The sequence below is a fragment of the Phoenix dactylifera genome, chromosome 13 (assembly GCF_009389715.1).
Source record: "Phoenix dactylifera cultivar Barhee BC4 chromosome 13, palm_55x_up_171113_PBpolish2nd_filt_p, whole genome shotgun sequence".
NCBI classification, from domain to species: Eukaryota; Viridiplantae; Streptophyta; class Magnoliopsida; order Arecales; family Arecaceae; genus Phoenix; species Phoenix dactylifera.
The window spans coordinates 2,314,417-2,368,195 of record NC_052404.1 but is presented as its reverse complement, the minus strand read 5'-3'; the positions used below and the strand labels follow the sequence as shown (position 1 = coordinate 2,368,195).

The following is a 53,779-nucleotide window of genomic DNA, read 5'->3' as shown; positions in this document are numbered from 1 at the left end:
AACCCTTTGGGGCCAAATCTCGACCTTTAAGAGTTCTTTGTTGTGTGCTTTGTGGTTGATTTTAATTTATTTTGTTAAAAATTTACTCCTGCTTAGTATTGATGTTGCTTGTGGAAATTATTGCCATATAGGGTGGTGCTGGTTGGATGTTAAATTGCCAAGTTAAACAATGGGCACTACAATGTGGGAGATCAACAAAAGAACAAGATAAATCAATTCTTTCATGAGAGGACCAAAAAAATATAAAAAGGAATTCTGTGCTCTCCTCATCATGACAAAATTTGTTTGCCCATAGACATGGAGATATGATACCTTTCAAAGGAAGTAGGGTTGTGTCAGATATTACATATCGTCATCGATTTATATTGGATGGAGACCTTTTAGGGTTGTGTTGGGCTTGGAAGTGGCGTATGATCTGTAGTCTGTCATCCACTTATATCCAATCCAATGCTCACGAATAAATTGTCATAGGCTAGAATTCACCCCTCCGGGAGAGAGGATTGCGTCTCGCTTCCTTTTTTTTCCCCCCTTTGTATTAAAATTTCTGCACCTAATGAATTTAAGTACTAAGCTAAAAGAGTCTACCAGCCTAAAAAGAAAAAAAGAAAAAAAAAAAAAAAAAGCTTCTTCTTGGCATGAGACCAATTTATCTGGCTCAAATGGTTTAGACCAAGAATTGCCGAACCAATATCAGATGTTGTACCGATCGACACCCAATCCGATTCAGTACCAGTTCGAACCGAACAAAACCCTTAGATTTCGTTTGGTTCTGTCCTAATACCGGCCGGTATTACAATTTGGCCGTCTAGAAAAATCCTGTGAATTTTCAGAAGCAGCAAGGAAACAGCAAACTCCATTTTTAGGTAAAGTTTAAATTATAATCCGCAAGATCCTGTACAAGGACATGTCACATTGAAAGTCTAACAAGTTACATCACTACTATTCAGATACATATATATAGAGAGAGAATCCATATGATTTTACTTACATACATCCAATGATACACATATAGAGATTTATATTATTTAAATTACAAACATTCGATGTATTCAACCTTAATCCCTGTGGGTTTCTGATAGAACAATCTGAAATGATTATGTCGTGCTTGCAGTAATTGATTTTATCTGGACCCGTAGTACTTCATGAACTGCTCCTCGGTTGAGCACAGCCAGAACCTCTTCCTCATTGGCCATGGCAAGCTCACCCAAAGAAACCTCTCGGGAGCGGTGCTCATCGGGCAATCGGAAGCCATAGAACCACCTGCCCACCTTAAACCAACTCACGCACACCTGTCGATCAGATACTTCGCATCTGCGAAGGGATTCTGCTACATCTTTGGGCTGCAATGTCAAACATGAATGGGTTAACAAGAATGGCCATAATATTTAGTCTGAAGTAAAATCGGTATATCAAATTTTTAAAGGCTATATAATTAGGTCCATCATCAGACATGCAAGACATAAAAATGTATAAACATAGTTTAAAAATATTATATGGGTAACTTATGAAGCTATCTAACATAAATTGTGAGCCAATGGCTCTCTTTGTCGCATGAATCATACCACCAGGATGGGTCCACCTAGCTGTATTCTACTAATCTATCTCGTTCCAACGAGCCACACAATTGGAGGGATTTCTGGATAAAACAAAATGGAGGAATAAGTTCCTTGAAAAAGAAAAGGTCTTCATATTCTTGCACTAGAGGACATGAAATGTTTGCACAACTTAAGAGTTGAGAGCAGTTTAACTTTCACTAGCATATGACGATCCTGCACAGCACAAATCGTAGTATCATCATGGATTTAATGATTGGAAGAAACCTCTATTCCATACCATGATACTCAAGAAGACCCTTGATCAATTTACATTGTTTTTTGTAACCTTCAATACTTTATATGTTGACAGACAAGTTAATTCTCCATCACCATCCTCCTCAAATATTTTTGCATTAAGTTAATTCTCCATTTTTTTTAAGGTTGCAAATCGTAAGAAGCAAGTTAGTATTCTTTCTAAAGAAGTTGAGAACATAGGTCATTAAGCAGAGGCTGTTACATTGTTCAGGGAAAAGCTTGCAGCATGGGAATAGTGGCATCCTTGCATTGAGCCTAGATGCAAAGCTCTATAAGCTGGACAGTTCTTATTCAGATAGGCATAGCTTCATTACGACATCTATATGAAAGCTTTGACATTCATCAGACAGGGACTAAGACATTTTTTCAGAAATACCACTAAAATATTGAGAAAACAAAAAATAGCTGCAATTCTATCAATAAGCATATCAGGAGCATCACAAAATCACCAACAACGCCACAATCCTTAATCACTCAATCTGAAGATCAAGCATGTGATATCTTAGAATGAAATAGGAAAGAAAAAGGAAGACAGCATGCAAGATACATGAAGAGGATCACTTACTGGTGCTGCAAGCGAAAATATGGAATAGTGCAATCCAATCAGGTTCAGCAGCACATTCTGCTTTCTTGCAAACAGAAATAGTTGGACGTCTTCAAATCCAAGCTCCAATAAGCCCAGATCAGCAACAGCTTTCAGATAATATCCAACTTCAAGTGATTCATTTTGTGAGCACTGTTGGACAAATTTGATTACAGTGGACACAGCACTGGCTATTTGTCTGTGCTTGTTAATGTACAAAACCCTCCACTTCTACAACATGAAAACAGATATTAGAAATTTTAAGGGGTAGAACCACCCAAGGAAATAATTCACAGCACTTGTCTAAATATATCAGATGATGCAATAAGCTATTGGTTCATGCCACTTGCATGGATAACTATTTAGAAAGCAAGAGAACTGAAGCTGATGATTTAGACTTAAAGTTGACCTAGGCAATTATTTTTTGAAATATATCTGAAATGTGATACAGAAGCACTTTCTTGTGATGTCAGAATCAATTGATTCAACCGATATTAGTAAAAAGAACGCCGTGGTATCTTCACAAGTATTGCTTACAAGAAAATTTTTGAAATAAATGATACTCATTTCCTGGTTTAATTTTTTCAGAAAAAATTTGGCTGTGGCATTTCTGGCACATGCACTGATAATGATTAACAGGAACATGGATATCTTATTTTTAAGTCCCAAGCACTATTGATTTAATAACATCCACAGCTTGCATGATTATGTCACCATCCACACAATTGATATGCATGCAGAATGAAGCATTCCTATGCAGGAGAATTGTCCGATGCCCTGGAGCACAAGAAGAAGCATCAAAAGTAATACAGGAGATATGCAAGAAGAGATATATTATAGAAAGTAAATTTGGACAGAAATAAAAATTCTAATAAAATAATAATAAGAAAACACACGACGTTTAGACGGCTCCATAATCTCTCAAAGAGATGCTCAATTCTCCACACTTTCTAGCTTCTCCCTCCTGACTTAGGAGACACCAAGGAACCAGCCACTATTACTTCCACCAAGCAATTCTGAAATTAGATCACCAAAGGACACCTCATAAAACAAGATGCCTCCTGGAACAGGGCACCTCACATGTTCTCTTTTCTCTCCCAGAAAACCACCCACCGGGCTAAAACTAAGAAGACTAGAACTAGGATAAGTTCACTCATCCTTTTCCAAAACCAACTCACCACCTCAGGATCTACGATCTGCCACTCCTATTCCAAGATAGAGGAAAGGACCTCATATCTATCAAGGTTTACAAAGTAATGCGGATTGTCTCTATCCTGTACCTTCATAACACCTAATACTCAACTCAACTCAACTAAGCCATAATCCCAAACTAGATAAGATCAGCTACATGAATCTTTTTTCTCCATTTTGCTTTGTTTAGGGCCAAACCATCAAAAAGATGTAGTAATATCAAGTCATTCATTGCTATTTTATTCCGTGGTGATTATTGGACTACCTCTGCCCCTCTTTCCTTTTATATTATATCAAATCACTCGTTCGTACTGATGCATCCCTCAGCCTATATTGTACATCCAAATGATCCAAGTTGTCCTTCTCTCAGTTTGTCTGCAATTGGTGTTGCCTCTACCTTTTTACGAGTGACTTCACTTCTTCTTTTCTTGTATTACCATACATCCATCTCAAAATTCTTATTTTGGCCACACTCATCCTGCGTACCTCTACCCCTCTTTCCCTTTATATTATATCAAATCAATCATTGTACTGATGCATCCCTCAGCCTATATTGTCCTTCTCTCAGTTTGTTGGCAATTGGTATTATCTCTATCTTTTTACAAATGACTTCATTTCTTTTTTTTTTTGTATTACCATATATCCATCTCAAAATTCTCATTTCGCCGACACTCATTTTGTGCATATATAGTTTTCTAATTGTCCAACATTCTAAGCATTTAAAGCATAGCTGGCCATATCACTATCCTATAAATTTTTTTCTAACTTAGCGGATATCCTATAATCACATAATATCCCGGTTGCACTTCTCCATTTTATCCACCTGCTTTCATCCTATTGATAACATTCTCTTCGATCTTTCCTTATGAATAATCAATCCTAAATACCAAAACTGATCACTTTTAGAAATTTCATGATCCTTAATTTTCACTCCACTTTCGTCTCTATTTCTAATTTTACTAAAACTACATTTCCTATATTCCATCTTGGTCCTATTTAACCTGAAACTCATGTATTCTACTATACTCTTTCATAATTTCAACTTATGATTAACTCCAACCTTAATTTCATCCACTAAGATTATATCATCCGAAAATAAAATGCATCAAGAAATATTGTCCGAAATATGCCTAGTAAGCTCATCCATAACTACTGCAAAAAGGTAAAACCTTAGAGCAAATCCCAAGTGTGAACCTATTATGATTGGAAACTTACTAGTAGCATCGCTAGTAGTTCTCATACTAGTAACTACTCCATTATGCAAGTTCTTATACTAGTATTCAGGTTAAGTTTGTAACACCTAGTAATAACTAAAAATAAATAAACAGATTATGTGTAGAATTATCACAAACTTGGACTTAACAATGACATTCAACACTCCCCCTCATTACGAAGTCCATTCCAATGACTCCATGCAAAAGAACTTGCAACTCTTCAACTATGCAACTTCTCATCGAGCAGCTCCTCACCAACCCTTCACCTTATGCGTGCATGTTGAAATCGATGATGACTTCGCTACTCCTCAACACTGACGGTATTGCCACATCCATGAGATTCCATCAATAATCTAACCAGCGCAAATGAACATCCAATGGCCATGATTTGTAATCCTATGCTTGATACAATACTAGCACCCGTGAAAGCCAATAGCCACTCTTCCACATGCCTACAACCACAACCGACACTTGGTCGTATCACGTGCACATCCACAATCTCAAAACAATGCGATCCACTCACATTTGCATAACCTCATCGCTGTGCCCTGCATGTGTCACTTTGTTTAACCTGTGCTTTGGCATACATATGTCTTGGCTCAAACCCAAATGCATCTCTAACACACTTGCATCCACTAGCTCAACCCACCATGTGGTATAGCTCTATGTATACCATTAGCTCCCTCTAAACAAGAGACCAAACTCCAAGATTCTTGCATAATCAAGATGATAGTCGATGCTTTGGTGTATATAGCATCTTTTGACTCCTTGATCGCTTAAGCGGAATCAAAATGAACCAACTCTTTCACCTTGTCAATTACCAAGGCACCATAGGAATCATCCATTCCATACATGTCATCTTGCTTCTGATCTCCGAAGCAATTCAAAACTAGCTGGCTTGTCCACTTCATGAATAATCAAATAATTGCAAGGAATATCCATGTCTTGCATAACTTCTGTATAAGCCTCTCATATAAGGTTTCCTCAATCATGATCCCTTCAAGATTTGAAACAATATCCACTCGATTAGGCACCTCTTGCTCTAGATTTTCTTCTAGACTTGATTGATCCTTAAATTGATCGACTTCTCTAGTTGTGGGTCTCCTAAACTCAATCTAGTCTTTAACTGGTCAAGCTCCCCCTACTTTGAATCTTTATATTCGAACAAGTCTTACTCGGATCATCTATATTCTCTAGAAAGCCTGGAACTAAAGCAGACTCTTCAGGTAAATTGTGTTTGAGAGTCCTGTGATACCATGCATCGCTAAACCTTGAGCAGGTAGCCCCATGTGCTTTTTTCAACTTCTTTGCATCCTGTATAAGAAGATAATTTTGTCGATCAACCACACCATGAAGAATCCACATTACTTTGTAGGATTTTAACATCCACATTTTTCTTGCTTCCATATTATCAGGAGTGTCTGTTAGCATCTTCTCTGACTCATCTAAGATATCTAACAAACATTGCTCCCTTAATATTGTCTGACTATAGATATCAAAATTGGATAATTGGTGTTGTTCGATCTATAAAGTGAATAAGTGATGGCAGAAACAACCATCCCGCTGTTGGTGAAATTAGCTATCATGATCCCTATATCAAATCACAAATAGAGTCCACATGTTTGCACATAGCCACAACAAATTAGTGGAAACTCTAGAACCATGCTGAACTATATATATAAGGATAGCAACTTCAAGTCGTAGCTCCAAAATTGTACTCCAAACAAATCCACTTAAAGTTTCACACCGCTTGACCACATCAAACTAAACTCACTTTGATACCACGTAAAACTGTACGATCCTACATAGGAGGACTATCCGACACCCAAGATCATAAGAACAAGCACCAAAAGGATGCAAAAGATATGTGAGAAGAAATATATTATAGTGAGACAGTAAATTTGGATAGAAACAAAAAATTTATTAATAAAATAATAATAACAAACCTCATGTCTTCTAGCTGATTCCAAATCTCTCCAAGAGATGCGCAACTCTCCACGCTTTCTAGCTTATCTCTCCTAAGACCAAGAGACACCAATGCAAACCCTACTCTATGAAGTGATGCTCAAATTAGAGCACCAACAGATGCCTCACAATACAAGTTGCCTCATGGAACAAGGCACATCACATACTCTCTTTTCTCTCCCAAAAACCACCCAGCAGGCTAAAACTAAAGCATATAGAAAAATTATTATTTCTACGAAAACCAAGACTCGGATAACTTTGCTTTTCCAAAACCAACTCACCACCTCAGGAGCTAAGATCTATTTTACTCCTCCCATTCCAAGACAAAGGAAAGGGCCTGACATCTATTAAGGCTGGCAAAGTAATTTGGACTGTCTGGAGCCTATACCTTCAAAACACCTCGAAATAACTTAAAACATCCTCACGAATTGTGGTGGGGGTACACCACAAACTTCGACTTAGCCATGATGGCCAACAATGCATCCCTTGTTAAGTAATTCCTCTATAATATCAGCCAACAAAGGCTATCATGGATATCGGCTATCATTCTCAAGTTCCATATTTTCCTCTTAATCCTACTAATGTTCCAAAAATCCACTATATTCCCATTGTCCGACCCATTGATCTCTTCGAATCATGATTTAAAATAAAGAAGAAGAAAAAAAAGGACGTTAAGGTGTGATGTTCTATCCTTGTCCAATGATTCAGATATGGCACTCGCTCCAAAATCCAATTTTTTTCCAATTACAAACTCAATCTAATCTAAGAACGAAAAAAAAAAATCACATCTAACTACATGGAAAACAACTAATTCTAATATCTTCACGCAAATTCCGGCAAGAAAAACCGAATTCCACCATACGGACCTGCGGCGACGACAAGGCCTCGGCGTCACCGGAACATTCTCCTCCTCCTCCTCCTCCTCCTCCTCCTCCTCCCTCAGAGGCTCGAGGCTGGGAACCAGCGCCCAAGGCCGGCCACCTCCGCTTGTAGAGCGCGATCCAGACGAAATCCGACGAGCAGAGGCCGCGCCAGAACCTCGAACAGCTTCCCAACGAGCAAACATCTGCGGTCTTCTCTTCCCCCAAAATCAACGATACGAGACATCAAATCCAGCCATCAGAGAAGGGAACGAAGAAATCGAAGAGAGAGGAGGAGAAAGAAGGAAAGACCTCGAGATAGGATACGACGTTGAGGGCGACATCCACGGGGAGGGAATTCGAGCTCAGCTCCGATCTCGAATTCCCAGGATTCGGCACCGGCGCTGCCTCCATTCCGATCTTTCCCTCGAGATGAGAATGCCCCCTCCTCAAGTGTGATAGGGAAGGAAATGGGAACAGGTCTCGTGCAATGGTCTCGTTTAGGATGACACGTTTCGTGGGCGTATTCTTTTTTCTTTTTTTTTTTAAAGTACAACGGGGACTCACACAGGACATGCATGAGAACATCCAGAAAGATCACAAAAAATTAGATGATAGATGGCGGCAGGAGTGGACCAATACCCTCCCAAAAAGAAGGATACGAATGGTGCGTAACACTGGAAGCCACCAAATCAGCGGTACTATTCTCTTTTCGAAAAACATAAGTGGTCTGAAAGGAGGCCAGCTCTTTTATGAGTCTACAAATATTTTGAAGCAGCGGATACCAATCGGCTGGCTAGGTTCGTTCTGAATTTAGTCGATCATCGTGGTCGAATCATCTACAAGATGAACATAATCCGCACCCAGACGCAGCTTAGCATGGGTGATTTCTTTCCATGCACCTTACAGACCTACAACAATGACAGACTCGTCGAAAATGTGCCGACCCCCAATGGCAACAAATTTGGAGTCTTGATCTCTAATCACGAAGCCCACTCATCCTCCGCTTTCATCCTCAGAGATACTGCCATCCAGAGGATGGAGGCTCTAGAAAACAAAAACAGTCCTGGACGCTACTCGAGCAGAAAGGAAACTCCGGATGTCTTTGGTACCTCCAAGTAAATCCACAGTAATAGAACTAGTGACTTTAGTTGTATGAAGAAAAGCTCTGTCCACCATTGTCCTTGGGTGCACTCTTCTCCCCTCGAAGATCCAAGCATTTCTATCATATATAGTATGCTAGATAGGCACATCTGGTACTCCATTTTGCAATACCAGGCTTATGTCAGGACTCCTTCAGCTGGCTCAAAAAATCCTCAGTCGAGGCCACAACCTGCGGTGAGGCCATGACACATCTCCAAATCTGAAGTGTCCGAGAGCAACCAAAGAAGACATGACTAATGGACTCCTCCACGCCGAGGCAACCCTCGTAAGCTAAGCTGACCCGTACTCCCCTCCTCGCCAATACACCTCCTGGTCGGTAAGTATTCCATGCCATCTTCCAGATGAATAGGGCGACGCAGAGATAGTTGTGCACTGAGACGCTTGTTTTTCTCCGGAAGAAGTGAAAAAAAATAAAACAAATAAATCTATTGGGTAGTTACTAATCCAATCCATATCTCAGCCTTCCCCCATTTGCCAACCAATCCACCATTACGTTTTCTTGTATGTATGTGCATGTATTTTATACTCCGGAAAAAGCCCTGCAACAAAATGCATATGTCAACGACTGTTGGTTGTATCATCCAATGCTTAGGTCGTATTAAAACTGAGATCAAGTTGAGGCCATTACTCAGGATGATTAATCTTGGTGTGCTATTTATTATAGTGGCCTGCAAGCTTCGCAATTTGCCCACACCAGCAATGAGGCAATGATTCAACAGAATGATTCCCAAGGAAGGCTCCGCGGAGTTTTTTCTTTCAAATAAGTTTGCAGCCAGGCATGTTTTTCAAAAAAATGTTTATGGTTGGGATCCCTCAGTTTGGAAAAACGTAATCAAAAAATAATATTGTCATAAACTTTTTTTTTTTCTTTTGATATAATTAAACAGAATATCACTTACCAAGCAACAATAACCACTACAATCTATTCAAATAATTAATAGTTAAAATAATCTAGCAATTCACACACAAAAGGCAACACAATTTTTTTAATATAAAAAATTCTTCAATGTGCAGTAAAAAACTATGAATCTAGTTAAGCCAAAAACTTCTATTATTTAGAATAATAAGATTACAATAGATTCTCTCTAGTTCAACTAGAGGCTGCACAAACATTAATAAGATTTAATCTTGGCTTTTACAACAAAAACATTCATCACCACCAATAAGGCAGATTTCAATAATAAACAGTAAAATAGAGAATGGATCTCACCGAGTGTTGATGCTTGAAATAATCAATAGAGAAGACTTTTTAAAGATCCAAACTGTTCAATCTATAACTCTCAATGGCGAAAATAACATACTGAAATTTTAGCCTAAGCCAGCAATTTTCTTCTTATCCATTTTTTTATCATTTTTAAAATACAAATGAAATGGTCTCGCATGAGGAGGGAGCACACCAGCACCCTCTTCCTTCATTCAGAGAGGGACCCAAAGCAGAAGCTTGTTGTTGAAGCTTACTCTGAAACGTGGGAAACGCGTGTGGAGTGGGTAAAGTGACGATAGTGCGAACTTCTCGAAACAATGGCTCTTGTTTTCCTAAACCAAGACTTCCCATCCTTTCTCACGAATCTGGTGCTTTGAAAAACCTGCATTTTTTTCCTATGCAGCGGAGAATAAGTATGTGGCAACATCATTCAAAGAAGCAGACACGCCCGCTAAAAGAGCAGTGGATGTTTTCTTTCATTGTCGGTAGACTCCGAATACTGCATGTATACAAAATTTCTGACGAGTCCGATCACAAAACTTGCCCCAGAAAGACCCATACTTTGGACCATAGGAGCCATCCCTATTAGATTTGGCCCATTGTAATGTAATAAGAATGACAGAGTCTCGTGGGGGTAGTTTGGATTAAGACTTCTATCAACTTCATAAGAGATACTTGTTCTAATTCCAACTCAAAAGAGGAGTGTATATTATACTTACTATGAGAGTAAGGAGGGGGGCGCGAGGAATATACGCCACAAATCAATCTTTTGCCTAAAAACAAAAATATACAAAAGTGGAATTTAACTCCACTAATTTAATAAATGATCACACAAACTTGCTAAGAAATTTTTAGATTTTTTTTAAAAAATAGAGATACATCCTGATCTCTTTTTTTCCCATATATTTTAATATTGATATTCTGCAAAAAACCCTATTATCTTTGACTCTTTAGTCTCTTTTACGTCATTGTCATTTAGGTATGCATGTTGTATTCTTCTTGTCTCACATCATATACCAAGCATCATGTTATTTTTTGACAATTCATGAACATAAAAAGAGACTTTTGGGTAAGAAAAATAATTTATTATCATTTCTTGACAGTAAACTTAGGCTAGCCTATATTAATCGATCATAATTTTGTCAATTCAATAAGTAATTAAAAAAAATGACAATAAGCCTTACTCATCTATTTGGAGGTAGCAGTATGGTAGATCCATAAAACTAACCCCAAGTAGATGGGATAAGGCTTATTGCTATATTTTGCACTAAGCTAGATCGAAGTCGAACTTGGTCAATTCCAATCAAAGTCATGCATTTATAACTCTCGACCAGCTAGCTGGAGATGACAAATTTTAGTATTCAAAACCTTATTAATCATAAAGATACTTCTACTCTACAAAAAATTATCTTTACCATATGTTGGACACCTTCCGCATTAAATCATCTTGAGTTGTATGTAATATTTTCTTTTCTAGAGAATCTGTGGAAGTGGACCTCGTGTTCTCCATTTTATATGATTTTATAAGACTCCTTTTAGATAAATACACCATTATTGTTATTATTTCATGCCCCTATTAGGAAAACAAAAGAAGTGCATTAATGAGAGTGGGGGTGTATTTATTGAGTTACATGACTAATAAAAGATCATAACAATTTATACGTTCTTCATGTGTCTTGCATATGCTAAATACTACCATAAACTGATGTTATTATATATGTCTAATAATTGGACAAAGGGGATGGAGGGGTAAATATTGACTTAGGAAATAAAGTAAAGAGAAATTTTGATGAAAATGTTCGAATCTCATGATGATTTCAACATAATCTCTTTTATACTGGAGATCTTTATATTTCTTCTAATTTTAAAAGCTCTAAATCAAAGGGACATAACTGAGTCACAGAGATAAATTTCAAATGAGAAAATATCAAGAAAATATGCAAGATAGAAAAATGAAGGAAAGGAAAAAAGTTCGCTCTGAAAGACAAATTAAGTACTGAGCAAAATGCAACATTAACTAATATAATGTTAGAAGAGTTAGCGCTCCTGTTTCATTTTGATGTATCTGGCTCATTTATTTTGGAATTTTAAGGACCTTTTGGACCTGACTATCTAGCCGATCTTATCATTAAAAATGGGGCAAAATACAAAATTTTGTGGTATTTCGTTTCTTTTTTTTTTTAAAAAAAAAGAACATTTCTTCCTTTGTTAGATTTATCAGTAACTTAAACTCTAATTAATTGTGAGTATATGTTCGCTGTTCTATTTGAGATGTGGTGGAAAGTTTTTGTTCAACCATTTCTATAATTAAGAAGGATTTCATGCGGATAACCAGAACCTTAGCACAACATCACATAATCTTGAGTTGTGCATGACAACATACTCACCAGATATCATTACAACCACAGTTCTTTTTTTTTATGTTTGCCGGGGGGGGGGGGGGGGGGGGATAAAAACCAAAAAAAGAACTCACAGAGTCACAGGAAGGCCCTTCCTTCCTACTACATGCTGTTGTCAAAAGTAAAGCTTGTTAAAGAGGACCAATAGGAAAGTCACGTGACAGCCGACTCAGATTTAAAGTTACATCTGCATGTCATACACATTCGTTAGGGAACAGGTTAACATGCATTTTATTTTTGAGCATAGCAAATCCTATGTTGTCAAGCTCTCCACCAGGTGTTTGTGGGTAACTTCTGACCTAAATAACAAACTATAAGCAACCATATTTCGAGATCCAAGAAAAACGCTATAATAGAATATATTTTGGATTCCCCAGCATTCAAAATAATACACTCCTGAACAACAAAAACGGATGGAAGGGGGCTAACCTTTAGTATGACCACATTATGAGATATCACCTTTAGAATGGCAAATTACAGATGCTACAGCCAGCATTTGTCTGGAGACGGGAAGACAGTGTTTGCTAATATATTTGGAGAAGGTCATGTTAAGCCCCTGCATTCAGCAAAATGAGCAATGTGCTACAACTAGAATACTCGCCTATATTTCCAGGATGTCTTTGGTCCTGAACTTCAAAAAGCAGCAGTTGACTCTTAACTAAAATCATCCCCTCCTCCTCCTTCCCCCCTGTTACAAGTACATGAAAAAACAAATCGTACATCAGCATGTTCCGACCTGCAGTTCAATGATAATTTAAGAACCAATTTTCATGAGTCGCTAAAAGAGATGCAGCATGCAAGTCAACTGCAAAAATTTCACGCCTAAAAAATAGAAGACAGCATATTTTTTTCGAACAAAATCCAAGTGGTTTTAATCAAAACCATGACCAGATAATGTATTGAGCAGTAATACTCCAAAGTTCATTATTTCACTTGGGACAAACTACTAGGAGTTGTGACCTTTCAAACAAGTTGAAAATTCTACTCTCGCTTGTAAAACAGCTATGGCCAAATAAAGCCTTCATGAAAAAAAAAAAGAGTGGAATTAGGTTTTGCCTTCTTTTTGGTGTTTCCCCATGGCTCAAGATACCAAAATCATTTTCATCACCCCAAAATGCAGGAACTCATTGTAAACATGGCTGGCACCTATAAAGTACTTCAGAGTAGAGAATGGATCTTATAACACTCCCTGACTCAAAATTTGGGTAGCATATGCTCATCTGTCAAGTGGTTCAGTTTCAAGATTATAATTTCTTTCCCCAAATAAACAAGCAAAAAGTGAAATAAGCCAGCTTCTATTTACTTTTTAATAAAGCATTTTCTGTCAATATCCATGTTTTCAGTTTTCTAATCTTCTCCTGTACGATTTGTCTCCTGCATAATTTTCAATGGTTGCTTCCCCATCTCATTCCATGTCAGAAACTTACGAAATTTCCGTCATGGCAAGTATGGTGTATATTCAACTCACCGAGACTGCATTGTCATTCATCCCCAGTTGCTTCCGTCTCTTGAATGAAGCCAGCACAGGGTTTTCCATAGCTGGTGGCCTTAACATGGACCGCTTGAATGGTGTCACATTCTGAAAGGCAGGGACAACAAAACAAGGAGGAAGGTCAATAACTTTTAGTTGAATACATATCTAAATAAGCAGTTCCAATCATCAATATGATAAAATTATGTATATGAAATCAGAGGATGTAGTGAAAAGAGTGAGAGGTCTTCAAACATTTTAATATTGGAACACTGTCATGATGATGTGCAAAAAAAAAAAATTCAGACAACTAGCAAAGTCAAAAGAATATAACAATACATCCAATTCTGTGAAGCCAGTAACAAGATTAGAAAGCTCAACCTTAGCAAGTTTTTTATCTTTGCGAGCTTGTCTCTCCCGCTCATCATATTCCTGATTTTCTTTCTCCAACAGGCGGATGAGGGCATCACAGCGCCTGGCAAGCTCTTGAGTGGTGCGGGACTTCACAAACCAGTCAAACCGGAATAAGGGCGAAGAGCGGAATGCTGCTTTCAGCTCATCCCAATTCCCATATCCAAGTTTGTGAACCATGCATAACTGAAAATATAAATAATGTAGTATCAAGACATGCCAGGAGGCCAAAAATATATAATCAATCGATCATTTGAGGACCCATAAAAATTGCACACCATGAAGCGGTCACATTCTTCATTGTACAACTTCCCTTTGTTTTGGCCATACTGAATCTTCAATTCTAACCAAGGATTCTTGTATCGATCTAACTTTTTCCCAATTGCCTTCATTATCTCATCCTTGCGAGAGATTCTTGCCTCCCCTCTTTCTATGCTCTTGATTATCCTATCATAATCTGATGGGACACCAAGCAAAATTAAGCACACAATATCAGGATGTGAAGATAGAAAACCAATTTTGATTTCTGCAGTACACATAATGTGAATATTGAGTAGAAAGAGAGCAGTATGTCATATGCAATTTGATAATGCATCATATACCATTCAATTCCGTGTATCTCTCTCTGAAGACTTTAGCATATCTTTCTACCTCCTCTTCTGTTTTGCCCTCCATTTCAGAAGCTATACCCCTTATGTTATTGCGGCCATACTTCTCGCATGCCCGAATAAATGTATTGAAGTCTCTCCTTGTCCATGTTGAAAAACCCTGAAATTTGCAAAAAGTATAATCATAAAAAATTCATTGTCTGCATCAATGTTACCGACCAGTGATCTCCCTCACCTCTTCTAGCAACTGCTCCCTTTCTTCCTGTTCCTCCCCAGTCAAGGGTTCACCCAAGTCTACAGAATCATTCAAAATTATCAGTTCCAGCCACAAATCAACCAAGACAATATCTGCTAAATGAATACAATACCTTCAGGTTCATCACCATCACCAAATGTGTCTTTTGACTGATTCCTTTGATGTGTATGCTGACCATATATAAACAAACAACGAAATCACCAATGCCCTTGCTAGAGAATTGAGATCAAAATCCTTTTACTAGCTAAAAACTATCAGAAAAAGCCTTATGATAGCATCTTGTAAACAGAGATATAAACAGCAAGAGGCAGCAGCCTTTCACAGTTGTACTTAGCTTGGTAGGATGACAAGCTAGGTACTGAGGAAATCAGAAGAAAAATACCCATCTAAAACAGTAATGAGAGGGTTGCTGAACATTTAAGCTTCTTTTGACAGTTTTATAATAAGCATCTGTACTTATAGTTGGGGATCCTTTCAGGATTGGAGTCAGAAAGAAATGACCACACAGTTCAACTACTGCCAAGTTATTCAAAAAAATTATACAAAAAAGGAGCAGGTTAAAGTAAACAAGTGCAGGATTAGAAAAAAGAAGAGAATATTAAAGAGTATGTCACGCACCATAAGATACCGCACTTCTTTTTCATACAATTCACTCAACCTCTTTGTGTTGAAAAACTGAAAATCATGTCTGTAAAATATGGTAGCACCAATCAAAATGTTCAGTAGTCACTCGTAGTCCAGTACAACATATGAACAGAAAAGGGACCAGCACCAAATTAAACTTACAACTGAGGCATGCGAGGAATCCGGGGCTCTTTTGCTCTTGCCGGACCACCTTGCCGCAACGCTTGCTTGAAGTAATTAACATCTGAGTAACTATAAAAATTGGTGGAAAATAAATCAGGTTCCTAAAGACTAAATAAAAACGCGATCTGCAGCCAACAAAATGGCCTTACTTTCGTTTTCTCTCCCTCCTTGAAGGTTCAACATAGTTCTCCGTGACAAGTTTCTTGAAGTCAATTTTGTTATCATCCTTCAAAAACAACAGGAGGGGGAATGAATACGGACGCAATAACTCAGAGTGCTTATATTACAGATATGGCCAAAATAAGTTAAGACTTTCCAAGAATCATTCAAAAAATTTTAAAAAAAATAAACAACAAAGCAGCAGCTTGTAAACAAGAGACCGTGCAACTACGATGTGGAACCACAGTATATTTCAAATTAGTGTACCTTCTCATCATCGAAATCATAAAGGTCAGCAGCTGCACAAAAAAGATGCAAGCATTGTAAAGCTAACCATTTGGCTCATCCAAGGAAATGAAAGATCAATGGAAGGGATCCACATACTGTCATCCATTTTAAACTTGATGGCATCTTCCGTAAATTTCTTCATTTTAGCATCGAGCTCAGCTGTTGCCTCCTCTCCTTTAGCTATGATACGGTCAATATCCTCGTCTGTTATTGTGCTATCCTTGGAGCTGAAGACCATTTCAGCACCAAATCTCACCATTTGCAACAATTCATCTTTATTAACAGCTGCATTAAGAAGAATCAAGAAAAACATGATATAAGAAATTCTGGAACATATACATACATAAACTGCATTGCAGGAAGACCACAAAATCTTTGAAAGGGGATTACTTACTTTTCTGCTCTGCTAACCGACCTTGTTGGATCACTAAAGCATCAAGTGCAAGTTTCTTATATGCCCTCTCAATCACTTTTTCTTCGATAGTGTACTGCATTTTTATAAGAAAAATGTTAAAAAGCTTTTCTATTCATTGTTTCACATTAAAGTTTGCTATTTAATTAACTCCATAAGGTTAGACCTCCGTGCAGAAACGGAACACTTGAACTTCTTTTTTTTGACCAATCCTGTGGGCACGATCTTGTGCTTGCAAATCAACTTGAGGATTCCTAAATACAGTGACAGAAAAATAAGGCCAAAGGTGCATGATATAAGAAATGAAGCATTAGCATATAAAAAGAATTACCAATCACTGTCATAAAGAATAACAACGTCTGCAGTGGCAAGGTTAATCCCCAGGCCACCAGCTCTGGTTGAGAGCAAGAAAATGAACTTTTCACTCCCTGGCCGATTGAAGGCTTCAATAGAAGCATCACGTTCTTCCCCACCAGTATTACCATCAATGCGACAGTATTGGTATCTGCGAAACATTAAATAATCCTCCAATATATCCAGAAGTCTAGTCATCTACATACCAAAACCAAACTATTAGCAGAAAATATTTAACAAACAGTAATAAAATATGAAAGCCACAGAATGGGCATATTCTATGCATACACACAAGAAGAGTATGAATTGAATGAGTCCAAAAAAGGAAAAGGGACTCTGTAAAAGCAATATTTGTTTGTTGCTGAGCAATACCAGTTCACGATCCACGAAATATGGCTTAACTTGAGAGCATTTTGCATGTTCTTTTGTAAACTGTTCTAGCTTTCAGGCATTACAAAGCAGAAAGTAAAATTGTCTACAATACAACAGCAAATATATGGAATAAGTTTAAACCTGTGAAAAAATTAGAACTCTGGAATCACGCTCTTTTAACTTGGGCAGCAATTTATCTAGAAGAACCATTTTTCCTGAAAAGAGATCATAAGGTCATGAAGCCTGTGCTTGGTTTGAAAGGTCAAAAGGTCCAACAGATTTTATCCTACCCGCATTTGTGACAAGATGTTCTCCTGTCATATAAGGTGGGCCAGGTTCCGCACCTTGGAACAGATATGGATGATTACAACATTTACGCAGCTGCATAGCTATGTTTAGAAGACGTTTACGTTCTCCTCCAGCATTAATGGCCTCCAGATCTTTCTGAAGCAGAGCACGGTAATACTGCTTCTGCATCTGGGACATTCCTACTTTGAGTATAGTTTCCTTTTTTGGAGGTAAACCTTTTTCAACATCAGATTTAAGCCTTCGGAGGAGAAATGGGTGAAGAACCTTAAAAATGAAAAGAAACAGAATCACTCATTAACACCATTAATCAAATAATAGCAAGCAAGTTTACCGACAATATACTCTTATTTTACCTTGTGAAGTTGTTGGACAACCTCTTGCTGATCATTTTCCCCAGATATTTGAAACCATGCATCAAAGGTTTCTGCTGAACTAAAAATCTCAGGGAGTAGAAAATTAAGAAGAGACCACAGCTCATGAAGATTATTCTGCACATATAGAAATTAACACAAATATATTTGTTCAAAAAGCTTGCTTGAACTACTTATGAATTGGAAAATAGAGACTGCTTGTGAAAATGTGCAAAAAAAAAAGTCCCCAAAAAAAGCACGTAAAAAAAATATGATGTAAATCCCAATCACTGATGCTTGTTGGTACACCCATTTTGCCATCCTAAAATTCAATCAGGAAGACATGCAATCAATTCATGCACGGTGCTTTAATAAACATAAGAGATAAGACCAAAGTAGTATATAGGATAAAGGTGCTTGCAAAAGAAAAGGTAGTTTGGCTGATTGAACTACACAAATTTAGCGGGAAAAGCAAATGGGACCCGCTCCTAGAAAGGTGAAAGCACTCAAGGAAATTGCAATTTGAAGCAAATTAATACCTGAAGCGGTGTTCCCGTAATAAGAAGACGATAGTTTGTATTATAGAGTCTCATTGTTTTAGAAAGAAGAGAGTTTTCATTTTTTATCCGATGAGCTTCATCAATAATAACATAACGCCAACTAAAGCGTCTTAGGGCATTTTTCTCTTTGATGGCCATTTCAAAACTAGTTACACATACATCGAACTTCCCAGCCACTAATAAATTATCGCATATATATTTCTGCAAAAAAAAAAAAGTTAGAATATGGAATCATGGATACAATTCAGCAATAATAATGCTTGAAAACAATGAAGAACGGGTATAAGCTTCTGACTGACCCTTTCATCTGGGTTTCCAAGAAACTTTATAGCACGCAAAACAGGACAGAAGCGGCGAATCTCTTTCATCCAGTTGCCAAGGGTAGATTTTGGTGCTACCACCATATGAGGGCCTGTAATCCCTCTGAACTCGTGCAAATAGCCCAGTAGAGAGATGGTTTGCAATGTTTTCCCAAGACCCTAGACGACAAATATTACCATATTACAAACAATTTAAAGAAAGAAACCATCTTCCACAATTGTGTTTAACTCAATCTGATATAAAATCAAGCAGGGTAGTTAAAGGATGGGAGAAAAAACAAGCTTGAAAAGTAATTTCATGTGTACCATTTCATCAGCTAGAATTCCATTGATTCCATTTTCATACAACCTTATCAGCCAATTTAATCCTGCCAGTTGGTAATCCCTCATTTTTCCTTGTATACCTGAGAAGAAAAGATATACAAAGCAAAATCAAACACACAAATCCAAATGTCTGACCGCTAACGAGCTAGAAAAAACAAGGGCTGGTCCAACATTAGTAAGAGAGAATTATTTAAATTTAACCTGGAAAAAGAAGTTTGAATGTTTTCCATACATAATTAGATCATGGTGATGAAAACTAAATATTCAATATTGTGGAAATGATGGTATGCATTATTGAAACTCCTTAACACTTACCTTTTCAGTGTGAATATACTGACCTGCTGCCATTAGTTATTGCATCACCTAAACTTCTTAATGTTTGACTCTAAACATGGAATCACATGCCAACCATTACTATTATTGATGGGTTACTTTCCCATAGATCAGTGTTTGACAGGGTGATCACATGTAGAATGAACCATTGATAGGTTTTATTGGACTGGTTCAGACAGTTTCAAGTCTTCAGGTGCTACAAGTCAAAAAGGGGCAGATGTCACATGGTTCTCATACCATCCGATCTTCTCTTTTTGGAGATTTTTTTTATGGTACACATGTCATGCAATCATTCAAAGAAAAAAGAGAGACTGGAGAAGAGAATGGAAGACAATGAAAATGGATGCAGGATAGCTTATTTGCATATTTCATTCATCATTGTAAAACAATCACATTAGAGCATGCATGGGAATGTACAAGGCTTTCATACAATAAGGACTCCTTACTAAGAAAACTTACAAGATGGTTGTGAAACCAAACGTGTCCCTCCTGCAGTAGAGAAACCACCTTCTTCCTCCTTAAGGCATTCTTCATCCTCTTCCTCCTCAGTTAATTTTGATGCATGGCGCCCCCTGAAAAAGATTGCATCAGAAACATGTTGTGCAAAGTATCATAATATAAGTACTCCAAAAAATGTCCTCAAAAACATCACACACTATAATAAAGATTTTGAGCAATGTTAAAAAAAAAAAGAATCCAAGAAGCACAATAAATTTTTAAGTGATTATTTACAGAAATAATATTTAGGGGCATAGGAAGAGCCAAGCTAAAAACAATCCGTTTGAAACAATTCTATCATTATAATCACATAGCTGGACTAGGAGATGTTTAACAGCAATTTTCATGGCCCATCAGCTGAAGACTGTTTTTAACATATTCTTATGAAAGAGGCATCCTTTTTCACCAAAATGTTTTTGCATATAGATCGTAAATCAATTCAACAAGAACCCCACCCCCACCCCAACCAACCAGAAAAAAAGGAACAACATTATCTTCACATTTAAAACATAAGTCATACATCTAAAAGGATCCAAATTAAAACACCAAGTTTAAAAAATTTTAAGTTTCTATTTCCAAATGATCACAGAGATTCCTCAGGGGTCATGCTTGGTGCAATGGTAAAACCGTAAAAGACTTGGGCAAGCAAGTGCAATGGCACGGGTTCGAGTTCTAGAGAAGCCACTTTGTGCAAAAAAAAAAGGTCAAATGTTAGGTTTGTCTCCAGCTTGCCCCTCCCAGTATCCCAGATTGCTTGGAACATAACGAAATAATATACTTTTTTTATCACACAGATGCCTCATTATGCAAAGAAATATAATTTAAAATTAATAACTATCATCTTTAATTACGAAACAAGGCATTTAAAACTTAAGATCTCAGCCGTCTTGGTGGGTGGACAATTTCGAGATGAACCAGGTTTCCGTTTACCCAGGCCAAGTTGGTAAGTTGAGAATCTTTGGAAAGAGTTGAAATGTTCTAAGATCTCGGCCAATATCATTGGAATCAAGATATATGAATACTGTAATAATTGGTTAAACCTAATTAACTACCACCTTTAGGCATTAATTTTGATATTTGATCATTAAAATTGTTCATTTAAAATTGTAAAAGAGAAATCAGAACATCTTGGCCAATCTACTGATATTGCACCGAGATCTTGGATATATCAGTTTATAGTAGCAAAAGATAATAAGTACTGAAATTTCATATGTATCATATTGCCAAATGTCCAATATGGGAGATAGGCCAAAATCTTGTCCAGATGAAGACAGTGTTACGAAAGTCACAAAGTTCATATCCTTAACATGTGCACTCTATTCCAACTATCAAACATCACAAAATCTGATTTTTCTTTTTTTTTACTTTATGTTCATTCAATTATTGAATGATACTACCAAATATTGTAGTTAAAGTATATAGAAGCCATAAACTCGGACTTGACACCACTTATTTTGACTCTATAAACCATCAAAATTTGATAATTCTCATTAGAAAATATAATAACTTCCAATAATTGCAAATCTCTTTGCTCATGGTGTAGAAAGAATCTCCCCCATCAGGGCATGGTTGGTTGAGCATGAGACACCCTATCCCGTCTAGGGAGTTAGAGAAGTCTGAGACACCCAAATGTGACAACATTGTCATGTTAATGATGAAATGACAGAAGAACTTAGATTTAAAAGTTTATTAGCTAAAATACCAGAATATTGAACTGATAGGAAGAGGGCTGCGGGCAACGTTCAGCTACTTAACAGAGAAGATAAGCAGACAAAGAAGGTGAACAGCCATAGGGATTTACATTCGAGTTATCCAGTTAGGTAGAAACATATTCCCTAGTTTCTACACATAAGCTTCACTTGTGTCTCTATCTTGCCAGAAGGAAAGAAAAAGGCCTATTTGTGTATAGGGCAAGGTTATATCATCCCAACCTGACTACAAACAAAGTGTTCCTGCAGATGCAGGATATATTGCTCATGTTTTGCACTACCATCTGATGAGAAATATGGGGGCAGTTTGGTTTTTTCCCTAGTGCAATAATTGCATCGAAATGGAGGAAATATCAAAACACCTGCATGTGGATCATCACTTGCCAATGCAAGGATGTTGCATTCGAATTCCCCAATCGGCATTCACACACAGAACAGAGAGATTGTACGGGAGGCATTTTTTTGGTGGAACCAACTTATAAATGGGTCTGGTGGAAGCGATCTAAACAGACTATAAGCAATGGAAATCAAGTATTAAAAATCAAAAGAAAACATGCAAATGTTAAAAGAGAGAGATTTAAATTAGGTACTCTATCCTATACCCATAAATGCAGGAACAAAATAAAATTAAAATCAAACAAGGAATAGAAGGCCGTGATTGGACTTATCTTCTTATGAAACTATGCCATGATTTATAGATAGATGAAACAAATTTTGGTACACACAAAAAGAAGGGCACAGCATCTCTTTTTTCCTTCATAATTAGGATCCCTTAGTCAAGTCATGGTGGAAGGAAACTTCTACCTAGGGTAATTTACCTGCTTCAGAAATCTCAAGGAAATTCAAACTTGTATTTTCTCTCTAAGCACTTCCTTAATTGAAATGTTCTTTAAATATCCACTCCTGAGCACCCATACCTACCCCCACACCAACTCCTAATTCTGGTAAGTAATTTCAAGTCAAGAAAGTCTTAACTGAAAAGAGATAGAAGGGAGCACAACATCTTTCATCCACTCTTTCTTGGTTAAGGTTTCTTAAAGTGAGGATGATTCTATAGGAGGCATGGGATCCTTTCCAAGTGTTATTAGGAAATAAAGGATCACTTGCTAAGTGACTTGATTTCCTAAGGAACTATAGATAGCAATCAAGTGCTAGAGATAAAGCTACAAACAGGCAAACAAAGGGCCATAACAAATGAAGGGGGAATGAATTAGATTTGCAATTGACCTTATCAAATCTTTGAAGGGAACAAAATTATCCCTTGAGACTGCAAGATGAGAGAGAAACTTCCGGATTGAGGGGAACATAGATATGTTTGTAGAGAATGGGAAGAGTTAAGCAAGACTAATACACGGCATATTCAAGTTCCAGCAGGCTATTGTAGGATGGGACCAAGTTGGAGATTAAATGAAAATTTGCTTTACATTACTTCTTTGGTAGGAATTTATTTTTAAATTATAAGTTTATAAGCATGCATCAATCATTAGCTAATATAAATAGAACATGAAAACTAATTTGAACTTCATTAGGCTAATTGGAGAACACCATAACCTAAAATCAAGCATTTCATAGAACAAATGTGCGTTGAAGGTTGACATTAGCTATCTTATATCAAACTCCTAGATGAGATGGATATGACCCAAGCCAACCTAGAAATAAATTCAAAATTTGAATGGAGCCTTGGTGCAACAATACACCCACACTACTTAAGTCCAAATCAAGCCTAAACAAAGCCCACCTGATGGGCCTTGAGTGAACATGCAATCATTTCTAGCCCAAATCATGAATTAACTCAGAGATTATGAGGCACAATTGGATAGGACATGTAGGTTTGGGCAAATATTAGTAAAAAAGGGCAGCATAGTGCACGAGGCTACCATCATTCATCATTGCAGGGTCTAGGGAGGCTCAGATGTATGCAGCCTTATGCTTGCATGTGAAGAGGCTATTTCCGTGTTACGAATATATGACCTCCAAGTCACAATGAAGCAACCTAACCATTACGCCAAGGCTCACCCTCTTTGGGCAAATATTAATATAAATATTTTATTGGTCAGTTCTTCAATTGTTGCTTTGTGCTTGGAACACACATGAGTTCCTTGTGGAATATATTAACCTCATAGTGTATATTATTTACATATGATTGATGAGAACTAATGAGTGTGGAAATGGAAGATGCTCAAATTGCAACTACTTTCCAAGAATGGCCTCAAGAATATGAATTAGCTGACTTAAACAAGTAACTCCTAGAAGTGGTTAAATCTGCATCTTCTCCTCTTTCATGGAACTTAGCAAGACCAACTACACCATTAAGTACCTAACAATGTAACATTTCTAATCAAATATCTTGCTTAAAGCAGAATCACTTCTATGTCATTTAAGTCAATAAGAAACATTGATTAACTAAAAAGGCTATAAACCATAAATAAATATAAGATTAGTCGATTAAAGAATTTATAAGTGTGTTTTCAATATCTAGTTAAATGGTTAAAATTTTGGAGGTCCATTAAGTATTAAAATCAGAAGACACCAACTATTGCAACAAATGGAAAACATTCATGAGGAAAGTTGATATGTTTAGTCAGTGGCTTCCAACTGTGCTTTCTTTATTAGGAATGCCACCCAAGGTACTAATTATGATGCCAGCAATATTACCTTCCTCTTTGCTTCTTCTCTGATGCAGATTGTACACTTTTTGCAAAATGAGCAAATATCTCAGTCTGTTGCAGCAAATACTTAAGCCGTCCTTTACCTTTATTGTTCTGAGAGTGTATCAATTGTTAGCTTGCACAAAATGATAAGCATAAAAACACAGAAGCTACAAAGCAAGCATGGCAGCAGAAATACATTAGAGGGGAAAAAATATAGAAACACGATATGAGTCATTGTCTCATGGATGACAAACAAATAAATAATTGAGAGGGAACATTCCCTTTTTCAGTATGTACATTTTCCCAAGATCCATCCTCTTTCTACTAATATACTTCCCATGTTAAACTCTCTCTAGAATCTAAATCATGTCGTCATAGAAATGGATTGGAGTTTGTTGTGCACAGGAAAAAGAGAATTGCACTTAGCAAGGTCTTTTCATGGTCGAATTTTCATGCACGCACACACAGAAACACGCGCCCACACATGCACCCACCCACCCACTATATATATATATATATATATATATATATATATATATATATATATATATATATATATATATATCAAACACATGCAAGTCATGTTGTCCATGATCAATTTTAGGGGAAAGAATGTGCACAGATAGCATTTCCTACATAATCTGAATTTATTTTCCGTTTTTATCTGCCAATACACTCCATTTCCTAATTTATACATTGACGATGTATCTAAGAAAAGGGGATGACCATTTGCCAAGGATGTGGATTTCATGCCATGCAATGCTTCACAAGCAGTGCATTGTAAATTGACTCTAGTTATATAAAATAGGTAGATCTTGGCATGCATTGTAAAGCATATAAAGTATCTCTCATTGATCCTTCCCAGTTAGTTTCATGCAAAATCTACAGACCATGTCAGCATCAATGGCAGCATTTTGTTGGGCCAGAATTTCTTGAATCTTTTGCTTCTTCAGCCTCTGCATCTCTCTTAGCCTGGCTCTCTCGCGCTTTCCAATTTCAGCATTTACAGATGGCTCCCCAGCCTGCATAAATATCAAAGCAATTACTTCAGCACATGCAGAAGCTTCTCCTGACAGATACCTGGGTTCCCTAGCATCAAAGAACTCGATATGATGCCGACTTTCTTGGGAAAGACAATCAGAGTTAGAAGCTTCAGCTTCTGAAAGAGAAAAACCTAGGCCTCTCTCCTTTCCCCCCCCCGAGATCATCAGCCAAGTACTATTCATGTGAATATTATAAATCCATGTCCATGTAAACCCTTCCTCCTTAGCAAAACAAACCACAATCCAATAGCAATAACAAAAAATCAATCAAAAAGAGACAGATGGTAAGAAGCTAACCCTAACGACACAAGGGAGCAAACTTTCATAGCAAACAACAAAGAAACCACGGAAGGGCTACAAAATTAAGCAGTGATCGCCAAGAAATCCAATAAACCACATCAAACCCATCAGGAAAGGGAAGAAGAAAAAAATCAATCTTTCTACTCGGCTATACAACCATTTATAAGGAAGAAACGGAAAACACGAGAAATCATTAAAACCGATCTGGAAACATAAAATCAACGATTTGATGGTCAGACACCCTAGCCCCCACTCCTGGACGGCCTCATCGGCAAGATCGTGATTTTTTTTTTATTCACGTCTAAACCATTTACCTCGTCTGCTTCATCGTTTGGCTCCGCGACGGCCTCATCGTCCTCCGTCGAGTCATCGCCGTCACCTCCGAACTCCTCGTCGTCGGGGCTCGCCATCCCGGCGACGGCTTCGAGCTCCTCGTCCTCCTCCTCTTCCTGGTTCGCGTCGGCCTCGTTCTTTTCCTCCTCGGAGGAGGAGATCGAGCTGTTGGAGGGGGTTTCCTCGGATATATCCTCGGAATTCGAGGGCTTCGCCATGGGGAATTTGGGGACGAGGGTTTGATGTCGGAGAAGTAAGGATGGCGTGAGGGAGGGGGGGAGGAAGGGGGGGAGTTCGAGAGGAGAGCGTGCGGAACGAGAAAAACCCGACATGAGGCATTATATAGTGCACCGAGAGGTTCGCACATGTGGAGTTTTGGTGCGTGTGAGGATCGAGGAAACCTTTCCCGCCTAACGTTAAGTCGGTTTTAATTTTTTTAGTATTTTTTAATCCTTTCCTCCCTTGTTCTGTCTCCCTACTTTAAGACCGATTTGATGGTTGTGCCAATTGTTTTTAGTGGTATTTTATTTTTTAATTTTATAGGATATATCTATACTAGATATATATGAATTATCTATTTCATTTTTAAAAAAAAAGATTTTTATTTTTTAGTGTATTTTAGATTTTTATGTGTGCTTCTTAAAAGGTTGTTTGTCTTTTAGATTGAAATGACTGCTTTTAAATTAGTTGTATTTCATAATGATCGAGAAGATGGTAAGATACGCAGCTTAGGTAAATATCATCAGGGAAAGAAAAAAAAGATTATGCTGAATCACCCTTTGTAGCTTTGTAATACAATACTGAATTAAAGTTTTCAACAAATAGTGATAATTTTGAAAGTTCAATTTCACTAGAGCATTGAAATATGATGGAAGAGCCAAACTTGGTTTTCTGATTTATGATCATAAAGGTCGTATAGGGGTTGAGGTATCATCTTCGTTTTTACATTTTGAGCTATGATTGAATTGTAGGCCACTAAAAAATGAATGCACTTTGTTGTTCTCAACTCAAAACTGACAAGATTTTGACTGGAATATGACTCCACGTACCATTATTAGCTAGGTTAGGGTATACATTGGGCATTCCTATTTCCCTCACCATATTTGAAATCAATAAATTGTTTGAGAAACTAGATTAACATACAAATAAAAGAAAACAGGAATGAAGAATCCTTTAGTTCATCAAGGAATTTTTCTCAAAAAAAATTTATTAATATGTTAGAAGGCCACCCCTTATAATATATTAGATGTATATTTATAGGAAATTGTTCTCTATCCCTAATTCAGATATTAAATCTGATACAAAGTTGTACTCAAAATAGGACTTGACAATAAGAAAACATGCAAGAGTTATTCTACTATGAAAACCTAGCTACAAAAATATAAGAAAAAATGGTGAAAATCTCTGAATCTTGTGAGAGAGCATGCTCACTCGCTAGATAGAAATAAATTAAATATTAGCTTACTAAAGTCTTTGCATGCGGATTCACCGTCTCCCGTAACACTTAGCATGGTCTAGTTGGTTATAATACCCGATGGCTACATTTTATGCTATATTAATAAAAAAACAATTCCAAAAAAAATGATATTTTTATTTTCTATCATTATTGAAAAAATGAAACATCATAATGCAGCTTAGTTTTTTTATAAGAGCCATAACAAGAACCAAAAAGGATCGGTGGATGCAGTTCCACATCTTTGGCATTTTGAGTCAGGAGTCTATCTTTCGCATAAAAGAGGGATTCACCTTCCTTCGTACAAATGTGTTGTTGAATCATCCACAAGTTGCTTTCAAATCTTGCAGGCAGGTGAATGATGGAGTTTGGAGTGCTTTGAGAGTTGTGTTGTGGGTGATCCAATAAGGGGGAGGGGGGAACTCTTGTTCAGACTATTTGGGATCAGTATTATGACTTTTTATATGAAAAAAATGGATTAACATTAAGAAGTTTCATTTTTCAACGATGAGGGAAGAATAAAGACGTTCTTTTAAACTGCACCCTTGTGGCCTCGTATATTACAAGACAATTTTCAATATATATCGGACAAACATAGTTGTATGCCTCAACATCTTATTTCAATTCTGATTTCGATTCTGATTGCGAACTAAATGAATCTTAACTAATCACTAATTGTTGCATACAATAGGGGAACTATGCCAAAAGTGGAGCAGTGATATGTAGCGATACTCAAAAATAAATGCTAAGCTTATATCAAACCTTTAGACTTTCTCAAAAACTTCTTCAGGAAAGAGACATAATTTTTGGTTTGGTGCGGAGGACTAGAAAAATGTGGCATTACTTTTTGAGAAGAGAGATCATAGGCTTTCTTAGACATTCTTTTCATCACAATTTTGTTAGGAGATCATGCAAGTAAGATTAATGTTGGTCCATACTTGATTAGAGTATTTATAGTTGCTCCATGCAGGCTATAAATAATATTATTGGAGTCCTCAAAAGGAGGTAAGTTTTGATTTGGCCAAGTGACCTAACTTTCAACCTAAGACCCATCTCAATCAAATCAATCTAATATTATTTGACGTATGTGGTTGCGCCTTAAACATTGCTTTGTCTTTCCCTCTAAAATAATATCCACTTTGGGGGAGTTTTTTTTTTCCTAATGTGAACAAAAACTTACTCCTATCATGTGGTTTAGCAGCATTGGAACTTCTAAATAATAGGATGGTTATATATTTTGTTATCAAATCAATATTTGGTGGACTGATGATGCATATATTATGGATTTAGTTGATACATACTCAAACCAATATATATCAAAGATTTATCAGAAGAACAAAGGTGTTTGATATTGAGTTTGGGCCTCAATCAAGCCTATCACAAATTTATCTAAAAGAGATTTAATTAAATGAAACCGCTATCAATACAATTTAGGCTGAGTTGGAAGGATTTGACAAATCTAACCAAGATGTATATCTTAGAAAATATTCTTTTGCACCACATCAAGTTCTAGCAAAATATTATTTTCTTTAATTGCGAGAAATAAATAAAAAAATATTTATGGAAAAAGTTTATAACCATAAATAGAGGTTTCCAATCATTAGGAAGAACATCTTGAATAAAATTTCTAATTTTATTCTTTATTATTTTTTGAGAGTTCATTTCTTCTTCCTATTGTGCTACTCCATTGTTGGTAGATTTTTTTTCTCAAGAAGACATACCATCATGTGCTATATTTGCATTCCAAGTGAGGAAGGGCTACACAGCGCTAGCATGTTTGGGCTAGGATGCACAAATAGTGGCCATTTCAAGCTTGTTGGGCTAATATCATGTTCTTGGGACCATTCACTAAGGATAGCAACGGATCATGAATGGATCGAGTAGGTCATTACTTATACTTATTTTAAACTTACCTCAAGATAAGATAGGCAGATAAAACCTCAGAGCGGAGCAGGATGGATAGAGTTAAGCTGGATGGGTTGGATAGTTTTGGTCAAGAAAAGCTACAAAAAGCTTTTTTTTTTGGTATATAAGTCTTTTTTTCTTTTTTCTTTTTTCTACTTTATGAGGAGATTTGTGAAGAGTTATATAGATCTAGATTGAATTTGAGCTAAGTTCTACCATCCCCTATATCAAGTAAAATATAGCTCATTAGGATTTGAGTCGGGTTAGGTGCTCGATGAAGTGGAGTAAATTTCTACCGTGGAATAAATTTCTAACCTTTCACCCTTTCTGTCCCCTCTCCATCCCATCCCCAATTTTAGTCCACACCAAACAGTTGGCCGACAACTCAGAGCATTTCAAGCATACCAGCAAACAATTGTTTCTTTTTACTTTTGTACAATTTCTTCTAGTTTCTTGCTTCGGGCCTCATACATAACTAAAGTTAGCGAGCGGAGGAGGGCCATCGCGGTTGCAACAATGGAGGAAGGGGACGACATGGCACTAGTGAGAGGGGGAGTGAACGGTGTGACGGTTGTGAGAGAGGGAGCGGACGACATGGAGGCATGATGGAATTAGAGATTTATGTATTAGGGATATAATTATTAAAACTCGTAGGATATTTAACAGATATCATAAATATGTATATATATAAAATATTATAATATATATTAATTTAAGTACACTGGTCGGACTGGGTCTATGCAAACTCGAGCTCGGTCCGTTTAAAGGATCGGCCCAAATTTCTGACCCAATTCGGACCGTCAGAAAAAAAATGCAGGCCTAGTGCAATCCCCAATCCCGGTCCACATCAAACAGTTGGCCGACAACTCGGGGCATTTCGGGCATTCCGGCAAACAATTGTTTCTATTCGTACAGTTTCTTCCCGTTTCATGTTCCCCCTTCTCTATAGCTCTCTCTCTTTTTTTTTTCTTTCTCCTCTTCGTCTCCTTCCTAAAACGAAGAAAACGACGTCGACCCAAAACGGTGGGGAGATCGCCAGTTTCCGTCTTCGGCGGTCTCTCGCCTCCTTCTCTCTCCCCTTCTCGCGTTCTATTAATTTAATCATTAAGGGGAATAGGGAGCGGTTTTTGTCTTCTGGAAGGTACTTCGAAACCCCATCAAATTTGCCCTACCTTTCGACTAATCTGACCCGGACTGGTCCTATTCCTTATGCTACCATGGAAAATTTAGCGAATTCTATAGTTATAATTCTTGCAATATATACAAATTTTTAGCTCTGTTCAGGTATTGAATTTTTTTTAGGTAATGGAACGTTGGCAATGGCTAAAGGTGGTGGCTTTGATATTCTTACTCTCAGTTTCGGAAGGGAGAGGTAATTTTCACATGTTTTCCTCGATCAAGATTCATTTTTGAGGGCGGTAGTATATGTTATTTTGCCATACAAAATGCTGCTGCTTTGAAGTGGTTTCCATTTACTTTATGTTATTATACAAAGCGCTTCTCAGAGTGGTGGAGAGCTGAAAATAGGAAATTCAGTGAAAAGAAAGACTTGCATAGTGACATGCTTATCTGGGAATGATTCTTGTGATTGTTCATGAGAACTGATTAGCTATGACGCTTGGTTTTGATTGCGAAAACGTTCCAAAAGTTTTAGGTATCTCCTGAAAGATACATTCAGCTCCTTGTGGATGGTTGGTTAACCTCCCTCTATGTTTGTCACGCCCCAAACCCAGAACCCGGGGTCCGGTACGCGACCGGCCGCATGAGCCCTAGAGCAGTGCCCTAAGGATCATGCAAGGCCTAGGATGAACAAAAATCTAATAAATCCACAATTAATTAGTTAATTCAAATAAACAAATCCAACATGTCTAGATAATCAAATTTGTTCAATTACAAAATCTTCAAATGTTCATCATCATCAAAGAAAGATAAACTAACTAGCTAGCTAAAAATTTTGAAGCTCGCGCTCTGCGCCCAACCCATCCATGCACGCATCCTGCAACTCTGAAAGGAGAAAGAAGAAGGGGGGTGAGCTTTACAGCCCAGTAAGAACCCCTACACATCCATACCAACAGAATAGTAATATGAATTTGAAAACCACGACAAATCGATGCACTTTTCATGAAATCATAAACCGGCTATCCATAGACTCAAATAATCAATATAAGTATGTACGTCAAACATCAATGGAAGTCCAGCCATACAAGAATGATATAGCATATGATAGCTCATAAATGTTCATTACTGTGTTCAATGCTTTTTCTTTCCATTCTATATTAACTTGATCCGGATCAATTATCTTTCCGACTTTGGGCCAAATTCCGGTCACGTTTCCAGCCCGTGACGGGGCAAACCAACATTGTCACACTTAGAGCCTGTGACGGACAAACCAACATTGTCACACTTAGAGCTTGTGACGGGCAAACCAACATTGTCACACTTAGAGCCTGTGACGGGCAAACCAATAGTAACGAGACGGCGCAAAGTCAATGCTCATTTAATCAATTTCACATCCACACATCAATCCATTTTATTAATTTCTAGCTTTAGACTAATTCGGTCACATTTCCAGCCCGTGACGGGGCAACCAATAATAACAAGGTTAGTCTATAGCATCACATCCATAAATCCAATTATGCAGGTGTAGGTTATGCACATGTATGCATCTATCATAATATCAATCACAAGCCAACACGATCAAAATATAATTTAATATAAAGCTATTTTTGATTTGTCTGCATCATAGCATATCATACATATCTAAGTATAAAATATTATATCATGCTGGATTGGCGTACAAAGATTCTTACCCTTTGTTGAAAAACTCAGACAGACTAAACATCCGCCCTCACGGCGATCTCTGAACTGGGATGCGCAGAACCCTGCTCAGCGTCCTCTCATCCAACAGATTGTTCTCCTACTGAACCAAGTTATCATTAAAAATTATCCAAGATATATAAAAATCCAAAACTCCATATGGATCCTCTTAAGGGTCCACCAGTATCTAGCACCCCAGGATTAACCATCAGTCCATGATTTTCCTATATTAAACTAGAAAGAAAACATGGAAATAAAATAGAGCAACTGGAGTGGGAGGAGAATAAAGAAGATGGAACCCGGTTGTTCTCTCCCTCTCTCTTCCTTCCTCCCTCCCGATTGGAGAGAAAACTTGATGGCGGCGGCCCATGATCGGCACCACCCCATGATTGACGGCCTTGGCGGTGCCGGTGGTGTGCCACGGCCGGCGACGGCTAGCCGGAATGGAAGAGGAGAGGGCCGAACAGAGGCTCGGCTTCTCCATAAATCCGGCGGCTTACCGGTCATATTCCCAAAGGAATAATAGCCCTTAGACAAAGGAGGAGGAGAAGGACCTTACCCCTTCTCCGGTGAGCTTCTCCAGCAAGCTCGACGGCGAACAACCCAAGCCTCTCACGGATCGCCTAGAACTCCAAATCTCTCTCTCCCCCGTTTTTTTTTTTTTTGAAAGGATCTCTCGGTTGGTGCCCTAGGAAGAGAGGGAGGAGATCTTGGAAGAGGATTGGCCCAAATATAGTAGGGATTGATCTCCCTAAATCTCTCCTTCCGGTGGATTCGGGAGGAGGGGAAAGAAGTTCAAAAACAGGGGAGGGAGAGACGATCGAGAGTCTTCTCTCCCCCTTTTTCTTGTGTTGGGCCGCCCCACCCAACATGTGGGCCTTTACATTATCCCCCCCTAAAAGAAAATTTCGTTCTCGAAATTGACATACCTGAGGTTTCAAATAGCTGCGGAAACTTGACTTTCATCTCTTCTTCGAGCTCCCAAGTAGCCTCTCTCTCCCTATGATTATTCCATTGTACCTTCACAAAAGAAATGGCTCGATGTCGTAGTACTTGATCTTTTCTGTCCACAATTCGTATCGGAAACTCCTCATAGGTCAAATCCTCATGAAGATGTAATGGCTCATATGCTATCACATGACTCGGATCTGGAACGTAATTCTTCAACATTGACACATGAAAAACATTGTGCACACTGGATAAAGCCGGTGGTAAACCTAGTCGATATGCCACCTCCCCAACCTTGTCCAAAATCTCAAATGGACCAACATACCTAGGGCTCAATTTACCACGAACTCCAAATCTCATCACACCTTTTGTGGGTGACACTCTCAAGAAAACATGATCTCCAATTTGAAATTCCAGTCCTCTCCTTCTATTATCAGCATAACTCTTTTGGCTACTCTGAGCTGTACGAAGTCGTTCTCTGATCACTTGCACCTTATCAATAGTCTGTTGTACTATCTCTAGGCCTAACAATTTTCTCTCGCCCACGTCATCCCAACAAATAGGAGATCGGCACTTTCGGCCATACAACGCCTCAAAAGGAGCCATTTGTATACTTGCTTGATAGCTATTATTGTAAGCAAACTTTATTAGTGATAAGTGGCCATCCCATGCTCCTTCTAGATCCATGACACAGGCTCTCAACATGTCTTCCAAAATTTGGATGGTTCTTTCTGACTGTCCGTCGGTTTGGGGGTGGAAAGTTGTGCTGAAACTCAATTTGGTTCCAAGAGCCTTATGAAGACTCTTCCCAAACTGTGATATCTGACACAATGGTAACTGGGACCCCATGCAACTTCACAATCTGCTCTATATATAAACCTGCTAATCTTTCTGAGGAGAAGCCGACTCTGAAAGGCAAAAAGTATGCTGATTTAGTTAGCCGGTCAACAATTACCCACACGGCATCATTACCTCGTAAGGTTTTTGGCAAGCCGGTCACAAAGTCCATGGTGATATGCTCCCACTTCCTTTGAGGAATAAGTAGAGACTGTAATAGTCCCGCAGGTCTCTGATGTTCTGCTTTTACCTGCTGACATACTAGACACTGAGCTACAAATTGAGCAATATCCTTTTTCATACCACTCCACCAAAAATGTTTTCTTAAATTCTGATACATCTTAGTGCCTCCTGGATGCATCGTATAACCCGAGCTATGAGCCTCCTCTAAAATTTCATTTCTTAATTCTGGAGCTTTAGGGACGCACAATCTGTTAACGAATCTTAAGGAACCATCCTCATGCACATGAAATTCGCTTTGAACACCAGACTCTACGGTTCCCCTTACTCTCTGTAATTCTGAATCCTCTTTTTGAGACGACTTAATCCTCTCAATTAGTGTAGGCTGCACCATAAGATTAGCAAGTCGTACTTGAGGATCATGCAGTCGTACTTCAATTTTATATTTCTCCAAGTCCAACAAAATGTTTCTTTGTGTAGTGATCAGAGCCGCTAATTTACTTGAAAATTTTCTGTTTAGAGCATCAGCCACAACATTTGCTTTTTCCGGATGGTAATTGATAATTAGGTCATAATCCTTTAATAGCTCTAATCATCTCCGTTGCCTCAAGTTCAACTCTTTTTGAGTATAGATATACTTCAGAGTTTTGTGGTCCGTAAAAATTTCACAATGTTCACCATATAAATAGTGCCTCCATATTTTTAAAGCAAAGATCACAGCTGCTAACTCCAAATCATGAGTAGGGTAATTCAGCTCATATGGTTTTAGCTGTCTAGAAGCATAGGCTATCACTCTCTCATTCTGCATAAGAACACAACCAAGGCCCCTGCGTGATGCATCACTATAGATGATGAAGCCTCCTGTTTCAGATGGAATGGCCAGTATTGGAGCTATCACCAATCGTTTTTTCAACTCCTGGAAACTCTGCTCACAATCCTCCGTCCATTCAAATTTTATTTGCTTTTGGGTTAGGCGAGATAGAGGCATGGCAATACGAGAGATCCCTCAACGAATCTTCGATAGTATCCCGCCATTCCCAAAAAGTTGCGCACCTCGGACACATTAGTAGGTCTACTCCAATCAACTACTGCCTCCACTTTCTTTGGATCGACAGAGATGCCATCCTTGGAGATCACGTGCTCGAGAAAAGTGACACTGTTTAACCAGAACTCACATTTCTGCAACTTGCCATAAAGCTTGTTTTCTCTAAGAGTTTGCAATACTATCCTCAAATGTTCCTCATGTTCTTGTGGGCTTTTTGAATAGACTAGAATGTCATCAATAAACACTACCACAAATTGATCCAGGTAGGGTTTGAACACCCGATTCATAAGATCCATAAAGGCTGCCGGTGCATTTGTTAGCCCGAAGGGCATAACCAAAAACTCATAGTATCCGTATCTAGTTCTGAATGCTGTCTTCGGTATGTCTTCAGCCTTTATTTTCAACTGATGATATCCGGAGCGTAGATCAAGTTTTGAAAAGACTTGTGCCCCTTGCAACTGATCGAATAAATCGTCAATTCTCGGTAAAGGGTATTTGTTTCGCACTGTTACTCCATTTATTTCTCGATAATCTATGCAAAGCTGAAAACTGCCATCTTTCTTTTTTCACAAATAGGACAGGAGCACCCCAAGGAGAGACACTAGGCCTGACGAAATTCTTGTCCAACAGCTCCTGTAGGTGTTCCTTTAGCACTTTTAATTCAGCTGGAGCCATCCGGTATGGGGCCTTAGAAATTGGTCCAATGCCAGGAATCAAATCAATGGAGAATTCAACCTCTTTATTAGGAGGCAATCCTGGCAAATCCTCTGGGAAGACATCAGGGAATTCCCTTATAATAGGAATGTCTTCTAACTTGAGTTCTTCCGGCTAAGTGCCCATTACCACGGCTAAGAATCCTTCACCATCTTTTCGAAGGAGTCGCTTGGCCTGTATGACTGAGATTACTTTTGGCGGAGGTAACATCCTGTTACCACTAAAACTAAACTCTGGTTGGTCAGAAATTTGAAATTTTACTGTTTTCTCGAAGCAGTCAACTGTGGCATGATATGCTGCCAACCAGTCCATCCCAAGGATCAAGTCAAAATCCTTCATTTCAAGGACCAGTAAATCTGCTTTCATCTCCCTGCCTCTAATATTCAAGATACAATCTTTGCAGATAGAGTTAACGAGAATTACATCTCCACTAGGGATGGAAACACAAAGTTCAATCTCTAATGGCGTAGAAATCATTGTATTATTTCTTCTAACAAAATCGACAGATACGAAAGAATGTGTAGCTCCAGGATCAATCAAAATGTAAGCATTGGTGGATGAGACTTTAATCGTACCTGTCACCACAGTGTTAGAGGCATTGGCATCATGTTGTGTAAGAGCATAGACTCGCCCTTGAGTTCTAGGCCTCTGCTGCCCTCCTTATGGTTGTCCATCTTGAGTTACTCGATTTTCTGGAGCTCCTGAAATAGGTTGAGGTGTCTGTCGAGTCTGTTGCCCACTGTTATTAGGGCAGATGTCCGCCCTGTGGCCCTGTTGGCCACACGAAAAGCAGTTCCCTTCGAACCAGTTGCAATCCTTTCGATAATGGGGGCCGCCACATGTATAGCATCTTATAGCACCCTTGTGTTGAGTTTTATCACTCGTAGTAGTTTGTTTCTTGGGCCTTGATTCAGTATTTCTGTCCTTCTCATTTTGAAAATTAACTTGTCTGTTCCTCTTTTTCATAATCTTTTCCCTCTCTTCTTGAGTGTCATTCAAGCCCCTTTCAACCACTAAAGCTTTATTAACCACATCCTTGTAAGAATGGAGCTCAAAAGTGGATACATGCTGTCTGATTCGGGCTCTAAGTCCACTTTCAAACTTCTCAGCTCGCTCACCTTCATTCTCCACCTGTCCTGGAGCATATTTAGCCAGTTCCTCAAACTTTGCAGCATACTCAGCGACCGTCATGTTCCCCTGCTCTAACCGGGTAAATTCTCGAAATTTCTGTCGTCTCACGCTCCGAGGAACATACCTGTCACGGAAGATCTCAAATTCTTCCCAAATCAAAGATGTAACATTTTGTCCCAATTTTCCTCTTTCCACATTCCACCAAATATCTGCTTCCCCCAGCAGCATAAATGTAGCAAAAGTGACTCTATCCTCATCTGGGCACCTCAGGGCATTGAAAACTTTTTCTATTTCGTTCAGCCAAGTCTCGGCCTCTAGAGGGTCAGAAGTGCCTTTAAAAGTTGAAGGTGCAAACTTTTTGAATTCTGCCAAACTAACATGATGTTCCTGCCGAATTGCAGCCCCCAATAGATGCTGAGGAGACACTTGCTGCTGGTGCTGTAACTGTTGCTGCTGCATAAAGTGTTGCTGTTGTTCCATGAAGCGTTATTGCATCTCCATCATTCTCATCATGTCTGATCGGGAAGCAGCTTGTTGTTGCATCATTGCTTGCATCATCTGAGAAGCACTTAGTAGTTCATTAGGCTGAATTCCAGGCTCACCCGAGGTTCTTATCCCTGGAGTTTCCGGGGTTTCCATCTCTGGAGCACTATCAACTGGGTTGACGTGGTGTTCCTGCTGGTGCGTACTCTTGGCCGGCGAGGGTGGACCACCTTCTTGTTGTTCGGAGGGCGTCCAAGCAACGGAGCCATCGGCAAAGCGAGTCGGCCTCCTATTACGCCCACGTCCGCTCACTCGTGCCATATCAACCTACACAAGTTACTTTTAGCATCTTAAGATTGCAAAGAAAAATATATCTAGAGTGTACGTAAATAAATCATTAGATATTTTTCCTCCACTCACACTCACTCGAACCTAATCCCTACGATACTTAAACCCTAAGCTCTGATACCACTCTGTCACGCCCCGAACCCAGCACCCGGGGTCCGGTACGCGACCGGCCGCATGAGCCCTAGAGCAGTGCCCTAAGGATCATGCAAGGCCTAGGATGAACAAAAATCTAATAAATCCATAATTAATTAGTTAATTCAAATAAACAAATCCAACATGTCTAGATAATCAAATTTGTTCAATTACAAAATCTTCAAATGTTCATCATCATCAAAGAAAGATAAACTAACTAGCTAGCTAAAAATTCTGAAGCTCGCGCTCTGCGCCCAACCCATCCATGCATGCATCCTGCAACTCTGAAAGGAGAAAGAAGAAGGGGGGTGAGCTTTACAGCCCAGTAAGAACCCCTACACATCCATACCAACAGAATAGTAATATGAATTTGAAAACCACGACAAATCAATGCACTTTTCATAAAATCATAAACCGGCTATCTAAAGACTCAAATAATCAATATAAGTATGTACGTCAAACATCAATGGAAGTCCAGCCATACAAGAATGATATAGCATATGATAGCTCATAAATGTTCATTACTGTGTTCAATGCTTTTTCTTTCCATTCTATATTAACTTGATCTGGATCAATTATCTTTCCGACTTTGGGCCAAATCCCGGTCACGTTTCCAGCCCGTGACGGGGCAAACCAACATTGTCACACTTAGAGCCTGTGACGGACAAACCAACATTGTCACACTTAGAGCTTGTGACGGGCAAACCAACATTGTCACACTTAGAGCCTGTGACGGGCAAACCAATAGTAACGAGACGGCGCAAAGTCAATGCTCATTTAATCAATTTCACATCCACACATCAATCCATTTTATTAATTTCTAGCTTTAGACTAATTCGGTCACGTTTCCAGCCCGTGACGGGGCAACCAATAATAACAAGGTTAGTCTATAGCAGCGTATGCCGAACCGGCCCGTACCGGCCGGTACGGGCCGGTACAAACCGGTCCGGCCAGCTACCGGTACGGCGGAGCCGTGGAAACCAGTACAGGCCGGTTTCTTGCCGGAGACGAAGAAGACGAGGAGAAAAAGAGGGAGCGCGGGGAAGAGAGGGAGGGAACCCACCTTCGGCCGCCATCGGACAGCCGCGGAGGGGCGTCGGAGGCCGGTGGGGGGCGGCGGAGGCCGGCGGGGGGCGGGGGAGCCCGTGGGGGCGCTGCGGAGGCCGCGGCCGCGGCCGCGTTTTTTAATTTGGGGATTTTTAAGTGAAGTCGGCAAAAAATTTGGGGATTTTTAAGTGAAGTCGGCAACCGATTTGCCGACTTCACTTAAAATCCCCAAATTAAAAAACGCGGCCGCGTCCCCTGTTTCTTTCGAAACAGTGACGCGGCCGCGGCCGCGGCCTCCGCAGCGCCCCCGCGGGCTCCCCCGCCCCCCGCCGGCCTCCGCCGCCCCCCACCGGCCTCCGACGCCCCTCCGCGGCTCTCCGATGGCGGCCAAAGGTGGGCTCGCTCCCTCTCTTCCCCGCGCTCCCTCTGGTTCTCTTCTTCTTCCCCGGTTCCGGCGGGGAAGAGCTTCCCGGTTCGTACCGCCCGGAGCACGGTACGAACCGGCCCGTACCGGTCCGGTAGGCAACCGGTACGCCTACCGGACCCGGTACGGTGGACCTTGGTCTATAGCATCACATCCATAAATCCAATTATGCAGGTGTAGGTTATGCACATGTATGCATCTATCATAATATCAATCACAAGCCAACACTATCAAAATATAATTTAATATAAAGCTATTTTTGATTTGTCTGCATCATAGCATATCATACATATCTAAGTATAAAATATTATATCATGCTGGATTGGCGTACAAAGATTCTTACCCTTTGTTGAAAAACTCAGACAGACTAAACATCCGCCCTCACGGCGATCTCTGAACTGGGATGCGCAGAACCCTGCTCAGCGTCCTCTCATCCAACAGATTGTTCCCCTACCGAACCAAGTTATCATTAAAAATTATCCAAGATATATAAAAATTCAAAACTCCATATGGATCCTCTTAAGGGTCCACCAGTATCTAGCACCCCAGGATTAACCATCAGTCCATGATTTTCCTATATTAAACTAGAAAGAAAACATGGAAATAAAATAGAGCAACTGGAGTGGGAGGAGAACAAAGAAGATGGAACCCGGTTGTTCTCTCCCTCTCTCTTCCTACCTCCCTTCCTCCCGATTGGAGGGAAAACTTGATGGCGGCGGCCCATGATCGGCACCACCCCATGATTGACGGCCTTGGCGGTGCCGGCGGTGTGCCACGGCCGGCGACAGCTAGCCGGAATGGAAGAGGAGAGGGTCGAATAGAGGCTCGGCTTCTCCATAAATCCGGCGGCTTACCGGTCATATTCCCAAAGGAATAATAGCCCTTAGACAAAGGAGAAGGAGGAGAAGGACCTTACCCCTTCTCCGGTGAGCTTCTCCGGCAAGCCCGACGGCGAACAACCCAAGCCTCTCACGGATCGCCTAGAACTCCAAATCTCTCTCTCTCCCTTTTTTTTTTTTTTTGAAAGGATCTCTCGGTTGGTGTCCTAGGAGAGAGGGAGGAGATTTTGGAAGAGGATTGGCCCAAATATAGTAGGGATTGATCACCCTAAATCTCTCCTTCCGGTGGATTCGGGAGGAGGGGAAAGAAGTTCAAAAACAGGGGAGGGAGAGACGATTGGGAGTCTTCTCTCCCCCTTTTTCTTGTGTTGGGCCGCCCTTGCTAGGAGGCCGGCCCACCCAACATGTGGGCCTTTACAATGTTGATAGAGTAATATCAACTTATCTGGCATCAGCAAATTAAATTGCTTTTGACTTTTTACATTCTAAAGGATTTTGGTCCATTATTCGTTATAAGATGTTTTGAGAAAGGAAGGAATATCTTATGCAGACTCTTTTTATATTGATTTGAATTGGATATGATGGACTAAAGAAGAAAGTGAAGAATGCAAAAATAATATAGAAGAATAGGTGTAAAACGAAAATGGTGTAAGATGAAAAAAGATATCTGTTTTGATTATAACCTGATGAGAAACAAAGAAAAGAATATATTCACTGGAATATCCATCCTTCATTTTTTTTTTGGTGATGCTGTGCCTTAATTGGGTTACTTATGTTTAATCTGGTATTGGCTGAAACACTTTAAAACCCCATCTCATGATTTTCTTTAAAAAAATCGTCATACTTACATGCAGATGACTATAAATGTTCAAAACTTTAAGATTCACTTTTGATTTTTTATTGCTTACTAGATTAGTTTCAAGAAAGTTTTTCTCAATAATTTCTAAAACTATTTCTCAATCTACTATAAACTGGTTTTCATTGATCAGACAGCTAAATTATAATTTGAATTGTTGTTGATCAGATGGTCTGTGCTTCTCAATTATGTACTTTCAGAAGATGAGCCCCATATAAAATAAAAAAATTCCTCATTACATGCTCGTCCCTGACATCGCTGGATCTCAAGCTATGAATCATGATAGTATGAGTATGACAGCATAGGATGCTTTTCTGATGCAGGGACAATCTGATATGCTATTCTTTGACTCCCTAGTCTTTTCACATATGAGAGCAAACTTCTTATCCAGACAACCTTTGCTGTGATGTAATTGCTTATCAAATTTTGCAAACTTGTTTCATAAATTGCATTATCCTGGCTTGATGCAGTTATTCTATGCATAATATAGAATTAGGCTTTCATTTCAAGCAACTATATCAAGAACCTTTTTTATGCTGAACTAGTAAATCTTTATTAGAAATGAAGCTCTGTTTTTTTTTTTTAATTTTGCTGCATTAATGGTGTATTTCTTGACAATAGTTGTAAAAGCCATTTTTACGTTATATTATCATATTTGCAGTTAACATGTGGGTAGTTTCTTTGGCTATATGATTTGAATCACGACCATCCGTTTGACTTTTATACTTTCATCATGACAGAACTTAGGATCAAGCATGAGGATTACAGTCATATTTATAACCACACTCTTGCCAAGATACTTGTGGAGTATGCTTCTGCTGTAAGTTTTGTTTTAAAAAGATTTTCAACTATAATACTGCAAAAAATTACATTCAATAAATATCTTGTATTACATTATTTTCCAATGCTTAGATTGTAGGGTTTATTAGTCAATAAATAATTTTCAATTTTGCCGTCCCTATTATTAATGAACTGGCTTCGAACATACTATGACCTGTTGCATATATCATTAAATGAATATTTGTTAGGAATCTGGTATTCAAGTTCATTTAATTTTTTTTTTCTAGGAATTTCTGACCTGCACAAGTTGCTGCATCTTGCAGGTATACATGTCTGATCTAACTGCCCTATTTACTTGGACGTGTGCAAGGTGTAATGATATGACAACGGTATATGGAATATGCTTTTACATTTCTTCCAGTCAAATGAACATACATGCAAATCTTTGAGTCTTGCTGTCTCCCTTTCAAGATGACTATTTTTGAACATGGGGTAACTGGTGCACACTCACTTATATTGATGCAGGGGTTTGAGATGATAGAGCTGATTGTTGATTTCCAAAACTGCTTACAGGTATGTTCTAACTTTACATCAGCCCCATATTTTAGCCTCATGTTATGCTTTCTAGCTACTCAAGCACACAAGCTTCTACATTTTTTCTTATGAATAAACTATTTATGCAGGCTTTTGTTGGCATTGCTCATGATCTTAATTCTATCATAATTGCATTCAGAGGAACTCAAGAGAACAGGTATTAGTAATATTTTGCCTGTTCCCCCTTTTAATTTTATCTATGCTGTTTGACAACATGGTTTTTATCTGTTACTTGAATTATAGCATATGTAATCGAATAAGTCCATCCAATATGTATGGAACATTAACTGTAAGTTGGTCTGCTCATATTCCATTAGTCCTGTGATATTCCCCTTAGTAGTGAGATTTGGTTCATAGGTTCATCTTAGGCATATGTTACATGTTTCTTTGGCAGAAATTTCAGAATACGGTAGGAAGCAGATGGTTGTACTTTCTGAAAGTGTATTGCCATGTTTCTGTTTCATTAGAGGGAGGAATGGAGGGGATGGATGGTGTCTGTTTATGGGAAAAGAGTGTGAACTACTAATTTGGTTAGTCCTATTTTTTTGGTTGATAAGAACATGTGCTGTAATTTGGCTTTGTAAGAAAATTCACTTCTGCAACAAGATCCTGTCATCGGTTTAGTGTTTAGTGACAACATTGCTGCTAGTTTGATGCCGCACAAATGCGGAAAAAGAGGAGGAGAAGGAAGAACAAGAGAGGAAGAAGGAAGAAGAGGTTCTAAAGACACAGGAAGAAGAGAAGGGGAGGAGGAGGAGGAAGAATAAGATCTGGGGGGAAAAGAAATTCTTAATCATTCATTAAACCCTAATCATGAAAATAGTTCCCTATATATAGGGCCCAAATACACAACTTGCATAAACCCACTTACACAACAATAAATCCTAATAAGCCCACAAATAACACAAATAAACCACAAATAAGCCCTAAAATGCAAATAAACTCAGAAATAAAATAAACCACAAATAAATCCCTAAATGCAAATAAATGCGTCTGGCTCAATCCGGAGGCTCAGGATCATCTGGATGAAGGGCTCTGATGTCCCCATCAACTCCTCCCGGGTGAGAAAAACTCGACCCCGTCGAGTACAAGTCTGGCCGGCTGTCGTACTGCTCCAGAAGATCGGGGTCAAGGCGCTGCAACTGTGCTCTGGAAATCCACGTCACATCAGACTTTGGTCGACCTTTCCACCGAACAAGGTAACGTTGGTAACTACCATTCCTGGTTGAAATAACCTGCTCATCCAATATATGTTCTATTTGTTCTCTGCGTGCATGAGATTTGGAAGGTGGTGGCTCAACAGCAGGTAAGAGGTCAGGGTGTCCAACATGGGTAGGTATATCAATAAAGGGGTCAGAAGGCATGAATATTAACTTTTTGTATGGGATTAAATCTTCAATATTAAATGTCGCACTAATCCCATAGTCATCAGGAAGATCCACAACATATGCATTTGAACTGGTTTTCTTTAAGATTTTGAACTGTTCTGCACTACAAATTTGCAATTTCTTAAACGTTTCCGAAGAAAGTCGTTCAAACCTAATTCTTATCATGACGTAATCTCTTTCACTTAACTCATTATAACGTCTAGTTAAATCAGCAAGGGATTTATATTTTAAGTTATTAAAGTGACTACAGTTGCTGATTTCTCGATGCAATGAATGTGGATGTGATACAATTGATTGTGCAGACTCAAAGACTCTATACTGATGAGACATGAAAAACAGGTCTATGGGTTGCCTAAGTTTGTAATCATGCACTACTTCGAATGGACTCATACCTATGGACTTGTTAACCGAACTATTACATGCAAACTCAACTGTCGGTAACATTAAATTCCAGGTCCTAGCATATGCATTCGGTCTGAGCCTATGATGTAGAAGGTTGGGCAGAGATGCTCTGGGAACTAGATCGATTGCGCGTTGGATATCATGCATTGGAGAAAGTGCATCCGGAAGATCATCAGGGAGTGCATCATGAAACTCCTCTAGAAGGGAAACTACTACCGGGGAATGTTCAAGGTTGGACTCCGCATGGGTAACTTTAGCTACAAGTGCCAATTCAGATGATTGGCTCTCAATATCTGTCACTACCTCTTCCACAGTTGTGATGTGAAGTGGCTTGGTTGTACTTAGATCACTAGTCTCCCTTTGGGAATCATTTTGGACAAAGTCTAATTCTGTAGGTTCGTCTTCAAAGTCTTCTTCATAGTCTTCTATATTTGGTTCATAGACTTCTTCGACATATTCGGCCTCTTGGTTCCTAACTTCTGGTTCAGTAATCGGGTAGGTCTTAGTGGAACATTGGGGCGCTATATAGCCGAATTGTTGACACCTAGAGTATTGGGTTTGGTGCCTAGGAGAGTAGGGAAGGACTACAGGTGGTGCGACCAAACCGATTTTAGGTTGGGCTGTAACAGGGGTTGGCGATTTAGGGGTCCTAGAATGTTGCACGAGCTCACGGATCTCTTGTCTGAATTCTTTGTATCCAGCCCGTATGGCAACGATCTGTTCTAAGATAGACCTCAAAATGTCGGAATTCATGGTAGCTACAGGGGTTTTAGGTTGATTGAGATAGTACTCCATATCACTACAGGTTGGCATGCAATGATGACACTGGGTGATGATGTGAAATGCAGTGTCACTAATGAAACCCTAATAACTATGATGTAGGACCAAATTTGATGCAGGACAACCTACTAATGCAATCTATTATGATTTCAGAAATCAGCAAGTCTTCACAATAATAGCTTAAATTTAAATGTTGCTGATTTTTACTTCGGTTATTCAGAATTAAGGATTAAGATTATTCAATTTAAGAAATTAGATTGCAATCAAGTAGTACAGTTGTTCTGATCCTAAATCAATATGATCGAATAATGTTGAGAAACGTCCTGTTACTAGGGTGTGCTAATTTAATGTCAAGATTTAAAGGATAATAGGACGGGTTCGGAAGTGAGAGGTTCAATGTTCTGAATTATAACAGCAATATAAGTTTTCAAAATGTGGCTATCATGCAAGAGAACTAGAACATAATTAAATGAACAAGCCAGAAAAAGTAGAAACCTATCACCTGTGGCGGATGCAGTCAACCAGAATCGTCTGCTCGTGGAGTCTCGGACACGAAGTTGGCGCCGGGCAGAGCTAGCTGGAGTTATGGACCTGCATCTACAGCACAAGGCTTCCGGGGCTGTTGAAATGGGCTGAAGAACAATCTGGTTTGGGCCTGAGATCGGACCTGCAGCCGCTTGGGCTTGGGCCGCGCTCAATTGATGGCGCACGGGCTTGGGCCAGTACAGAAGCAAGAGCGGCTGGGGCCTTGGTTCGTGCGGGAAAGATGGATGGCCAAGGGGGAGAGCAGATGAGGGAGGCGACGGTGATGGCCAAGGGGGAGAGCAGATGAGGGAGGCGACGGTTGGGATGGCGGCCGAAGTCGGGGAGGTGCTGTGGTGGTGCTCGGGGTGGCGGTGGCGAGGATGGCGTGGGTCCGGTGTCGTTCACGGGAGACGTCCTCGGGTCGCAGTGAAGGCGGACACGGCGGCGGCGGCGGACGAGGCTCGGTGGAGACGGAGCCCGGCGGAGGTGGCGCAACAGAGATGGAGCGGCAGAGAGAAGGCTGCCGCGAAAGATGAGCGGCGGCAGACTCGGCGAGGCGGCGGAAATGGGGTTGGCACGACGGCGGCGAGGAGGAAAGGCGGAGCGGCTGGTGGTGGCGCTTCAGGCGGAGCTCGGCGACGGCGGCGAAGGGGTGGCACGACGGCGGCGAGGAGGAAAGGCGGAGCGGCCAGAGGCAGCGCTGCAGGCGGAGCTCGGCGACGGCGGCGAAGGGGACGGTGGAAACCCTAGGGTTTCCTTTTCGGCAGAACAGAGGTTGGTTTTTTTTTTTTTTTTTTTTTTTTGAGGGGAAACACGTGCAGGTCACGTGATCCGACTTCTTTTTTTTTTTTTTTTTTTTTTTTTTTTTGAGACACGTGAGATCACGTGTGTTGTTATAACCTTGGATCCGGTCGGATTCGGGTTGTCGGGCGTGAACCGCTCCGATAACCCGTTAGTTCCTCACGTGCAAGGCACGTGTATTTTTTTTTTTTTTGGAATGGATCCGGGCTAGCAGAGAAACGGGTAACGGGTTTGGATCTTACCCGTTAGGTTTGTTTTCTTCAACCTCCCGATGGTTTCGGGAGAAGGCTCCGATCTTCACGGCGATGGCGGTGGCCGGGGCTCTGGGACCTATGGCGGCGGGCGGGGCCGGTCACGGGCTCCGGCCGGCGGCGCTTCCAGTGACGCGTCGGCAGTCACGGCTGCGGCTCCGTGACCTGCAGCGGGGGATGGCTGGTGTTCCCGGGTTTGCCACGGGTCGGCCGTGGGCGGTGCGGGCGAGCTGGTGGCGCTGCTGACGTTGTGCGCGGGGTGAAGGCGGCCGTGGGCGCGACGGGTGGTGGGATTTGGCTCCTCCGACGGTGGGCTCGGGCCTTCACTGGGCAGCGGCGGCGACTGATGGATCAAGTCAGAGAGACGCGAAGGAGAGTCTGGTGCAGGGGCTGTGGCTCTTTCTTCTCTCTCGGCTGCAGAACTTTTTTTTTTTTTTTTTTTTTTTTTGCTCTGGTGAAGACACAGACCGAGAGAGAGGGGGGGTCGGATGCGGATGGCTGTCGATCTGGGCCTTCACAGACTCGGCAGTGATCCTTTTTTTTTTTTTTTCTTTGGTGAGCGGACTGACAGAGGGAAGGGGTCTGTTCTTGTTGTTGATGGTAACCGAGGGAAAGAAAAACTGTTGACGGATCGGGGCTTTGGCAATAGAAGCAAAACCGGTTGCTCTGATACCAAGTTGATGCCGCACAAATGCGGAAAAAGAGGAGGAGAAGGAAGAACAAGAGAGGAAGAAGGAAGAAGAGGTTCTAAAGACACAGGAAGAAGAGAAGGGGAGGAGGAGGAGGAAGAATAAGATCTGGGGGGAAAAGAAATTCTTAATCATTCATTAAACCCTAATCATGAAAATAGTTTCCTATATATAGGGCCCAAATACACAACTTGCATAAACCCCCTTACACAACAATAAATCCTAATAAGCCCACAAATAACACAAATAAACCACAAATAAGCCCTAAAATGCAAATAAACTCAGAAATAAAATAAACCACAAATAAATCCCTAAATGCAAATAAATGCGTCTGGCTCAATCCGGAGGCTCAGGATCATCTGGATGAAGGGCTCTGATGTCCCCATCATAGTTCCATTTATGTTTTCGTTGTGTTGGATCTACACTTAATACTGCTACGCTATCTACCACCACTACTATCATATCAACAGTGGATGTGGCCTAACCATCTCTCTCTCTCTCTCTCTCTTTTATATGAACAAGGCATGCTGGATACTAGAGGTTAGCCCAAACATATGCTTACAATTAGAATTTTCTCTGTTATTAAACGTGCTAATCAAATCATTCCTTAACCTGTATGTGAAAAGTTCATTAGAATTTTCATTGTCGTTATTCAGGCAATTACTTGATGTTTGGTTTCAGTAGTGTTCATTGCCCATATGCCCATGTTTTTTGTGCATTGGAAAATTGATACCATGCTCGGGAAAACTGGCTGGATGATTTTGGTTAGTGGTAATTATGAGTTATCATCAACTAGGGAACTTAACAAAGGTTTCTAATTTGGTGTTGTTGTCATTAGGGTATTAAAAGAATGTCTTTGTTATTGTGTATGACATTTTCTTCCTAAGTTGCTCAGGCTATTTTTATTGGATGGATTGTTTTTTAACAGCATCCAGAATTGGATTCAAGACCTGTTCTGGAAGCAACTTGATTTGAACTACCCAGACACGCCTGATGCAATGGTTGGTAGCTCTATTTATGCATTTGAAGATGTATTAATTGTGACATAGAGACTTATTGCAAGTCACATGCTTTATGTTTTGACTGCAGGTGCACCATGGATTTTATTCTGCTTACCATAACACAACAGTACGTCCTGGGATAATAAGTGCTGTCCAAAGGACTAGGGAGCTATATGGAGATATTCTCATAATGGTTACAGGGCATTCAATGGGAGGGGCTATGGCTTCCTTCTGTGCACTCGATCTTACTGTAAATATTGTCAATGCTTCTCATACAAATTCATATGCAAAATTTATAGCAAAATAATTCTCAGATCTTGATAATTCTTTATACTTATATTTTGAGAATCTCTTAAAAAAATTTTCCATCTAGCCTGAACATTGCTCCATATATCTTAGGATTTTATTTTAGCTCATCTTTTTATGACATACATTGCAGAATTTGTGGCATATCCCTGCCAATTATCACTGTGATCTTATTACCGACTATATTGTGATAGTTTGTATGCTTTTTTTTCCACCCTTTATGAGCTGCCATATGAAATTCTTTCAAACTCAAAGACTAGTGAATTCATTTTCAGCCCCCTTGTTCAAAGTACTTCAGGCCTTGCAAAGCAAAAGAATTTCTTTTGTATCAGAATTTCTGTTCTTGATTTTTACGCTAGCCTTAGTGGGTCTGTAATTACCCATTCAATTTCAGTGCATCTGCTTTGCATGTATGTCATACTCAGCAGAAGCTAGTTTGCTGTGCCTTTGCAGTCTGTCCTGGCTGTGATTTTTTTTTTTTTAAATTTCCCCTTTGATGTTTTCTCTGCTTTCGTTTGTCTTCATCATTGTTTTCCTGTGCACCTTAGTGTTTTTAGCAGTTTTTTTAAACCCTTACTTTTTCTCTAGTTACATCTAAATTTTAGACCCATACTTCCAGATTGTTTCTGGCTTTTTAACTTTAACTTTTAACTGTATAGGTGAAGCATGGATATGTAGGGGTATCATTTTATATCTCTGTGTCTTATGCGATGCAGATTTTTGCTTTATAGATTGGTAGAGATATTATGGCCTTGAGGTCATTGTACAAACTTATTTCTGCAGTGGCATGTGTAACTTCTCATTTAAAGGCTTGAAGCATCCAATCTTAGACTTGTCGGTTACTTTCCCCCTTGTGTTATGATTGAAACTTGGAATTGAAAGTTCATGCATTTATTCCTTCTTCCTTTGTAGGTCAATTATGGAATACACAATGTTCAACTTATGACATTTGGACAACCTCGTATTGGAAATGTGGCTTTTGCGTCGTACTTCCACAAACATGTTCCACATGCAATTCGGGTTACCAATGGGCATGACATGGTTCCACATTTACCTCCATACTATTATTATTTTCCCGAAAAGACATACCATCACTTTGCCAGAGAGGTAACATGATGCTCCATACAGTAAATTTAATGCCATAGACATTAATATAGCCTTGCTTTTTGGAGAGTTGTATCCTCCATATTCTTTCGGCTGAGCACTTTCATGATGCGGCTTTTGTCTGTCATCAAACAATCCTAAAATATCTCCATCTTAGAACTAGGCATTACTTTATCCTACTGTCATTTGGATGGTTGTTATTTCAAATGATTCTTCTTATTCAATACCATTCGGATCACATCCTTAGAACTAGGCATTACTTTATCCTACTGTCATTTAGATGGTTGTTGTGCCAAATGATTCTTCTGGTTCGATACCATTAGAATCAGATCCAAAGATCCCTAAATTGCTTATAAATCTTTAGCTCCTATTCTATAATTCAGAAGGTCATAAATCATTTCTGAAAAATTTCCAGGTATGGCTCCACAATATTGGATTAGGTAGTCTTGTATACATGATTGAGAAGGTCTGTGATGGTTCTGGTGAGGATCCAACCTGTAGCAGGTATATGTCAATGCTGGCTGTGTTTGACGTGTTGATTTAATATGTGATGTTGTTCATGCGCTCTTACTTGTTTGGTTTTCTTTACTTCTGAAAGGTCTGTGAGTGGAAACAGCATTTCAGATCATCTACTGTATTATGGTGTCAAGTTACAGGCTGATACCTGGGGCTCTTGTGGAATCATAATGGATAACAGTATTGTGAAGGATAACAGTATTGTACGTTTCCGAACTGACCTTGCTGGAAATATTGTGTTGTCGAAGGATCCAGCTGCTTCATCAATTCTAAGGCCGACTTCTCAAATAGGTAAAGGCAGCAGTTATTTTTAGTGTCACCTGGTGTTCGGGATTCTGGTGAATCAACGCAAAGAAGTGGGGAGTTCTCTTGGCTATGAAGATCCAACAAATGGATCCAAGAAGAAGTGTTTGTATATAATGTATAGTTTATTTTAGTTTGATCATTGTTTCCAAAGATGTGTATATTCACTCAAATGTGGATCTGTAAAGTCTGCAATCATTGTGGTGTTCGTGCATGTTAATCCGAGTAACATTTTTTATTTATGCAAATTTACCAAACAATATTTGATTGACGAAGAATGTTAATCAGCATGTCGCATTTGAATGAAGGATTAAATCTTGAACACTCGCAAGCATCAAAATCCTGCTTCTTGATTGCATGAATTTCTTTGATCTTCTTCAGATATAGGTTACAGCTTCAGACTCATTTTTTACAAATTCTTACTGTAAAAGAGTATGGTTGCATTAAATTACACTGGATGTTATCAAATTGTGCAGGATGGCCTCCTCTGCTTGAGGGTACTGACAATTGTAGTTAGCAAAAATCATAGGGGGTTGGTACCAATTTCTGGGATCAAATTGTATCCTTACCTGATTTTTGACCAGGTTTCCTGTCGTCGTAAGAAAAAATAAAAAAATATTACAGTTATCTTAATGAAGTCAGGAAGAAATGACTTATAATTATATCTTTTGGATTGGCCAATGCAGCACCAAGTTTTAGGAAATTCCTCATCATTTTGCTTTTCGGAATGGTTGATGAATGCAGTAACAATAATCCATCTAAAGGAACTTCCAAGTAAATCTCAGTCTTCTCATCTCAGGAAGCCAAGCCATGGTGTGCACCCTTCTCAAGGTCATGCTACTAAGGTTGCAAGCGACCTCAGATGTATGATAACAGCTAAGCTTATGCAGGCTTGATCAACAACTTGAAAAAATAACCCTCATTAGGTTGATGCCCAGGATGACCGCACCAATAGCACTTTTCGGGTTGCAGCTCTCCAACTTGGTCTCTACTTTGGTTGTTCTCCAACTGCTTCGTTCATGGTCCAAAAAGATTCAATAGAAATCTCATTATAGATGACTTGCGCCAATCCGCCCATAAATCTAGTCACCTGCCGTGACTTGGTTTCAATTAGATCATTATGCGAAGACGAATGAAAGAATTTCTCTACATAGACTTTTGACATTTCTGATATTAAATTTGATCGGAGTCGATTGGCAAAAACTGAGCCTTCAATAGTTTTTTCATCTGTCAGCATGTGCTGTAACTTGCAGGCAAGAAGTTTCAACTTTTTTGGACCCAAAAGTATCCATAGAATCAAAGAACCTTTTAACTTCAGCAAGCTAGTCAAGAAAGCCTGCGATATTTAAAATCGATCTTCATGCGACCATCATGATCTTGATGTTGCTCATGCCTCGCATCTTCTTGAAGAAAAATTTGATTAGCTTCTTCGCTAGTCTTCTATAATAATTTGGTTTGGTGATCAAGCAGATGAGCCAAATGATTACGGGTTGCATGTTATTCTAAAGCCAAGGTTGATTTAGAATATCTTCCAAGTCTTGGATTGATTCTTTGAAGTGTTTAAGCAGAGAAGAAATCACCATCTCTTCTAGTGAGCACAAATAATAAGAGAACCTCTCACTAAGGCCATGGACTGGCTATGGTATCTCTTGGATTCACAACATAAAAAACTAAGAACAATATTATATTGAGTGAATTTATTTCGTTACAGCACTAGCACCCCTTTATATATGCTTTACAGTTCTATTAACAGAGTATTTTTCATCAAGGAAAAGTAAAATATATCTCAAGTTAAAGAAAGCCTACTCCTATTCAAACTCATAAAAACTCAAGCTAAGAAAGAAAAATAAATTCAGTTAGTGAAATCCCACCTTCTAGCCGGACTATAACTAGTAGTTTATCCTTATGTTGACTGGACTTCAGCTGTTCGCATTCTTGCGGACTCATCAACAAGCCCTTGTACAATGGGATTGAACTATGTAGTTCATTGACATTTTGTAATCACTAATCCTGCTACCCATGGTCTGCCGTACCGGTTCGTATCGGTCGGTCATACCGGTCCAGCCTAGAACCGGTATCGGATCAGCGTGGAATCCGGTACCGATAGCTTATCATTGGAGAACCAGTATAAGACCGGTACGAAATCGGTACGGGACCGGTTCGGGCCACCACCGGTACGCCGATCGGTACCGATACAGCGGACCTTGCCGCTACCAATGTTCAGAGTGACAACGCTGGATATTGGATTAGGCTATATAACAAGCTTGGTTGGTCTTGTGAACAAGCTCAAGTTGATAGACAAAACAATCCTTATCATTTAAGTTGGGTTAGGCTTGAGTTCTGGATTTGTCATGACCTTGCAATCAATCATCATGTTGATAGTGCTAAAACTTTTTTTTCGATGAAATGGAAGCGCTAAAACTAGACATAAAAACGGATGCTGAAATATACCATTCGACCCTCAAGGTTAGGGTTGCGAACAAGCTCCCACCAAACACATAAAACGGAGCTTAAACATGAATTAAGCTTGCATTATACTGGTGAGTTACATTCAAATTCAAGCAAACAATCTTGATTAGTCTACATGGTTCGACTTAGCTTGTTTGCAGCCCTACCAATGACTCACACAAACACTGCCAGGAAGAATATTCATTATTTGTCTGCAAAAAGCAGAACTTTAACCTCATTTCTGAGATCCATTAGCATGAATTTTACGTCGATTACAGTTATTGGTTTCAGGTACTCATCAGTTTATCCCTCATCCTGAATGTTCAATGCAGTTAATCAGCTGTAATGATTTTGAGTAAGGGACATGAGTCTATTAGCCAGCAAATTAGAGACCACTAAGCCTGCCGTCACATTAAAATGACATGAGATTTCTT

The 53,779-nt window shown here is 39.4% G+C and overlaps 3 protein-coding genes and 1 long non-coding RNA gene across 7 annotated transcripts; 2 read left to right on the top strand and 2 right to left on the bottom strand.

Moving 5' to 3' along the window:
- Nucleotides 1-856: 856 nt before the first annotated feature.
- On the bottom strand, nucleotides 857-8,269 carry LOC113463024. 3 transcript variants are annotated; one of them, XM_039132788.1, is made up of 5 exons: nucleotides 7,976-8,269; nucleotides 7,670-7,876; nucleotides 2,416-2,664; nucleotides 1,563-1,636; nucleotides 1,250-1,340 (listed from the first exon to the last, which is right to left on the bottom strand). In XM_039132788.1, the coding sequence occupies exons 1-4, from the start codon at nucleotides 8,249-8,251 to the stop codon at nucleotides 1,580-1,582; spliced, it is 789 nt and encodes a 262-aa protein (XP_038988716.1). In that variant the 5' UTR covers nucleotides 8,252-8,269; the 3' UTR covers nucleotides 1,250-1,340; nucleotides 1,563-1,579. The 3 variants fall into 3 exon arrangements, with proteins under 3 accessions (XP_026662253.1, XP_026662254.1, XP_038988716.1); XM_026806452.2 differs by lacking the exon at nucleotides 1,563-1,636 and having other exon boundaries at nucleotides 857-1,340; nucleotides 7,976-8,161; XM_026806453.2 differs by lacking the exon at nucleotides 1,563-1,636 and having other exon boundaries at nucleotides 857-1,340; nucleotides 2,416-2,661; nucleotides 7,976-8,161.
- Nucleotides 7,735-8,580, top strand: LOC120112856. The gene is made up of 2 exons (XR_005514480.1): nucleotides 7,735-7,874; nucleotides 7,974-8,580. It is a non-coding gene; the product is annotated as an uncharacterized LOC120112856 (long non-coding RNA).
- Nucleotides 8,581-12,756: 4,176 nt separating this feature from the next.
- LOC103711733 (ISWI chromatin-remodeling complex ATPase CHR11) lies at nucleotides 12,757-26,604 on the bottom strand. Its single transcript, XM_008797994.4, has 25 exons — nucleotides 26,280-26,604; nucleotides 25,513-25,644; nucleotides 24,627-24,733; nucleotides 20,224-20,336; nucleotides 19,414-19,511; nucleotides 19,087-19,266; nucleotides 18,767-18,988; nucleotides 18,231-18,365; nucleotides 17,859-18,141; nucleotides 17,710-17,783; nucleotides 17,174-17,394; nucleotides 17,009-17,096; nucleotides 16,825-16,918; nucleotides 16,527-16,715; nucleotides 16,410-16,441; nucleotides 16,133-16,209; nucleotides 15,963-16,052; nucleotides 15,795-15,864; nucleotides 15,289-15,346; nucleotides 15,156-15,214; nucleotides 14,915-15,080; nucleotides 14,591-14,769; nucleotides 14,283-14,498; nucleotides 13,899-14,009; nucleotides 12,757-13,118 (listed from the first exon to the last, which is right to left on the bottom strand). The coding sequence occupies exons 1-25, from the start codon at nucleotides 26,514-26,516 to the stop codon at nucleotides 13,095-13,097; spliced, it is 3,255 nt and encodes a 1,084-aa protein (XP_008796216.1). The 5' UTR covers nucleotides 26,517-26,604; the 3' UTR covers nucleotides 12,757-13,094.
- A 3,987-nt stretch (nucleotides 26,605-30,591) lies between these two features.
- On the top strand, nucleotides 30,592-51,221 carry LOC103711735 (probable feruloyl esterase A). Of its 2 annotated transcripts, none has more exons than XM_008797996.4 (11): nucleotides 30,592-30,797; nucleotides 30,959-31,028; nucleotides 42,198-42,277; nucleotides 42,561-42,626; nucleotides 42,763-42,810; nucleotides 42,921-42,988; nucleotides 48,596-48,668; nucleotides 48,757-48,918; nucleotides 49,887-50,081; nucleotides 50,494-50,582; nucleotides 50,677-51,221. In XM_008797996.4, the coding sequence occupies exons 2-11, from the start codon at nucleotides 30,962-30,964 to the stop codon at nucleotides 50,906-50,908; spliced, it is 1,080 nt and encodes a 359-aa protein (XP_008796218.1). In that variant the 5' UTR covers nucleotides 30,592-30,797; nucleotides 30,959-30,961; the 3' UTR covers nucleotides 50,909-51,221. The 2 variants fall into 2 exon arrangements, with proteins under 2 accessions (XP_008796218.1, XP_008796219.1); XM_008797997.4 differs by having other exon boundaries at nucleotides 30,598-30,797; nucleotides 30,941-31,028.
- The last annotated feature ends 2,558 nt before the right edge of the window (nucleotides 51,222-53,779 follow it).

Coding starts and splice junctions, on each gene's coding strand:
- LOC113463024 (XM_026806452.2), bottom strand. CDS start 8,077: ATGGAGGCAGCGCCGGTGCCGAATCCTGGGAATTCGAGATCGGAGCTG. Junction 2,665..7,669: donor AGGCCTTGTCGTCGCCGCAG/GTCCGTATGGTG, acceptor TTCATGTTGTAG/AAGTGGAGGGTTTTGTACAT. Junction 1,341..2,415: donor TATTTTCGCTTGCAGCACCA/GTAAGTGATCCT, acceptor TTGACATTGCAG/CCCAAAGATGTAGCAGAATC.
- LOC103711733 (XM_008797994.4), bottom strand. CDS start 26,516: ATGGCGAAGCCCTCGAATTCCGAGGATATATCCGAGGAAACCCCCTCC. Junction 17,784..17,858: donor ACATCTTGTCACAAATGCGG/GTAGGATAAAAT, acceptor ATCTCTTTTCAG/GAAAAATGGTTCTTCTAGAT. Junction 15,347..15,794: donor AAGAAGTGCGGTATCTTATG/GTGCGTGACATA, acceptor ATATATGGTCAG/CATACACATCAAAGGAATCA.
- LOC103711735 (XM_008797996.4), top strand. CDS start 30,962: ATGGAACGTTGGCAATGGCTAAAGGTGGTGGCTTTGATATTCTTACTC. Junction 31,029..42,197: donor CTCAGTTTCGGAAGGGAGAG/GTAATTTTCACA, acceptor TCATCATGACAG/AACTTAGGATCAAGCATGAG. Junction 48,669..48,756: donor CAGACACGCCTGATGCAATG/GTTGGTAGCTCT, acceptor TTTTGACTGCAG/GTGCACCATGGATTTTATTC.